The sequence below is a fragment of the Podarcis vaucheri genome, assembly GCF_965113315.1.
Source record: "Podarcis vaucheri genome assembly, chromosome: 8".
Lineage (NCBI taxonomy): Eukaryota > Metazoa > Chordata > Lepidosauria > Squamata > Lacertidae > Podarcis > Podarcis vaucheri.
Window position 1 is genome coordinate 9,349,121 of NC_138766.1, and position 71,320 is coordinate 9,420,440.

General features: G+C 43.9%; 2 protein-coding genes and 1 pseudogene across 4 annotated transcripts; 1 reads left to right on the forward strand and 2 right to left on the reverse strand.

Annotated features, from left to right (window-relative positions):
- Positions 1-654: 654 nt before the first annotated feature.
- NAA16 (N-alpha-acetyltransferase 16, NatA auxiliary subunit) lies at positions 655-37,403 on the reverse strand. 2 transcript variants are annotated; one of them, XM_082234294.1, is made up of 20 exons: positions 37,246-37,400; positions 33,845-33,929; positions 32,111-32,215; positions 29,846-30,003; positions 29,185-29,319; positions 27,244-27,397; positions 26,079-26,198; positions 24,304-24,399; positions 21,814-21,920; positions 15,003-15,075; positions 14,688-14,857; positions 12,759-12,911; positions 10,910-11,038; positions 10,502-10,715; positions 8,838-9,031; positions 7,772-7,880; positions 6,284-6,382; positions 6,027-6,170; positions 2,979-3,076; positions 655-2,122 (listed from the first exon to the last, which is right to left on the reverse strand). In XM_082234294.1, exons 1-20 carry the CDS (start codon positions 37,297-37,299, stop codon positions 1,922-1,924), a joined length of 2,598 nt encoding a protein of 865 aa, XP_082090420.1. In that variant the 5' UTR covers positions 37,300-37,400; the 3' UTR covers positions 655-1,921. The 2 variants fall into 2 exon arrangements, with proteins under 2 accessions (XP_082090420.1, XP_082090421.1); XM_082234295.1 differs by lacking the exons at positions 655-2,122; positions 2,979-3,076; positions 6,027-6,170; ... (6 more) ...; positions 14,688-14,857; positions 15,003-15,075 and adding an exon at positions 20,462-20,823 and having other exon boundaries at positions 37,246-37,403.
- Positions 3,083-6,019, forward strand: LOC309538802 (large ribosomal subunit protein uL15 pseudogene; annotated as a pseudogene). The gene has a single exon. The product of its transcript is annotated as a large ribosomal subunit protein uL15 pseudogene (transcript).
- Positions 37,404-44,203: 6,800 nt separating the features above from the next.
- On the reverse strand, positions 44,204-56,898 carry SRD5A1 (steroid 5 alpha-reductase 1). The gene is made up of 5 exons (XM_082234661.1): positions 56,410-56,898; positions 50,288-50,454; positions 50,017-50,118; positions 49,006-49,156; positions 44,204-45,433 (listed from the first exon to the last, which is right to left on the reverse strand). Exons 1-5 carry the CDS (start codon positions 56,742-56,744, stop codon positions 45,367-45,369), a joined length of 822 nt encoding a protein of 273 aa, XP_082090787.1. The 5' UTR covers positions 56,745-56,898; the 3' UTR covers positions 44,204-45,366.
- Between the last annotated feature and the right edge of the window lie 14,422 nt (positions 56,899-71,320).

Sequence of the window (71,320 nt, forward strand, 5' to 3'; positions counted from 1 at the left end):
TGCATTTGGATCTGAAAGAAGAGCTAAATTAAACCAGTGCAGGAGGAGGTTGTGTGAACGGCCCTGAGACCTTCAGGTATAGGGCGGTATATATGGTAAATTCAATCAATCAATCAATCAATCAATCAGTCAGTCAGTCTTCCTTCTAAGTCTCTCCAATGTTTAGCAAAGGTGAAACAAGCGTCCATCAGCCAACAAGGCTTGTTCTTCAGGTTCTTGTTGTTGACACACATTTACTAATGGGAGATGTGGATCTTTCCTGATGGATAAACTCTGCCTTAGAAAACCACTGCTGACAGACAAGGCCATCACATGGTGGTGGTAAGTTCTGATCTACTAGAAACCCCCTCCAGGTCAACATGTGGCTCAAAAATTCCACAGCTCAGCGGTAGAACATTTACCTTGAATGTGGAAGGCCCCAATTTCTAATCCATGTTGTCTTCAGATAAGAGCTGGGGAAATTATCTTATTTGGAAACTTAGAGAGCTACTACCAGACTGAGTAGACAATATTGAGTTAGATTGAGCAATGGTCTGATGAGGTCTAAGGCAGCATCCTGTGGTCATCATTTTCATAGTTTTTAAAAGAAAGATTTCATGACCACGGCCCCGTAAAAATAAACATTCAATATATATAGAAACACAAAACCAGAGCCAATGTGTACAAAATAATTTATTACAGCATTACATCAGTTGGCATTATTTTACAGTGAATTTTTCATTCAACTATTGATTCTAAACAGATGTCAGAAGAGACTGTCTTCAAGGTAACTGTCTGTCTTGATAAAACTTCCCTTCTTGGATTTTGCATAGGGCCTAAGTAATATTACTTAAATATTTACATTAACCATAAAAAGGAAAATAAACTGGTTCGATTATTTTTCAGAAAATGGATTTTCTGTACAAGCCAGGGTGTATTTTAAGTTTGGACAGCAGTTTATATAAAGTTGTCATGAATAGCCATTGATGCCATGAAGTAAAACATTTAAGATGGTTGACTTAGAACTTTGATATGTTGTAGACATAATCCATTTGGATTAATGCACCAAAATACAAAGAAAAATATCAACTGTGATTTGTAGACAAACTAATTGTGCTCATTTAAATTTGTTAAAGTAAATATTAACCACTAATTGCTTTATAGCACTTAAATCAATACTTCAGCAAAAACTGAAGTTCACTTCTTGTGAGTTTTAACAGAGCTCAACATCATATTTAAACATAACTTATTATCTGGGATTGGCCACATTCTATGTTGTCGTACCCTTGCCCCCCCAAAAAAGTGGAATAATATTTCAAAATTTGTAAGTGGTGAAGAAACAAGTATCTAAACAGTAATAGCGGGTATTCAATAGTTCAAAAATATTTAATAAACAATTCAAACTAATAGTTACGAGAAAAAGGAGGTTATAGCTTTTTTTTAAAAAAAGCATACCAATTTAAAAACACAAATAAGCTCTCCGAATTAAGCACAGTTTCCATAAAATGCTTTAAATAAACAGAAAATTGCCCTCACCCATAATTAGGATTTGTGCTTTGAAAGAAACAAATAAAAAAGCTGAAAACAATGGACAAGTATGATAACCCTTTTAACTTGCCAAGTTTGCTAATCCAATAGGTTTTATAAGAAGTGGCTGTACTTATTTGAGTATGTAACAGCATTCATGTGAATGGTCAATCTCTTGTGTCCATGATTTTGGATAAAAAGATCCATAACTGTACAAATATAAACATAACCAGTATTATGCAGAGATAGATGTCTACATAAATATCAGCAGCTCCTGTTGAGAGAAATGAGCTCATAGCACAGGACATTTTCATTCAACTGCCTGCTTGAATTTTTCCAATGTGTTTGGAAGTAGAAACCCTGAACTATGTTCAACCAGTCTGGAAGAGAGCACAATCCCATTCATTGCTCGGCTTTAAATTTCATTGGACAGCACATTGTGATGAATGGCTGTATGATTGATCGATGCAAAGCTACCATCATCTTCCTTCGTGGGAGAGACAAATGCAGACGCTAAAGGAAAGAGTTTGTGGCAGGCCAGCCGATACTCATCACTCTGGGTGGGGCTGACTCCAAAGCTGCCATCAAGTAAGGATTCCAAAACTGTTGTTAAAGTCTGAAGATAGAAAAAAGGATTATTTTTAAGTTGGGGTGTCTTCCACAAAATAACCCCAACAGAAACACCCCTCCCTATTAGCTCCTCTCGCAAGTGTAGGGCTGCTGCTGCGATCTTTTTTCTTTTCCACTGGAAGTCAAAATACTGTTTTCTTCCATGTGTTATCCTCTAATAGGTAAGGTAAAGGATCCCTGGACAGTTAAGTCCAGTCAAAGGAGACTATGGGGTTGCAGTGCTCATCTCGCTTTCAGGCTGAAGGAGCCGGTGTTTGTCCACAGACAGCTTTCCAGGTAACGTGGCCAGCAGGACTAAACCGCTTCTGGTGCAACGGGACACCGTGACGGAAACCAGAGCGCACGGAAACGCTGTTTACCTTCCCGTTTATCCTCTAATACAGGAGTGGGTAAGCTTCAGCTGAACTGCAACTCCCATAAGCACTAGCAAGCATGGCCAATGATCAGGGGTGATGGGAGTTGCAGTACAACATAAGAAGAGCTAAAGCAGTGGTCAGCAAAGTTTTTTAGCAGGGGCCTGGTCCACTGTCCCTCAGACCTTGTGGGGGGCCGGACTAAATTTTTTTGGGGGAAATGAACGAATTCCTATGCCCCACAAATAACCCAGAGATGCATTTTAAATAAGAGGACACATTCTACTCATGTAAAAACACGCTGATTCCCGGACCGTCCGCGGGCCAGATTGAGAAGGCGATTGGGCTGGATCCGGCCCCTGGGCCATAGTTTGCCTACCCATGGGCTAAAGGTTCCCCACACCTGCTCATGCACATGTCACCTCATGCACTATTCACAACAGCATACTATCTAGAAACTTCAGTTTCACAATCGTAATAATGAATTACCTTCACATTTTTGTCTGTCATCGTTTCATCTAGTTTAGTCGCAATGCCAATAGCTTTCTCTTGTCTTGAGTTGTCCAGGAAATACATCATCTTTGCACCTGAAAATGAAGTGGCATAGATTTATGAACAGGGAAACCATTCAAAGGGAGAACTTAAGGATATGTTTTGCTTCAGTTTTCACTAACACTAAACATGCATTGTGCACATTGTAAAAAAACAAAAAACAAACTTGAAATCATAGCAAGGCAACAAGGACTGTCAAATCAGCAAGTTACAACAAAGCAAAGTCCACCATACTGGATTCAAATAAGCTCAAGAAAGTAAATTCACCCATACAGTGGTACCTCAGGTTAAGTACTTAATTCGTTCCGGAGGTCCGTACTTAACCTGAAACTGTTCTTAACCTGAAGCACCACTTTAGCTAATGGGGCCTCCTGCTGCCGCCGCGCTGCCAGGGCACAATTTCTGTTCTCATCCTGAAGCAAAGTTCTTAACCTGAAACACTATTTCTGGGTTAGCGGAGTCTGTAAGCTGAAGCGTATGTAACCTGAAGCGTATGTAACCCGAGGTACCACTGCACTGTCATCAAAGGCCACCCCATTTTATATCAATAGGTCCAGCCTAAGCTGCAGTAGGGCCAGAGAGAAGCCAGCAAAATATGACCTCAATTATTCTGAGGTTCTGGGAGGGGAAAAAACCTTACTTCACTCAGAACCGGGTATTTGACTTCAAATTCTCACTGCAACCATTACACGTTGAACTCCAATAAGTCTAAATTAAAGGCGAACCATGACACAAAATCTGAATAGATTTTTTATTTGCCACAGGTACTAAAGCAATTAATGAAGACAAGAGAAAATTAAGTTCAATTATCCACAGTTACCTCATTAAAGTAATTAAAGTAATTTAGCTTTGTAATTTGGCTGTGTATTTAACAATAAACATGACTTTTAAAGGGCAGCAAATGTAGCAAGATCCATGCTAACGACCTGAAATTGTGAGTTACAGTTCGGAAGCCACTAAGAATAGACACCACACAAAAGAAAAAGATAATAGAGTAAGAAAACCCCATGGGAAAGACCTGATGAAGTAATGGGGGAAGGTATTCTAATAATAGAAGACAATGGGGACGACAGAGATGGAAATCCTCAGCCCATAAAGACTGGTGGTAGACTAAACACATATATAAAACTGCAAAATGATGAAGACAACAGTTAGCAATGTTTTTTTTCAAGTTCTCAGTCTTCATTTAGGCCAGGCATGGCCAAACTTGGCCCTCCAGATGTTTTGGGACTACGATTCCCATCATCCCTGACAACTGGTCCTGTTAGCGAGGGATGATGGGAGTTCTAGTCCCAAAACATCTGGAGGGCCAAGTTTGGCCCTGTCTGATTTAGACTTTCCTTCCTTCTGAACTTGGAAGTGATAATGCTAGGAATCATCTAATGAAACTGACCAGCAGCACATTCCGGACGGTGGAAGGGCTGCTTCACCCAAGTTATGGAGTTCATTGCCACCAGCTGGAGTGTTTGCCAAATTCTCCAATTCATGGAGAAGAAATGTACCATGGCTATGAGTCATACTGATTACATGGGACCTCGATGTTCAGAGGTACTCCGCCTCTGAATACTAATGGATGTGGAGCAACAGCAGACGAGAGATACCCCCTCCACCGTCCTGCGAAAACCCCTTAATCCCAATTTTATTTTATTCTTTGGTAGATTTGCAGAAAGAAAAACACAAACCAATACATAAATTTTAGAAAGGGGCAAGATTAGACACGGACACACAAAGCATTGTTTTTAAAATTCAAGACTCCTTCCTTTCCGTGAAATCTCGCGAGAGGAGCACTCTTTTCCTTTATCTCCTTGGAGCCGCCAAGATGCCTTCAAGGCTGAGGAAGACCAGGAAACTGTGAGGTCACGTCAGCCATGGCCATGGTCGTATTGGTAAGCATAGAAAGCATCTTGGAGGATGTGGTAATGCTCGAGGTCTGCACCACCACAATAATTAACTTTGATAGATACCATCCTGGTTATTTTGGAAAGGATTCCCACTTGAAGAAAAACCAGCACTTCTGTCCCACAGTCAACCTGGAAAAACTGTGGGCGCTTGTTAGTGAGCAAACAAGGCTCAAGTATGCCAAAAATCCAGCCGGATTATCACCTGTAATTGATGCTGTGCGCTCAGGTTATTATACAGTCCTGGGCAAGGGGAAACTGCCCAAGCAGCCTGTAGTTGCAAAAGCAAAGTTCTTCAGCAGAAAAGCAGAGGAAAAAATAAAAGAAGTTGGTGGAGGTTGTGTGCTAGTTAGCATACGGACTTCTCTGTGTGCTCAGATTTAAATAAACATCGTTTCAGCTTAAAAAAGAAAAACCAAGACTCCTTGCACTCTGTCCCGCTTCCCCTTTCTTCCTGCCCAGGGCAGCCCTGCCCTCTGTCTGCGCCTCAGAGCCAATGTGTCACACCAGGCTGGGTGAGCCTCCACAGCCCCTCCTCCTTGCCTGCTCTCCAGCAGCCACTTTGAGCAGCCCAAGGGATGAGGCTAGCACCAGCAACCAGAGAGAGGCAACGGGATGCTCCCTTGCAGCGTCACAGCTCAGGCCAAGCACCACCTCTTCCTCCCAAAGCTTGGCGGCAGCAGCATAGGCAGAGGACAGGGACATTCCGGGATCAAATAAAAAACCCGGAATGGCTTTCGTAATTCCGGCACTGTCCCTGGAAAATAGGGACCCTTGGAGGGTATGGAGTGAATAAACCAGGAAGTCTGTAATGAGCCAGAGCATCTTGTTTTATCTGAACGATTGTCACCAGCTTTAGAAGACAGAGGACCTTAAAGAACTTGAATTCATGGTCACTGACCAACTTCAGGCTGCCTTCAAACCTTCTTAGGAGCCTCCTAGAGGTTTATGGTTGTCAGGGGCAGAGTCCTGGGCAAGATGGACCTTTGGTCTGTGGAGCAGGGCTCTTCTCCTGAACCTGCTTCAAGGCCTACCATAAAACACAGGCTTAGCATAATGTCATCCTTTAAAACACAAATAAACCAACCTGACAGCAGATGCCGTATGGAGGTAGAATTGCGTCTGAGAAATTCTTCATTGAAACTTTCCAAATCTTTACTAATAAAAATCTTCTGCATTTCTTGGGTTAGGACTTTGTTCACAATTTCTGGCAAATTACTATGATCAGACACTAAAAAAGTAAAAAAAACAAAGCACATAGTTGTTACCATCTGACAAGACTGTACCTCCGTGTTCCAAGCACAGTTTTATAGCATGCAAACAGCAGATTTATCTTATACTTACCACATTTGGAGAATTTAATTAAACATTCATGTAGCCACGGGTTATTACTGTCAATAGCAAAAGCTCTTTTAACCGACTGCAACATTAAGAGAAACTTTCCTGCATAAATACAAGAATAAAGAACTAGTTTTTATGATGTTATTTACATTTGAATAATCTGTTTGTATTGCTGTGCTACAACCATTCTGCACACATACGCTCACTCATGTGTCACATGCAAAATAAAGGAGACCTCGTATTATTTATATATGCACCTGACAGCTTATGAACAAGGCAAGGCCAGGTCCCTGCCCTATGGGGCTGCCAGGAGCTGAAGTCAAATGTGGGTCAGCAATAAAAAAATACAGTGTCAGAGAAGTTAACTCTTTATTCAGAGAAGCCCCAAAAGCACAGGCCTAGTGGTCCGAGCAACTCTTCCGAGCAAGAAGGTCTTGTCCGAATGAGGCAGTTGCGAAGACTGAAGGTCCCACTGGTCTCCAAGGCCTTTCCTAAGCAGTCATAGACTGTCTCTGAGCACAACCAACCTCTGTTCTGCTCTTCATTTCTATGCGTGTTCTAGATGACCAGGGGGAGAGAAGTGGTTGCAGCAGGACGGGGAGACTCCCTGGCTTCTTCAGGAACCTGTCTCCCCTCTGCCTCTTGACCATCTTCTCCAGCCTCTGCTTCAGCCTCAGAGTCTGAACTGTTCTCTGCCACTGCTTCTTCCTGCTCACTAAACCCTGTTACTACTTCTTCTTCTGACACCACCTCCTCCCAAATCTGCTCCTTCTCCCTTTCATTGCCATTCCTTCACCAGTCACCTGGCTCCTCTGCACCCAGCCAGCCCATGACATGGGCTTACAACCAAGAAATAGGCCTAAGGCAGACAACAGAGAAGGGGCAGGTGAATGGAGGCAGGGGTAGACGGGCTGAATGTGAAGTTTTTTAAGTCATAGAAGGTTATGAGAATGATGACAGTGTAGCAAAAGCATCACAGAAAAGGTGAGGAGGAGGATTTGAATGAAGTAGGGGAGATGGTTGATGGGGAGGAAGTTTCAGGCGTAAGTGGCAGGAAAAAAGAAATGGTGTTGTTTGAGGTGGAAGGAGACCTTTGGACACCCGAGGATTGTGGAGCTGGACCAATGAAACCAAAATACAGGAATATGTTGGTATATAAAAATGGAGAGACAAGGGGGTGGGGGGAGAGGGAGGTCTTGATAAGAAGCTTGCGCAGAAACTGGGAGCAAAAAGGGTGCCAGGGCAGGGATTTAAGGACAGGCATTATGTGCAGAGAGCAATAAGAAAACTGAATAATTTGAGCAGCAGTGCCGGACAGTTGTGACCAAGGTGAGACAATGGGAAACCCAGTAAGTCAAGCCCAGAGATGACTAGTGTTTTTGCAGACAGGTAACCTGAAAACTACGTAATAATGGATAAATCAACACATGTAACTATTACAAAATCATCCTGTTATTTCACAATCCTGTTTCACAATTACATATACTTTACCTTTCCTTAAATAAATGTCAAATGCTAAAAGATGTGTGTCTATGTTATCAGCCGCAAGATTCTTAAGTGGTATAAGGAACTTAATAGCTTCCTCTAATGGATTGCCAACCTGCCAAAAGAAATTCAAGTTAGTCATAAACTGAAGTCATACCAAAAAAGTCTCTAAAGATCAAGCTTGCAATAATCGTACTGATATATTTTTGCACACAATGCATTTAATAGTGTTTATCATAGTTACCCGCCCTTCTAAAAGACAGCTAGTCAACAAAACAGGTTGAGCTGTATAAATACTTAAGAAGGAGCTTGGCATCTTCGACGTAACTTTGAGCCATCCCAACAACTACAATATAATGGTACTTTAGGAATTACAAAATGCCCAACAGCTTTTCATTTTCTCCCCGGGATCCACCCTATAGAGGGAAACTGAAAGCAAGTTTCAGGTTAACAGGCTCCCTGCTCTGTCATCATCACTGGGCAGAAAACTTAATGCCCTACCGAAATAACCCCATTGTTATTCAGACAGGGGATTTCCCAATGTGACTGTTCACTTCTCCTGTAGCAAGGAAGATGGGACAAAGTTGAGGGAACAAATGTAGGACCATAAGGCCTACTCTTGAGAACAACACTCAATAGATGAAACACAGGAAGGAATTAAAAGCAACTCTGCTGAACAAACATAATGATGCCAAGAAAGGTTTGGAACAGGAGCCCAGTGGAAGAGAATTATGTGAGCAAAACCAAGTTTCACAGAACTCTTAAAAGTTCAGAAGCAAAGCAGCCAAATGCTTGCTTTGATCTTGATGCCCCTGTTCCAGCATGTACAATGTGTCTGTCATCTGATCAGTCATGTACATCCCCCAGAATGTGCTTGATCAGTTGGCACATTCGAGACAAAGCGGCACATGTGAATCCAAGATTGTGAACATCATATGTGCGGTCTACATGCCAGGCCAGTGAGTTAACTGACCCCAACCTTCCTGTAAATATTTTGGTTTGATATGGCACAGTGAAGAAGGTTTTGAATATGCGATGATTAACAAATATAGAAAAGGAGAAACAAATCTACCCTTTCCAGTTTTTCAGGAACTAATTCTTCCTTGGGACCACTGGTTTCTTCCTCTTCCTCCTCTCGCTTCTTCTTTTGGTTCTTCTGCTGCCTCTCTCGCTCTGCATGCTTTCTCTCCTCTTCCAGTTTAGCTTTCTTCTGTGCTCGTCTTTGCTTACTAAGCATTTTCTTAAGTTCTTTGGCCGAAAGGTTTACTACAAGTAATAGGAGATTTACAAACCATACGAAATGCTGGGTTTATTAAAAAATATAGTGTCATATTTAAATATCACTTCATTAAATGCCTGTACAATACGAAAACACAAAATAAACAAATAAAAGAAGTAACTCTTAATTTATTGTTTAAATAAACCTTCAGGATTCTTAAAAGCTAGCTATAAGCACTCCAGTACACACTATGCGCTTCAGGTTCAGAAACTTTTTGGCAAGGTCCCTCATCAAAATTTCTCAAGAAAACGTAGCAATTTTGGGATAAGAGGTAGATATGTTATCGTTAAAAGATAGGAAGCAGACTGTAGGAATAAATTGCAATTTGCACAATGGAGAAAAGTGTGAACTCCAATAAATTTATATAGGTCTCAGCCTGTGTATGCACAGAAGCATCAGTGAGTTAAGAGAACTATATTTTCTGACAGGGAAGTAAACAGAAGCATCATACGTGAACGCTTTTGCTGCTTGAAGCAACAACAGATTTTCCTTTCTGCAGTGATCTAAATGACACGTGGTTCTGTGAACACCAGAGGAAAGCGTTTTGTTGTAGAACATTTCAGTTAACGGCTAAAAGTTCTACCATTACCTTTCCTTCAACTGCACAACTCTCCTGCCGGGAGAGGCTGCGTGGAGCTAAAGAAGCCATAGCCCCATGCAGCCTCTCCCTGCCGGAGGGGTTGCGCACAGCTATGGAACAAGCCAAGGCAGCGAGCAGGATGGATCCTGCTGGCTGCTTTGGCTTCCTCTTTAGCCCCGCGCAATCTCTCCCTGCCGTCAGAGGCTGCGTGGAGCTAAAGAAACCATAGCCCCGTGCAGCCTCTCCCTGCCGGAGGGGTTGCGCGCAGCTATGGCACAAGCCTGCATTCGTTCCATAGGACACACACACATTTCCCCTCAATTTTTGTAGGGGAAAAACTGCGTCCAATGGAGCGAAAAATACGGTAATATGCAGTTGAAAACGTTGACAATAGGCCCCATGGAGGGGATGGGGGGGAAATATTGAGATTCAGAGAAATCTCTCTGTATGGATATGTATTTGGTTTTGTTATAAATTTATATTTGTAAAATCAAATAAAAACCATTTCAAAAAAACAACCCTAAAATGAAGATTTTCAACCATCTAAATTCTGTGCTGGATCAGGGTCCATCAACTTGGTGCCTGCAGCAGCCAACAGAACAGATTTAGGTGTGTTCAACGGTTGTGATGTATGCATGGCAATCAGTTTTCCCAGTTTTCAAATGTGTATGTGGGCACAAAAAGGCTGGCAATCCCTGTTTTAAATTCTTAATACTGCACTGATCATTTAAGCTATTTTTATATCCAGCTCAGCAGATGATTCTCCCCAGCACTGTATAAAATAAGTTTCCTTTACATATACCACCACATTTTCAGCAGTGAACACTTCCGTACAAAGCTTTTTATACTCACACTATCTTAATTATTGCTTCAATACCTGAATTTACTTCTTGTTCTTTGCTTTCATTGGCTAGCGGATTATCATATAGCTTCAGGTAGATTTCAATTGCTGAGCGAGCCGCCTTGAAGTAGAAGGCATGTTGCCTGAGAATGTCTTCCAACCTCAAGAGGTCCACGTAAGCACGGAGTGTCATCTTTCTCATGCAGTAGGTGTGGAAGTCAAACTGATCATCTGTTATCTCAAAAAAGTGCTTAAAAAGAAAAGAGGACACTATTTTTTATGATGCAGTTTACTAGATGGAGAAATAAGGCCGCTTCCTAGGTGTGCTTACAGCTTTTTCGAACTAAGTGTTTCGGCAACTTTAAAGCAGGTGGCAAGTTAACAAAGCTCATGTTGCTTATGAGAAGCGGTAGTCAGGAAAAAGCAATCTGTTTACCTACTTACCCTCTCCACTTCATGGCACTTTTTCAAGGCATCTCCATATTTCCCTAGTCTCTGAAAAGCTAAAGCGCATTCTGTTTGGAACCACATGCACTGCATTTCATTCAGATTCTCCATGGCAGAAGTTCCTTCCTGAAATAAATAAAAAAGTATTGTGTGGGATCAACAGTCGTTTAAATTTATATGTATATGTGTGAGATCTATCTATCTGTCTATCCATCCACACACACACACACAGCCCTATGATATCCTATAAGAATGCTTTAACAATAAATAACTGATATGATTCTTTGGATAATAATAATAATAATTAATAATAATTTATTATTTATACCCCGCCCATCTGGCTGAGTTTCCCCAGCCACTCTGGGCGGCTTCCAATCAAGTGTTAAAAACAATACAGCATTAAATATTAAAAACTTCCCTACATTAAAAACAGGGCTGCCTTCAGATGTCTTTTAAAAAGAAGATAATTATTGATTTCTGGACTTTTCAATTATTGAGTGCAGGGATAGCAAATGTGGCGCTTTCAGATGTTGCAGAACCAAGCCACTGCCACAGCCCTGACCACCACAATCCATGGTCAGGCAGCGGGTGATAGTTGTTGTTCTCCAACAATACGTGAAGGGCATCATATTGGCTACCCCCACTCTTATAAAGTATCCTATACTTTTCCCTTTTCCAAATGCTTTACCTAATGCATACTTTTTCTATTCAGCTAAGGGGAAAGTCTGTGAGAAGGGCAATATTTCATTCATACAGAAACGAGAATGTGGGCACTTTCACTGTAAGAGAGGCAGAGATAAGGGAGGTGTTCTCAAAAAGACCAGACAATATTTCTCATGTAGTAGCAAACACTGTGTGCCAAATGCTATAAATGTGGTCTTGTTTAATTAATGACTGACAGCTCAAGAAGGCAGGGAATTTTAATAGTGAAGACAGGAGGTGCAACACTAAGAGGGTAATCCTATACATAGCTACTCAAAAGTAAGTCCTATTCATGTCCATGAGGCTTACTCCTAGGTAAGAGGGTAAAGGACTGAGGTCCAAGAAAAGCAAATCTCAACAACTCCTTTCCCTCTGGGGTCATCAAGGCAACCACTCAATACCGTACTGGCAATGTGACTGTATATTATATTATATTGTATTATATTATAGTTTTTCATTCATTCATTCCCCGCCCATCTGGCTGGGCTTCCCAGTCAAAATGAACGGAGACCTTACAAAAGGTCAAATGCCAATGGAAAATTTGGCAGTGTGAAGAACTGCCTGAATGGGAAGACATTTCAAAGATTTTTACAATGCAATCTTGCACATACAGTTCCAATAGCCAGTCCCACTGAGTTAAACTGGGCTTATTCCAAGGTAAATGGGTACAGGATTGTAGCCTGCAGTCTATTTAATAATTTACGAAATTTAAACGTAGTCTTCAGTAGTAACGATGCCTGTATTTCTTTCACCACCAAGTTAGCCTATGCATCTTAATGAAAAATGTTGACTTTTAGTTGGCTAGTCTATGGACATGGAATTTGCTCCCACTAAAACTTCCAGCCTCCTCATGAGTAATTCATTTACTGTGACAGGGTTACTCATGATGAAGCTGTTTCATACTGCAGTGAAATAGCTAAAATATATTTAAAGATTACAGGGGGAAAATAGAACTATTCTGTTCCTGGAAATTCATCAGTACTATTATCTTGGCTCAATTAGAAGTTAGGTAAATTTTTCCTGCATCATACAATTCTGCTACCAATGACTTATAATAATAATAAAATTAAAAAAATCTGAAACTGACAGAGGAAATTTTCAAAACAAATACGCAACCAACCTCTATTTAAAATATATCTCCTACCCGTGTGAACTTGGAACACATCTCTTCTGCATCCTTCACCATATTTGCTCTCAGCATATACTTTGCACATTTGGAGTTGATGAATCTATCGGCTGTATCCAACGACTGCGCCTCATCCATCCATTTGGCAGCCTCCTTTAGGTTGCCTACATGCTATTGAGGGAAAGGGAAGAGTTTTATACTTAATTTTCAATGTCAGTAACAGGCATATTGTGTAAACTCTGAGAACTGTAATGTGCACGTGCGTCTCCCCTTTCCGAAACATTTTGCATGCACAAATCACAGCCAATCTTATTATGCTTCGCTGTGTGAAACGTAGCTCTGAAGATATTGATCCGATGAAAACTAAAAAAATAAGTTAACAACAAAGGATCATGTTCAGACTTCAGTGCCTATGTCAAGCTTCACAGGTCTGGCAAAATTATGTTAGCATTAAATATCCGAGTATGGAAGAAGCACAGAACCTTTACTAACTTTGAGAGAGAGCTGCTCACATTTTACACTGAAAACAAAAACCATTTCCATAGTCCAAGCCCACTATTTGCTTCCACAAAAAGACGATGATCACAAACATTTCATATGAACAATTTATTATGAATTACTTTTGATTGTCCCTTTTCTGACTGCTGCAAGAGGCCATGGACAAAAGAGCGAACACAAAGGCCTTGGTCATGTACATGTACATATAGATCCAACCGCAGCATGCTATCCAAGATCTAGGGTCTAGTATACCAATAATTTGTGGGTAGGGTGCAGTAGGTAGACAGCATTGGAACACATATTACAGCTAGAGGTGGAAAAAGCCACTTTGATTGATAAGAAATACAGGGACAAGTGGATACATGTACAGGCCACACAGAAATTCACTGAGTGATATTCAGCTAAGAGTAAACTTGGTGAAATCGTGTTCATTAATTTCAAGTTTTACTCTGGGTAAAATTTAGCTGATTCTACAGAGATGGAGAAGGAAAGGGAAACAGAGGTGGAAAGAACTGCCATTGCTGCATAAGGAGAGGGAAGGGTGCTTGGGATTCAGCGGGGCATAATGGAGGCTTGGAATGGGCACAACAGGGCAAGTTCAAAATGCCGATGCTGTGGGACTAGGCCTCAAGAGGAAGCCAGAAGAGTGAGAGAGGGAGAGATTGAAATTGAAATGCTAAAATTTACCTGTTCCAGAAAGGGAGAAGTAGTAGCTTTCTTTTGGGCTTACATGGTAAAAAGGTAAAGGGACCCCTGACCATTAGGTCCAGTCGTGACCAACTCTGGGGTTGCGGCGCTCATCTCGCTTTATTGGCCGAGGGAGCCGGCGTACAGCTTCCGGGTCATGTGGCCAGCATGACTAAGCCGCTTCTGGCGAACCAGAGCAGCGCACGGAAACGCCGTTTACCTTCCCGCCAGAGTGGTACCTATTTATCCACTTGCACTTTGACATGCTTTCGAACTGCTAGGTTGGCAGGAGCAGGGACCAAGCAACAGGAGCTCACCCCGTCACGGGGATTCGAACCGCTGACCTTCTGATCGGCAAGTCCTAGGCTCTGTGGTTTAACCCACAGCTCCACCCGCGTCCCTTGGGCTTACATGGTACCTGAGAGTTTAAGATAGGACTGGCTATTAGGGTTCTTGGGGAACCTTGGTTCTGATTATGAGTGGCTAGGAAGGTCGTTCTCCTACAAAAGCAGACTGAAAGCTGGGTTCTGCCCAAGCAAAACTCTTTCGGCGTTTTTAATTCTATGCTTGTGATTTCTAGATGTTTTGGTTTTGCACTTAACATTACTTTAGCTGCTTCATTGAAAACATTGTGCATTGTTTTCCTTTGATCTGGTAAGAGTGGTTCTGTTCTTATCTCAACATAAAATGTCTATCAGCTCCTATGAAAAGGATATACATTGATTACATATTCCATTTTTGATGCATTTATGACAATATTACCTTATAAATTTTTGCTTTCAGATAGAACAACTCTATTAGTGTTGGCGTACTTGCAACGGCAGAATTAATGTAATCCAAGGCCACGGAAAACTGACCCAGTTTGTCAAAGTGCTGTGCAAGGAAATAGCGAACCCAAAGCAGAGTTGTCGGTGGCTCTTGATCGCCGTTTTCTGCAATGATACATACGTGTCAGCAAATTTGGCAAGAAATTAAAATGCTTACTTATTATTACGTCTGTTTGGAGGTCTACCAGCACAGCTAAAATAAGGATTAAAAGCTGCTTTTTAGCTACAGTTCGTGAATAATGAAACCTACCATATGGACTGAACAAGTCGCAGGTTTTCAAAGAAGCTTCGTAACCAGTAGCAAGCTCTTGGATCGTAGAAACCTATGAAAACATAGTTGCCAAGTTTATTTTAACTTGATATTTTCTTTAAATCACATTGCATTCAGTTTGATATATTATCCAGATACAGCTAATCATGCCAAATGAACAGTGCTAATATTTCTAACTAACTTAAAACAATACTAAAATCTGCATAATACATGATGTTTTGCAAAACAAATAATCCGCACCTAGTTTATTCCCAGAGCAAAATCGGAACATGTAAAAGCTAGTGGCATCAAACCACTGATCTAATGGTCTACTCAGAGTATAACCAACACTGGATATTACCCGTTATATCCAAAGCGGTGAGGATCCCTTTCCTTTCTCTTTACAATAAAGGTTAAATGGTTGCCTATTTTCCCCCCATTGTTTTTAAAACTGTTAACTACTTTTGCAGACTAGTTCAACCCAATTAGTTTCTACTTTTGCTATCAGAGCAGGAAATAGATCGGGTTTCTGTGAGAACATGGGTGAAGCTACATAAGAATAAACTGCTGGATCCCATCAGCGGGCTGGCCTGGTTCACAAATAACAAATAAATCCATGGTCTGTTTAGCCATTCTAATTCAGAAGATTAACCATTGTTTGTTTTCTGGCAACAAGCTACAATGTGAAGCCATGGATACACAGAATCATAGAACGGTAGAGTTGGAAGGGACTGCGATTGTTGATGGATTATTTTAACCATGGCTTGGTGTTTCATCAGAGACCAGCATCTCCGCTTAACCATAGTTTGTCTGCCCCAGACTCTTCCAAAGCAACAGAGATATAAAAACAAACCAAGCTTCAGAGAAACAAGATATGATTTGTCTGTGAGATGACTTGTGGCTTATTGAACAACACATGGTTAAAGCAACCATGGCTTGGGGTTATATACTAAAGCAACCTCCATCTAGCCCAGCATTATGCATACCCCAATTGCTAACCAGAGACTTCTGAGAAATCCATAGCTTAATGGCCCATTTCGTGTTTGAATTTATACAGATCCAGCGGGATGAGCAACCAAGTGTTGAAGAGTGGAATGCTTCTGTTTGGGGTCTCTAATAGCCAGCAAGCCAGCCCTCTTCCAGAACACTTCATTTCCCCCTCCCAGTTTTCTGTTCTCTCCCCTCACCTGGAAACAGACACTTAAAAGAGTGCTCACTCCCCACTGGAATGTTTTTGGTCACCCACTCCTTAGGGTTACTTTTTTAATTAAAGTTTTATTTTCAGATTTCTACAAACATCGGGTCTCCCCTGAACCTGCTGACACCTCCCCCTGGAGTGTGGACAACGCCATTCTGGCAACATAAGGATCAGCACACGATTAGTATATTGGATAATGTGAGTGTTCATTTTCAGTGATGAAGCTAATCATCACAGAATGCCCATAACCATTCCAATTGCTGTGTTGAAAGTCTGCCTTACACCATCTCAGAAATTCACCTGACGGGGTGAGGGTCTGCTCATTTCAAAGTATCCGCATTTCAGATTCTTCCTGTCACTGCAAAGCTTAACACGTTAAGTGGAGAAGAGTCTAACGTGTTTTTGCGGTTTGGATTCAGCAAGCACAGTTTGGTGTAAGTGAACCTCCACACAAGAAATCTCGTGGACAAGTGCACCACCCTGGTATCTGCAAGACTCATGAATGAAAGAGAAGCCTCCACAGAAACAGAGAGAGGTTGGTCACAAAGACATGGGATAGCATAGCACAGCCCTACTGAATCAAACTAAAAGGTCTTCCCTGCTGTGCTAGGGAAAACCTCACACTCTATCCAAACGCATGCATTTAATTCTGCTGGTGTGCGATGTGCTAAAGGGTCCACCTGCCATGAAGCAAGGGGGGAACGTGGCTCATTTTGCATTCTGATTTGATATAAATAAGTAGCCAAGCCCTTTCTCCATAGGTCCCTACATAATATGTCTCCTCATTCTCATTCTCTCTCTCTCTCTCTCTCTCTCTCTCTCACACACACACACACACAGGAGAAAAATACCATAACTCATTTCACTGAGGATTGTGCATCCTTGCTAAGGGTACGCTCAATGAAACACTCAAAAGAGCTCTGATAAGCTTGTTTTTGCTTTGCTTTTTAGAACATGATCCTCTTTTCTGCTTCAACAGCCTATGCGGTTAATCTAGTGCTCAAGGGGTGAAATGGAGATTGACAACTGAAGACTGAATCAATCATTGTTAACAGAATCAGAGATCACAGGTTTATCTTTTCGAGGTATGTCCCTTGTTATCTCTAACAAATGAGACAGACCCCCTGAAAAATACAGTGACACAGTGAACAGCTCAAGATCAAGAAGATGCGCTGGAAACAACCTGAATTTTTGTTTGTGGATGATAACTTATCCCATAACAGTCACCTCTGATTCCTTGATTATGTAAACAAGTTCTTGCGGGACTCCATTAATTTCATATCACTTGCGCAGGAGCTGTGACTCAAGTAAAGCCCCGTTCACAAGTGCACTTAGCATGATATAATCCTCTGCTGCAGGGAAGCACATGGGAATATTGTAACCACAGGGGAAAGGCCCATCTTGTGACTCTAGGGCTGATAGTCTGAGCTGGCAGGACCGGGAGTGAGGATTCAAAGGAAGGCAAGTGGGAGAGGTACCAAGCAAAATTAAGCAGATGTTAAGAAAAGGAGCCACCCAAGCTGCATGCGTGGACTCCGTAAGGTGGAAAAAGTGAACTTTGGCTCCTCCTGGCCCCAGTAGCTTTTTCTCAATCTGTGAGGTTTGCCATAGAGGTCAGAGGGATGGATTCCCAAGCTAGGCCTGGCAAGGAGGAACACTGAGGAGCTCCTCCTAGCTGTTAGGGTATACACAGCTGCCAAACAGGCAAGGAAAAGTGAAACGTTACAGATCCCTGGTATGTCCCAAACAACCCCATACTCTTCTCAAGTTCTAGTTTCCCTTTCTGCAAGTCTCACTATATTCACTTCAGTTCCCGTTTTCTCGCTGTCCCTTCTTCCTCTTTGCTATTTTCTTTCCTTCTTCCTCCATCTTCATTTTCTCCATTGCTGCTTTCTTCACTCACCTCTTCCCCATTTCGTACCCTCTGTCCTATTTTTCTGCTGCTGCCTCGCCCACCCCACAGCCAACAGTTGTTTGGCCTTCACAACCCAAATGCGGCTTGTGCTGGCTGCAAAGTGAGCAACTTTGCAGACCAGCCCCCTTACTTCCACAGTAACTCTGTGTCCTGCCCAGTCTATCTGAACACACTCGTGGAAATTTCATTTTCTTTCTTTCTTTCTTTCTTTCTTTCTTTCTTTCTTTCTTTCTTTCTTTCTGCCGATTCCTCCCATTTGTGTGGCTGTGGTGCTGTTTTTGCTATAAAAACGATGATTCCTCCTGAAGACTGGAAGCAGAAGGTGGAATACAGGGTGAAATCTCACTATGCTAAAGATTCTGCCTGTGCAAACGTTTCATCCTGTCAGACAGAATGATTTTCTCCCTCTGTTCTGCCTGTGGAAGAGACTCTCTTTCTTCTGCAGCTACCACAGCTTTCCTCAGGCTCCCATTATTTCCTATCAGGCACAAAGCCAGCCTTCCTACAAGGGCAAAAGAAAAGTCTTCAGGGGGAGTCAGCCTACCTTCCTGAGTACACTTTCTGAGACTTCTGCTGTTTCTTCCAGCCAGTCATTCCCTCATGCATTATTTCCTCACAGCCTCTCCATGTTCTAAGTTACTCAAAGAGGACACATGATGTTGAGCTTCAATGGAATCAATACACCTGCAACACATTTGACGTAGACCTTGATGTTGACTTATTTTACAGTCCTCCCTTCATATTTCACTCTGAAGGAATGACTGCTAGAATTCTGAAGAGTGTTTGTGAAGCTTTTTTGCGACTGATACAATGAGCAGGATTATCAGGAAGACTCTCACAGAAAAAAGTGTTCTCGCCATGCTTGAGGTTGCAAAGCACAGCACCTGCTCTCCTATCCACTTAAATCTCCCTTTGTGTAGAGATTTCCAAAAGGGATACATGACAAATCTGAAGAAACATGAATCGCATAGGCTGTTTATGTTGGCCAGATTTAACATGTTTCCCTCGGTGGTAGTGAGAGGAAGATACTTAGCTATCCCAGAATCAGAGCGTCTCTGTAAATGCAGAAAACAGGAACCCGATACTCTAGTGCATATATTCCTTTCCTGTGATTTTGGCAGTCATGCCAGAAAACAATTATTTGAGGCCCTAAAATTGAATAGACAGATTTTTACACAACCAACTGTTCAGGACCTGCTGGCGGACAGCGATGACCAAATTACTTTAATAGCGGCTGAATTTTTAAATGCTGTCCATGAAGAGAGAATGGGTCATGATAAAGAGACTTAGTGGTTTTTAATGGTAGGTGACGTTGCTGTGTTGTATTATATTATCTATGTACATCGATTTATTTCCTGGAGTTAAGAATAGGTCTGGGATAAATTGTGTTCGCTGAGCCCGTATTTTATACAGTCTGTATATGATGTTTGTTTGTTAATGTGTGGTGTGCTATGCCTAATAAAGGATTTTGAATTTGAATTTGACAATGAGCAGGAAATCAATGCTATGCACAGCCCTCCTCCTCCAAGATGCGGCTTTCTAACTGATGCAAGGGCCAAGGAAGGGGCAGACTCATAAGACGAGGAAGCAGTATTTCAGATGCTGCAGCCCTAGGGTGATTGCAGTAACCCAACCTGGAGATGCAGACATCTCCAGTGGCACAACTTACAAAGTTGTTGAAAGACAACGGGGCTATGGGCATCCATGAGCAGGGCAGATAGACTAGCACCCATCTGCACAAACAACTACACAATGTATTTTATGTTATAAACATACTCCAGGGAACACAACCTGTTCCATTTTCTACAGGGGACCGCCATTCACAAGCGGAAAAGACTTGCAGTATGGGAATTTTCCTCCTACCTCCAATCCAAAGTGGATGGCGCTGTGGGGCTGCACCGCTTACCTGACCGACCTCTGGCCAACTTGCTGCCACATCCTGAGATGGAGAGGGGAGACATGGCAGTCAGGTCAGCACATGGTTAATGCATCACCAGCACCTGAGTGCCTCTGCCACTACACTGACCTTGCCCCTCCTCCAGGTGTGCAGCAGTAACTTATCTGGAGGGAGGTCAGGTATGTGGTGATGCCTTGTGCTCTCTACTGCTCCAAAAAGCTATGCCTGAGGGTTGGGAGATCTTGCAGGGCAGATTTCTGTGTGTGTATGAGCAAGAAAAGGGGAAATCCTACTGTGCAACTTATGTCTGTCTGCGCACTAGACACTGCTCCATGTGTAAATTATGAAATGAAAAAAGAGCCTCTGCTCTTACAGCTAAGGTTTTGCATCTATCTGGGAACAAAATTGCCACCTAAAATTCTTTGAAAACGCTTTTCACAAAACAAACATTAATCCTCTATTTTTATATCTTATTGTGTCAAGATGACAAGGCCAAACCCCACAAAATATCCATCAACTTCAACTTTCCAAACCCATCTTCGATTTAAAAGCCATCCAGCTGACTTCTTCCAAGGTCCTGATCAACTGCTGTCTATATAGAAAAATGTCCACTCAGAAAACAGGATAGCTTCCTAAAGACAGTACAATAAATCAACGGTAGCTCCTTATTTTGGCATAAATATCCTACTTTAGGAATTCCCATTCATAACAATGTGTACACACCACACAACAGGTGGCTTTCTGAGTCCCATCTTCCAAAAGAGTCAGGAAGTCATAGCTTCCCTGACTATTTAACAGCCAGCCATTTCACCTGAAGATGAAGAGTAATATTAACTAATGTTAATGTTACTGTAAGAATAACAGGAGTATTTACCTTTAAGTTGTATTTTTATACACCCACACCCACCCTGAAGTGTTTTTTTTATATACGGCTACTGAAATTGTGAAAATGTTTTTAAAATAACCTTTAAACTGTTATTGCATGACATTACCCACATATTTAAGTTAACATTAGAGATTATGTTATAGTTTATGTTAAAAGACATAATTCCACAAAGAGTTATTAAATGCATTAGACAATATTTTCTTTCCGTTTTTATATCATTTTTTCTACCGAAAATGAAGACTTCAGAATCATTTTATTGTCTTTTGTACTATTCCTTCGCTATGAGGACATGGATTGGAAAAATATAAAGTCTTAAAGTTTAGAAAATCATAACGGCATGTCAACAATGTGTGAGCAACAGAAACTGCATCTAGATCTCTAGGCTGCAATTCTATGCACATTTCGCAAGTAGGCATCTTTTGTCTTCAATAGAATATACTTCCAAGTAAGCAAGTAAAATAGAAAATTGTAGCAGGGTAGATAAACAAGACTATAGCAAGTTTTATGCGAAATCAAATTTTCAGGTGGTTATGGCAGATGAATGAAATTTAAACTCAGAATTACATAGACTCAGTTCTCCCTTGCTTAGATCCCTGGCTTCCTCTTACCAGGAAACTTTGCTTTGTTCCAACAAACCATGATCAATAAGCCAAGTACAAACTTGGCCACAGACCATGATTTGTTGGGAGTGAAACAACCCATGATCCCTGCTTCAGGCATAAGTCAAGGGTCACAGCTTGTTTCCTCCCACCCAGCGAGAGTGGGAAGGAGTGAAATACTCTTCTTATTAATAATCTTAACCATTTACTACAGTTTACCATGGCATGAGAAATGGAAAGGAAAAGTGACTGTAACTGGTAAATTATCCTTACGACACACAAAGCTGTATGAAAACTGAATAAATTGGAGTTTTACCTTTTCTTTACTGTAATACAAAGATTTCAAAGTGGTAAACAAGGGTGGGCAGCCTTTACTGAAGTTAACCCGCAGGAATTTATCCATTAGTTCTCTAAATTTTTCACCTAGAAACAAAATTGCATTGGGTTATATTCTTATTACTTAGTGTTGCACTACTGATTTCGGCTCATGTTATAGTTTTTATAAATTTTATATTAAAACCTGAAAGGTAAGAACAGTGATCTACTTGTAATTTGAAATTAAAAAGTTTTTCTGCTTCGACAGAAATACTTGTACCTGGTCTTTTTTTGAGCAAATTTGAATGTTTTGAATACCGTATTTTTCGCACCATAGGGCGCACCGGACCATAGGGCGCACCCAGTTTTTAGGGGGGGGAAATCAAGAAAAAAATCTTTTCCCCCCTCCCGCCCCAAAGAGCAGCGTACAGGGTGCGCACAACCTCTCCCTGCCGGAGGGGTTGCGCGCAGCTATGGAGCAAGCCAAGTTTTGGCTTCCCCGTTAGCCCCATGCAGCCTCTCCTTGCCGGGAGACGCTGCGCAGGGCTAAAGAAGCCATAGCCCCGTGCAGCGTCTCCTTTCGGAGGGATTGCGCGCAGCTATGGAAGAAGGCAAAGCAGCGAGCGGGATGGATCCCGCTCGCTGTTTTGCCTTCCCCTTTAGCCCCGCGCAGCGTCTCCTTGCGGAGGGGTTGTGCACAGCTATGGAAGATGGCAAGGCAGCAAGCGGGATGGATCCCGCTCGCTGTTTTGCCTTCCCCTTTAGCCCCGCGCAGCGTCTCCTTGCGGAGGGGTTGTGCACAGCTATGGAAGATGGCAAGGCAGCAAGCGGGATGGATCCCGCTCGCTGTTTTGCCTTCCCCTTTAGCCCCGCGCAGCGTCTCCTTGCGGAGGGGTTGTGCACAGCTATGGAAGATGGCAAGGCAGCAAGCGGGATGGATCCCGCTTGCTGGTTTGCCTTCCCCTTTAGCCCCGTGCAGCCTCTCCTTGCCGGGAGACGCTGTGCAGGGCTTTCCTGGCTTTTCTGGGAGGTGGGGGAATTCCCCCACCTCCCGCAAAACCGGCAGAAGGCGCGCGCACTTTAAAAGGGCTGCACGGCTTCTCCTGGCTTTCCTGGGAGGTGGGGGGATTCCCTCACCTCTCGCAAAAGCCCGCAGAAGCTGTGAGCTCTTTAAAGGGGCTGCGCGGCTTCTCCTGGCTTTTCTGGGAGGTGGGGGAATTCCCCCACCTCCCGCAAAACCGGCAGAAGCCGCGCGCACTTTAAAAGGGCTGCACGGCTTCTCCTGGCCTTCCTGGGAGGTGGGAGAAGGGACTGATGCGGCCAGTCAGTCCCTTCTCCCTCCTGTGGAAAAGCCCGCAAGAGCGCACGGAGCTTGTGTGCGGCTCTTGGGGGCTTTTCCCGTCTGCCTCCCCCCCTGCATTCGCTCCATAGGACGCACACACATTTTCCCTTGCTTTTTAGGAGGGAAAAAGTGCGTCCTATGGTGCGAAAAATACGGTAATTTTTCTAATTTGCATAATTTGTACACAAATTCAGCCTTTTCAGCCTGCCAGGATACTGGGTTGCTGCTGTTGTCGTTTTAAAAAAACACACATAGCACATTCTTTAACTGAACCTATGACATATCCAAGGAGTTCAGTGAGTGCAGAATGATGTTTTAACAGCGGAGTCGTTAAAAAATGACTTAAGGAAGATATCTGAACCCTTACAATTAGTGGCTGTTACTGCTGTTTGTAACAGCAATGAAGGGTGAGTATGCTATGCTAATACAGGAAGCATCTGAATGTGTGTGCATTAGAAAGAAAGAAAGTCAGCTGTTTTGTGACCAGCGTTTGACAGAACCATCTGACAGGGCCAAATGGTGGCTCTGTGCTAGTGGACATGCTTCCACTAGCTCAAGCACTTTCACCAATCCTTTACGATGTAGTGCAGCCTTCTGTGCTGAATCCCGTCCTGTTCTGTATCTTTCAACCCACAGCAGCAATGTTTTGGGGGGACACAGCAGGTTGCAATGAAAAGAGAGGATTCCTGTCTTGCTCTAGTACAGTGGTACCTCGGATTCCAGATGCTTCAGGTTACAGACTCCGCTAACCCAGAAATAGTACCTTGGGATAATAGTACCTCGGGTGGCGCAGCGGCAGCAGGAGGCCCCATTAGCTAAAGTGGTGCTTCAGGTTAAGAACAGTTTCAGGTTAAGAACAGACCTCCAGAACGAATTAAGTTCTTAACCCGAGGTACCACTGTACTTGTGCTAAGCACACAATTTTGCCTTCCACACAAAAAAATCTCCTTTGCCTTTTGTATTGGCAGTTATTGGCCTGTCACCCTAAGCCAAGCTCTGGGGGGGGGGGGGCGGGAATCGCAGTTGCTCTGCTCTTTCACAGTCGTTCTGCTGCAGCGCTGAGTTCCACAATGTTTTGACTTTGCATGCTGCTGGTATGTGGGGCCAACGGTTTAGTTCTAAAGGTACTAAAGAAATATGCAATGTTACCTGTGACAAAGTTTAAAGGTAATCTTCTAGGTGAAACCGCTCTTGGATGTTGCTTGCTGATTTCTTCATACATTTCTAGTCTCTCATCTAAAGAGCCTATTGGTAGATAATAAATGTACAGTTTGAGTCTTTGTATGTTATAAGCATCTGGTTTAAATCACAAGTGTGCCTATATGCAATATGGAAAACTACACTAGTAGGAATTTTATCTTGTTCTCTTCAACAGAAGCCCTTGGTGAACGTCTCAAACTGCATTTTTTTATATAGAACAGGTTGAAAAGCAGTTTTCAGTATGATGAAAGAGAACAGCTGATGAAAGAAAGATAGAAATATACTATGTGTGTGCGTGCGTGCGGATGCATTTAAAGAAACCAAACAATTTTGTGGTGCAACCATGTTGCAAAATATTTCAACAATGTCAAAAGTCAAACTGCAATACATACCGTATTTTTCGCCCTATAGGACGCACTTTTTCCCCTCCAAAAATGAAGGGGAAATCTGGGTGCGTCCTATGGGGCGAATGCAGGCTTCAGGAACACATCCGCAGCCTAGGCAGCCCTACGGGAGGTCCGGCAGGGGTGTCTAGGCTGCAGATAGCAGCCTGCTGCCCAGCGCGAGGGGCGCCCTGAAGCAGAGCGCCCCCCGTGCCAGGCAGACATCTGCAGCGTGGGGAGCCTTACAGGAGTTCCCCGCAAGGCTCCCCATGCTGCGGATAGCAGCCTGCCGCCCGGCGGGCGGGGCGCCCTGAAGCAGAGCGCCCCCCGCACCAGGCAGACATCCGCAGCATGGGGAGCCTTGCAGGAGTTCCCCGCAAGGCTCCCCACGCTGCGGATAGCAGCCTGCCGCCCCGCAGGGGGGGCGCCCTGATGCAGAGCGCCCCTCGCGCAGGGCAGACATCGGCCAGCCCCACAAGCTCGGGGGACAGCAGGGAGGCGCAGCTGTTCCTCGACCTGGTTCTGTTTCCCCGACCTGCTTTTGGGGGGGAAATAAAGGGAATTTTTTCCCCTTTATTTCCCCCCAAAAAACTAGGTGCGTCCTATGGGACGAAAAATACGGTAAATCCTCAGTTCTGAAATCACATGTTGGAGCTTCAGAACTTACCACGGGGGAGGAAGCAATTCTATGAGCACCTTAAAAAAGTAGCATTGTTATAAAGGTTAAAATATAATCTTTAAAAGGCTGCCATCCTTTGACTGTGCTTAACTCCATTGAAGCCGTTGAGTGTAAATAGCAGTAAATGGGTGCATAGCATTGAAATTTCATTATAAATGTTGTAATGTAATAGTTATGCATAGTGCAGTGAAGCACATTTAAGAGTAAATTTAGTAATTATAGGTAGTTCTTCCATTTGTATACCACCATTTCTCTGGCAGCATTTTTCCAAGGACAGTATTTTGAGCTATACTTCTGATGCAGCTCAGTTGGCACAGCACGAGACTCTTAATCTCAGGGTGATGGGTTTCTGTACACTGAAGTAGCTTAAAAAAAAAAGTAGCTAAAAAGCTGTAAGCTTATCACTTCAGTAAGGAACATAGCCATTTAGCTCACTCTTTAAGCTCCTCCATATGAAGCAGTCCCTGGTAATGATTCATGGTTCTGAGTACAGATAGGCTTATAAGTAGATAAAACACTGGAAATTATGGTGGACAATGAAATTCAAATACACATCTTCTTTCCAAGGTCTAGGGTTCCAAGGATTCTGATTTCTGAACTTAACAAGACACCAATTGCTTAATAAAAAAAGTGCAAGCCAAGTTTATAACTACAACACTTACGTGGTTGTAGAGCTTTCTCTAAGCCTTCATAGTAACACCAATTTTCTGCATTCCGATCAATAAGCTCTTTATAGACTTCAGAAGCTTCTTTCAATCTTCCCAACTTCAACAACATTTCTCCTAAAGTAGTAATAAAATCACAAACCAGATTTAGTCAAGGGAAACAGCCTACAGGTGGAAGGTGAAGTCTTCAACTCTGGAAGCCTGAAAGAGCCAGTTAGCCACAGTGATGATGACACTGACCGACTACTCTGCAGAAAGCTGCTAAGAAACTGTGCGGCAGCAACATCCCGCATCTGCCCCTGATCATAATACTCTCCCACATCAGTTTCTACCCAGCATGGGCAGTGTTGATGTGATATGGAATGAGCATTCTGGTTAGGATAATAAGACAGGTCTTGTTGCGTCTGTTCAGCGCTGCCCTGAGTCACCCAGCGACTTGTTTTTCTTGAAAACAAGAACTGCTTAAGAGGTTTTCTTGCCATCAAGAGGTAAATAAATTTTGTTAGATAAATTAAAAAAATACAAAAGGATGGTGGTGGTGCTCAGCTTGCCTTTCAAGCTCACCAGGCAGTTTGGTGAAGAAGAAGGGTTTGGATTTGATATCCCGCTTTATCACTACCCTAAGGAGTCTCAAAGCGGCTAACATTCTCCTTTCCCTTCCTCCCCCACAACAAACACTCTGTGAGGTGAGACTGGCCCAAGGTCACCCAGCAGCTGCATGAGGAGGAGCAGGGAATCGAACCCGGTTCACCAGATTACGAGTCGACTGCTCTTAACCACTACACCACGCTGGCTCTCTGGTGACAGCCTGTTGTGGAAGCCCTCGCAGTGATGGAATGGGAGCCCTAGACATGATGAAGCAGACAGGGATGAGTGCTATAGGGTATCTTTTTAATCTAGAGTAGCCTTTCCTTTAAACTGTTTGAACATTTCAGACAAATGTTTATGGACTGGCATGTGTCTGCACAGTGTGTGCAAGCATGTCTGTGTGATGTTTATATTACGCACACAGAGTCCCCCCCAAAAACACTTAATGACAAGGGGGAAACGTGATCTTCCTCTAGGTTTAATGGTCCACAGCTCCCTAGACTGAACCACCTCACAGACCAAGATTCACGTGAAGGAATATTTTAAGCATGTGAAAAGGAAAAAAAAGTATTACCTTTTATTTCATCTATCATGAGCTTGTCACATATTTGCCTCTCGTAAGTTTCTATGTGTTCCAGAGATTCTTGAAACAGATCTGCCTCTCTCATAACTTGATTCTGGTACAGTATTAATTCACTATATTCATAGTCTATTTTATTAGGAGGGATCTGGAAAATAACAGAAGAGTTAACATTTAATCTGCCCCAGAAGACTAACTTCACAAAAGTTCTTTTTTGGTTAATAAAGGGACACTGGATAGTTGAATTAGAACTTGGAAATGAACAGTCATTTAAAAGAATTCTTGCCTTGAAAAATGACAAAGCAATAAGTTGATCTCCTCAATTATCCTCTCAACTATTGACATTCATATTTGCTTCTTTTCTTAGGATACATTTTTTACTCTGGTATCAAAGTACATCTATACTGTACTATTCATACTTCATGCATACATGCTTTCCAATTTTAAAAAGAGATGCAGCAAGAGGAGAAACAAGAGGAGGGGACCTGTATTTTGAACCCAGGTATATAAAACCCCAAAACGAAGTATTTTGATAGCGTTATCCCTCACTGAAGTACCAAAAATGCCACAATGTTCCAGGTTCATATTATTCCAGAGGTTTTTAAAAAAAAAAGCATTTACAGTGGCACTTCAGTTCTCGAACATAATCCGTTCCGGAAGTTTGTTTGACTCCCGAAACCGTTCAAAAATCAAGGCGCGTCTTCCAATTGGCTGCAGGAGCTTCCTGCACTCAGTCGGAAGCCATGGAAGCAACGTTGAATGTTTGGCTTCCGAAAAACATTCAGAAACCGGAACACTTCCAGGTTTGCAGCATTCGGGAGCCGATTTGTACAGGAGCCAAGCCGTTCCAAGTACCAAGGTACCACTGTATATGATTCAGGAAGTGAATAAGTCCACCCAACAGCATAAATTATAAACAGATGCTTTGAACTGAATTTGTGTGCTACCTGACAACACCATTTGTCAATTCTTCATGATATCGTGGCTTAATGGTTTCCATTTAAATTTAGCTTCTTCACAGAAAAGTCTTATTTCAAATTGACAACAAAATTATTAGAGGGACCTGTAGAGATCAAATTTGATCCACCCATCAAGAATGACAGCTTTACAGACAACTCACAATACTCTTCTGGTATTCCACCAAGGACAAAGTACAAAGACTTGCGTATGTTGAACTGCCTGTGTGCGTTGCCCGTGGCATCCTATTTTTTAATTTCAGGTGTATAATGTATCACAATCTCTGGGACTTGATTAGCTTATCATTCCACTAACATAACTGAGGCTATAAGGAATTTGATACTGACTGTACAATACATGGAAACATTTCATAAAACAATGGCACATCTTCTTTGCTTTATGTCCCGAAGTTGTAATTCTTTCGAACAATGGATAGAAAAACAGAAAATAAATAATCATTCTGACTACAGTACACTTACTCAGATTCTTTTTTTATATATATAATTAATATTTTATTAAGTTTTATCAGTAAGAAAATTAAAAAAAAATACAAAAACAGAAAAGTACAAAGTCAAAATACAAAAATACAAACATTAAGCATAAAAGAAGAAAAAGAAAAAAGAAAAACACATAAGGAAAAAATCAAAAACCCCTCTTTTTTTAGCTCATCTTTAGTTGACTTATTTTCCTGACTTCCTCACGCCTCCCTTTTTTGTATCCCTTTTTTAAAATTGGTTCAGCAAATTCATATCCAATTTAGTTTATCTATTTTCAATCCCATCTTACATTTTACCTTGTTGCTAGAACCCCTTCAATTCATTTCAACGTCATCAACATTCAAAAATTTTACAATGTTTCTGTAAATAAGTTTTAAATTTCCTCCAATCTTCTTCCACCAACTCTTCTCCCTGGTCTCGGATTCTCACTTACTCAGATTCTTAACTGTGTACAATAATTGACATTTTTAAAAGATCTTACCTGCTGAGTTTTTCTAAACTCTTCCAGTAATTTTAAGGCCATGTCATAATCTTTTAGCAAATGATATGCAATTGCATACCCAATCCAAGAAGCCCTCTGCGTGGGCCGCAGCTGCAACAGCTGATACCTGGTCTCCTTTAAAGAGAAAATGAATATAACTAAATATAATCTACCAAATAATTAATTAGTGCAAAAGGATTCTGTTTAATGAAAAAAAGGATGAAGACTTAACAGCAAAGAAAACTAGAAAAGCTCAGCTGGACTTCTTATTAAGTACTTATAGCTGCAGCCCAACCTCTGACCTTAACTATGTTTACTAGCAAGCAAATTTACAATTTGCCACTGTCACTGCCACTCCTCCAGAATTAAAGAATAGTGTTGCAAGTAGCAATGGAAGGTACTACATCAAGAACGGTTTTCCATTTTGCCGTGTGCTACAATTTTGTAAAGTCCCCCCCCCCCCGCAATTGTTCTGTACAATGGTGGTTTTGAACATGGCAAATAAATCATATACCCATAAGATGGTGCCCAGATAACATTGGCATGTCCATTTCCCCAACCTAATTAAACTCAAATGCTCCTCTCAACTCTAGTAAATATTCAGAGAGCACTTTGCAAGTTTTCGGTTAAGCTCAACACAAAAGGTGGAGGAATTACTTACTCTGTAGCCTTCAAGATCCCTCATTTGGATCTGCAACAGTGAGAGATCTCTCAGAATTTGTAGATTGTCTTTATCTAATTTCAGAGCATTTCGATAGCACTTAATAGCTTCATCATATTTTTTATCAGAGCGCTGCAGGAGTCCATAAACATGCCAACCTAACAGAGTTAAGGAAATGCACTGGTTTTGGGGGTGGGGGGATGGGGAGTTGAAGACAAATGTTTATAGTCCTGAAAGGATTCATAAATGAGTGTTATTCATTTATCTCAACTTAAGAGCATGATCCAAGACAAATTATAACGAAGGTTTTTTTGTTAGCCATAGGAGTGATTTCAAATACAAAATACAACGCAGGAGTTAGCAATATGATGTGGCATTTAATAGCACTTTGATGTGAACGATGTTTTTGCGCAGGCATTCAGCATTAATGGTATAGTTGTACATCTGCCAGTTAAATGTTAAATTGCCATTTTATCATAGCACTTCAAATTGTGGAGAAGTTCCTTGGGTTAAAGAAGTCCAAAGTGCTCAGTTGTCTGGGAATCAAGACATCCTGGCACCTAGAAAACTGAAGTATTTCCCAATCCTAGTGAGAGCTTATTCCTCATGAAAAATCTTCCATAATACAGTGGTGATGTAACTCTTCTGGACACTGCTAGACAAAGGTCCAGATGAACTGGAGCCCAAAGGTAAAGATAAGGTTTTGCTCCCATGCCAAGTTTGTATATGACTAAGCCATTGTCTGGTGCCATAAACGAAGGGAGGAGGAAATCATGTGCTATTAGGTATTCTTCATTTTCACAAAATAGCCTATTACTTGTTTAGACCATGAGGCTGAGGTGATGTATGGACAAAACATATTATTTTCCTTAAAATTATCTTGATTGTTTTTGCTATCTGCCTTTCTGCAGAATGGCTCAAATTCAAGGAGGCTAAGCAGCTGAGAAGATGAAGCAGCTGCATGTCAGATTACAAATTACAAATTTTTATTTTTTATTTTTAATTCTGCAGAAAGACTCAAATTCAAGGAGGCTAAGCAGCTGAGAAGATGAAGCAGCTGCATGTTAGAAGGACAGAAGCATGATATGAAGGAAGTTCTTGACAACTGCTCTGTGAACAGAAAGCCAGGAGGAGAAGGCCAAGCAGGACAGAGGAGACGCCAGGAGCCTGGCCCCTCCTGCTCCAGCTGGAAGGTTTTCTCTGCCACAGAGTCATTGATTGCCATGGGCCCTGGGGGAAGGAGCCCCCTCCCTGGTTTAGTAATCCGGGTGTGTTTTAATAGGCACTGATGTTGTTTGCAAGTTCCTTTGACAGTTTTGTACCCTTAAAAGTCGGCTGTAGGTCAGGGGAGGGAAGTCCCTATGGGCAGATCCAGAACTGGCCCGGGCTCTGCAAACCATGTGAGCAGGTGGGTGGCCTCAATCACCTTTCCATCCCCCGACGTTACAGGATGTCAAGTAATTCAAAGTTCAAGAAGCATCTGCAAAGGAAGAGTCAGAAGCATGCTTTGCGGGTGCTCAGAATTCTTCCTTTATTTGAGGCCTGGACTTTCCTGTGCCCAGTGCCATATATTGTTACATCAGGCCCAGGAAAGAGAAAACAGCCTGGGGAGCAAACCTCTGAGGCTTAGAGGGCTAACTAGGCCCACAGGCTGGAGATTTCCACCCCTGCTAAAAACAAGCATCACTGGAAAAACCTGCGTTCAAATTCCCACTCCACCATGAAACTCACTGAATAACCCCAGGCAGTGGCTCTTTCAGCCTAACCTATAAGGCTGGTGTCTAGGGCAGGAGTCCACAGGATCCGGCCTGCCAAAACAAAAGGGTCCCCCATCCCTGCAGAAACATAATGGCATAGTAAACATGACATGTTTTGTGCTGACCTGCAGTAAGTACCCAGGAATCCAGTGTTATGACTAATAACCAGCACTTTAGAATTTCCTAAATTTAACAGATTACATATCAAATTAAGTTGTTAGACCAGGAGTGGCTCATCTATGACCCACCAGTTGTTGTGGGACTAGAATTCCCATTATCCCTGATGGTTAGCAGGGAGTTGGAGCCCCAACAATATCTAGATGGTCACAGGTTAGCCACAGGTATGTTAGACAATATCTAATGGCCTAATCTATACATTTCAATATAAAACACTCAAATCTGTTACATAGCAAAGTATCCACTGGATAATAATTGGGAGAGGGGTAGAGAAAGAGGATTTCAGAACTATTAGGAAAAATTTAAATTGGTGTACTATTTGAAAGGATACACACATGACTTTTTACATCATTACGAAGGCCTTTGCGAACAAATGCATATGCTTCTTCTTTCTTCCCTAAACAATTCAAGGTCAGTCCTTTCATAGCCAAAGTTTCTGTAAAAAATATTTTATAATTTAAGAATCAAGTTTAAGCAACACACGTGTGATAAGTTTCACCGTCCTCATCTAATAATAATAATAATCCAAGCACCTCTTGGGAATACATGGATGCAAACACAGGTATGGATTCTCACCATCCCACACATCCACAAAGCTTCTCATTCACTATTTTGTGGAGTGGGAAAGCTAGGTCTAGAGCACACAGAAGAATGTGTACATCATCCTGCTCTTGCTCTGCAGAATGGAAGGAGAAAACACTGCCCCACTCCCCAAACAAAGCAGCTCTGAATCAGTAAATCAAAGTGAAATTATTCAAGCTTAACTCAATAATAACCTATGACCAACAACTATCATGGAACATGCATTCATTTCCAGAAACCAGAGAGTTCTGATCTCTACACCTTCAGAACAGAGTGGTAGGAGAAAGTGTAACAGTTTAGGATACAGATTGTACCAGTATAAAACAAAACAAAGACTACCACAAAAGGGAACAGGTTTTGTGTTGTAATGAGCTTTCAGACTTCTGGTGAGGATGCTCCCATATTAAAATACACAAACACACAAGCTGTGCAAGAAACATCTAGCATGTGAGAGAAAAGGCTGTAGTTCAGCTAATTCCCAATTCTGCTAGTTTTCTACTTATTTATAGATATAGGAGCATTCAAAATGTGATCTACCATCTGCAGTTTGAAATGGAACAATTCACCTTACCACCTCATTTTTCTGTACATGTACACCAGACCAAGACTGAATTCTCTAAGGTTCTGCTCAGAAGCAGTGTCTGAAATTCCCCAGGCACCAGGAACATTTTGCAACTGGTGCAGATCCAATTTCGCCTAAGTGACAATGCCTCGTCTCTAGGTTTGGCGACTGACATCTCCATCTGGCTAGCAGGCTGCAACGTTTTCTGCTATTGCACACCCCCACTTCAAAAAACGCTGCTGCATGCCAGCCAGTCGTCCGATCACGGGAGATTTCTTGTCGTTTTATTCTGAATTGTTTTATTTGATGTTTTAATGTGCTTTAAACTACTTTGAGATTTTTCTTTAAAATATAAATTGGTATAGAAAAGGAATAATAAGAAATGTCACTGCAAGAAAAGGCAACTAGACAGTCTGTTGTGGCAAACGTAACCTAGGTTTAAGGTGCCATTTGGCACTAAGAAAAGGCTTGTTTTAAATTATTTCAAGATACTTGAAGTTTAAAATTTATCATTCTAAATGGTGTAAAACAAACACTCTGAATATCTGCTGGGTAAACATCCTTTAAGACAGGGACGTCCAATCCAAAGAGATTGTGATCTACTCAGAGAATAAAAAACTGGAAGTGATCTACCCCTTCTGGGGGGAGCAGGGGTTCAGGGGTCAAAGTTGTTGGGCTTTTTTTAGGGAGGGGATACAAAAATGTTGAGCTTTAATAAAGGAAAAAGGGGGAAACTCCGTCTTCCGTTCTAGCGATAATATGTAAATTGAGGATGGGGCAAGCTGGATGCTCTTTTGCCACCGGAAAGGAAAAGGAGCCCGCAATCGACCAAAACCACCCAGGGATCGACCACTAGATCACGATCAACCTGTTGGACACCCCTGCTTTAAGAAAATGAATGAATTAAAATAATGCACTTACCTCCATGCTCAGCAAACTTTGGATTGGAAAGGATCATCTTACAGAATTTGAGTCCATTTTTGTACTGTTTTTGTTCATAACATTTCTAGGAAGGGGAAAAAATAAGATTAGGTTACACCTATCTTAAAAAGTAATCTCTTACTTAACTTAATATCACAATCCATTAGCTTCTTCAGTGGCACTTCAAATCACTGACAAGATTGCCTTTTAATGAGATCTCTGAGGGTCAAACTATATAACACAATCAAATATATGCAGGGAAACTGACAGTAATTTTCAAAAATTAAAAACAGCAGTGGGAGAGAATAGTTCTTAACTTTTTTCCTTTTCCTTACCTGCCATCTCCCCTTGCTAAATGCCTCCAGGTGTCCAATAAGAGTTTTGACAGGCAAACTGGGCCACACAAGTTATAGTTAAGCAATGATTTTATGTGAACAATAAAAGTTCTCACTCTGCTCTTCCCCTGCTCCTGCCATACCTCTGGGCAACAAGTCAGGAGTCTGGCTTGCTGTGATGTTCAAACCAGGAGCTGTGGTTTATTTCCTCCAAACAAACCACCAGCAGAATGCAAAGAACAAACCTTTGTTACCACTCATGGTTTGCTTAGAGAGAAACAAACCACAAATCCAGCTTCAGGAACCACAAACTGGACTCTGGCTTGCTGCTTGGTGATGCAGCAGCAGGAGTGGGGAAGGAGTGAACTTCTCAGTAGCTTGAACCAGTGTACAGTACATCCAAATTAAACAAGTCTGTTTTCAGCTATGCAATATGCGAATGAGGCCTGTGTGTCTCTGTGTGCACATTTAGTACGCCCAAGTCAGAAAAGAGTTGGCTTAATTTGCTTTCCAACAGCAACTGTCTGTTGAATTTAAATTTTCCTATGTTCTTGTTAGAAATGCCATCAAACCCAGTGGGGCTTACTTCTGAGTAAGCCTCCATAGACTTGGAGTTTCTAAGTTGCGGAAATCATGGTGAGATTTGTAGCAGGGTGGTTTTCATTCCAGACTGTTTGCCTCTAGGTCTACCAATCATCTTTGCTCTGGCTCTGCCCGCCAATGTTATGCACCTCCCAGCAGATTATCCCCCTAAGTGAAAAAAGTTACCCACACCTACACAAACTAACTCCACTTCTCCCCATTTTCCCAGTAAAATACAGTATTAAAACCAAGCAGTTTTACAAAGGTTGGAATCTGACAGATTAAAAAAAAAAACTTTTTGACTGCTCATATATAATCAAACACTGCCCACATGTTTAACATGGTAATTTATTAGTACAAAAAAGGGGGTGTCAATTACCAAAAATGAGTGTCTTTTAGAAGACTCTAGAAGCATTTCAAAACACCATGTGGAAGCCCCTTCACCCCATACCTACTGATTTATTATTGTCTTGGTGCCTGGGTCATCCAGTACATTGTGATGACTGGTTTTGTACGCTTCCTTTTGAAGCTTGTCTAGAGATGCTGCAGTGACAGAACACTGACTGCTAGGGTATATCTACCGCTTCATGGGGAAGGAAAGCTGCAAGGACCCAGGGTGCCTGTTTCTAAAGGAAGGTTGTGGGCACAGGTGACCCTAACTCCTCCTCAGTTGGGGAAGCAGAAGAAGAGCTGGCATGCATGGTTAACATGCAGAATGCAAGTTGGCTTCTGAACACAACCCACTCCCCCAAAACGACTGAAAGGGTTTTGTACGTTTGGGGCTTCAGGGGGAGCTAAGAACAGAGGCTGGGGACCTGATTTAAAATGAGGCTGAGGAGGTGAAAAAGTTGCTGGAGTGCAGCATGGTCCTAAGCTGTCCCAGTCTCGTTTGATTCAGAACTTCTTCCCACTGGAGCGAATTTAAGGGATGCAGCTTTTCAGGGTGTTCAATGGGAAACGAGCCTCGCTGTGTCCAGTGGCGTAGCGTGGGTTGTCGGCACCCGGGGCAAGGCAAGTAATTTGCGCCCCTAACCCGTGGATTTGCGCCCCCTAACCCTAACCCCCAGATGTTGCGCCCGGTGCGCCCGGCCCCCCCTGCACCCCCACGCTACGCCACTGGCTGTGTCTAATGCAGCTTTACTGGACAGCACAATCCTATTGCATACTCATTTAAAATTAAACCCTGTTGTGTTCATGGGGTTGTGGAGTTGGAGGCGGTCCTTTGCATACAGTTATGACCATAACTTGGGTGGCTTTCGAAGGGGGCTCAACCCCACTCATGGAGGAAGAAGGGGCTCTCTGGGCTACCAGCCAGGCTGGCAGGGCTCTGTACACAAGAGGCTCGGATCCTGCCAGCTGGCTTCCCTTGGGGAGGCCCCTGGCGGGCCCAGCTGGGGGGCTGGAGCAAATCCTGCACTTCTCCCGTGTCCTCGGTCCTGATGAAGCCACGCCGTGACCGGACGGGGGATCTCCAGCGAGGGGCGAGAAGCGTGGGATATTCAGGGTGGGTGGCTGGGAGAGAGCAGGATGAGGCCTCTGGAGGAAGGACAGCAGGCAGATTTAACAAACAAACCAAATGCACAAATGATCTGCTGCCTGCAACTGACAGCAGAAGGGCGTGGGGGGAAGAGAGAGAGAGCCCAGGGCCGGATTTAGGTTTGATGCGGCCCTAAGCTACTAATGGGGCCCTTTATATGTCCAGCTGTCCTTTGTCAACAACAAATTGTCACTGTTGAATGTATGCTATATGGTAATGTATGGACCTAAGAGGTACCTATAGCCATTTGCACTTAACAAAATAGGTATTTTATCAAAGTAATCGCTGAACTGAAATACAATTAAGAAGAAGTGAGAGAGAATTAAGAAGTATTATTAATAGTGGAAGTATATTTTGGAGGGGGGGTCCAAGGGAGTGGGGCCCTAAACTATGGAAGTATATTTTGGAGGGGGGGTCCAAGGGAGTGGGGCCCTAAGCTATGGAAGTATATTTTGGAGGGGGGGTCCAAGGGAGTGGGGCCCTAAGCTATGGAAGTATATTTTGGAGGGGGGGTCCAAGGGAGTGGGGCCCTAAGCTATGGAAGTATATTTTGGAGGGGGGGTCCAAGGGAGTGGGGCCCTAAGCTATGGAAGTGTATTTTGGAGGGGGGGTCCAAGGGAGTGGGGCCCTAAGCTATGGAAGTGTATTTTGGAGGGGGGGTCCAAGGGAGTGGGGCCCTAAGCTATAGCTTGTTTAGCTTATCCGTAAATAAGGAGGGGAGCAGAGAGAGGCCTCCGCCTCCCTCCTCCTCCTTCCGAAGGGAGGCCCGGAAAGGTGCCGGGACGGGAAGGAGGGCTGGGTCGGGGGGGGGGGCTCAGCTCCAGGGCGGGCGCCGCACAAAGGGAAGGAAGGCCGGGGGGGGGGTGTGACGAGGACGACGAGGGTGCTGCCCCCCCAGGCGACCCCCCCCGCCCCACCCCGAGGAAGGCCCTGCCCTCTCTCCTCACCAGGACCCTCTTGAAGAGGTTGCTCTCCTTGGGCGGCAGCGGCGCGGCAGGCATGGCGGGGCTTCGCCGGCAGCCCGCGATGGCCCGGGCGGGCGCGGCCGGCCCTCAGCTCCCTCGCCCCGGCCCGGCCCAGCGCCGCGCAGCCCGCCGACCCCTCTCCTCCCGGCCGACGCCGAGCCCTCCGGAGCGCCCCTAGCGGCGGCGGCCGGGCGTGAGGGGAAGCGGCTTCCCTTCCCGCTGCCTCTCAGGCCCGGAGGAGGAGGAGGCGCCGCCGCCGCCGCCGCGTGGGCCGTGGAGCCGGAGGGAGGAGGGGCTTCGCGGGAGGCCGCGGCCCTCGCCTGACGGGGACACAGCCCGAGGGGCAGCGAAAGGCCTCAGGAGGCGCGTCGGGCCTATATAGGACGGGCAAGCTTTCCGTTGAGGGAAAGAAAGTAGAGCTGAGGGAATTTTTATTGCGGGGGGAGGGTGTCTCATTCTCTGTGTGTGTTTTTCATCACTGCCCAAAGACCCCCGAGGACCTCCAGAGACAGGGAAACGGCTCTCGAGAAGAACGCGGCAAGGAAGAGGTTAAGCGGAAGCGGCACTCTGGACTTCTGGGACTTGTAGTCGTCAGTGGCTCTGGGAGCTTCGTAGTTTCGAGAGGACTTCCTCCTTCCCCCTGGGGGGCGGGGCGGGGGTGTACCTGGGCTCGCAGAAAATTTCTAATATTATGGATGCTTGTAATTTTCCCAAAAGCTCCTAAATATAAATATTATTATTATTATTATTATTATTATTATTATTATTATTATTTACAATCTGTTTTTTTATAAATAATTTTTATTAAGTTTCTTACAAATATAACACGTACCACAACAAAAAAACAAAGAACAAAGAAAAAATCACAAATATAAACAAACAAACAAAAAGAACAAAGTACCAGTAAATACCTAAACAACACAAATTAATTAGTTATTTAAACTTCTGTCCTCATAAACATGTTTTGGACTTCCTCTGAGCCCTCCCATCTGAATTTCCTTGTAAATCAAATGTAGCAGTTTTCTGATATCATTTTTAAAACACAGTATTCCAATTAAATTAAATTTTTTAACTTTTCTTAAAGTTCTAAGACTTATTTATTTAATTAAGTCTTAATTTAGTCCCAGGCCTATTTTGGTACTTTCAAGTAATGTCTAATTTTTAATATCACAGTATTTATTCAAATAGTCTTTGAATTTCTTCCACTCTTCTCGGTATTCCTCTTCTTTCTGGTCACGGATTCTTCCAGTAAGGTCAGCCAACTCCATATATTCCATCACTCTCATCTGCCATTCTTCCACAGTTGGTAGTTCTTGTATTTTCCATTTCTTGGATATTAAAATTCAAGCAGCAGTTGTGGCATACAAAAATAACTTTACATCTTTCTTGGGCAATTCCAAGGAGAAAGGCCTCTGGTTTTTTTATGAATGTATGAATGTATATTTCAACATTTTTTAAAAATTCATTATAAATCTTTTCCCAGAAGTCTCTCACCTTGGGGCATGTCCACCACATGTGATAAAAGGTACCTTCCTTTTCTTTACATTTCCAACATATATTATCACAACTATGATAAATCTTGGCTAATTTAACCGGAGTTAAGTACCATCTATACATCATTTTCATTATATTTTCCTTTAACATCATACATGCAGTAAACTTTACCCCTTTCTTCCATAATATACCAACATATATTATCACAACTATGATAAATCTTGGCTAATTTAACCGGAGTTAAGTACCATCTATACATCATTTTCATTATATTTTCCTTTAACATCGTACATGCAGTAAACTTTACCCCTTTCTTCCATAATATACCAACATATATTATCACAACTATGATAAATCTTGGCTAATTTAACCAGAGTTAAGTACCATCTATACATCATTTTCATTATATTTTCCTTTACCATCGTACATGCAGTAAACTTTACCCCTTTCTTCCATAATATACCCGCCCATCTTGCTGGGTTTCCTCAGCCACTCTGGGTGGCTTCAAACAAAATATTAAAATAATCTGTTAAACATTAAAAGCTTCCCTAAACAGGGCTGCCCTAAACAGCCCTTCTCATCTTGCAAACTCATAAATATGAACAACCTAAAGTAATGGTTGACTCCGTTGAGTACAGTAAATATAATAAAATTAAGCATGCACGTTTGATAACTGCTGAAGGAGAGCAAAAGCGTGTTCTCTTCTTCAACAGCCCTCACCCCATTTCCTTTTCTAATGAATAAAAGTATATTCCAGTTTAGTTAAATAAAACCATCAGTCAGCACAACAAATACAATTAACATTTATAAATCACACAGGGCATTTGGGGAAACAATTTTGGAGGATATTGGAGGTAGGAACTGTTTCCAGATAAACAGAACAAAGGGATACACAGGTAAAGAAGTTAGATTGGCTTCAAACAGAGCCAGGGCCTTTTCAACACTGGCTCCGGCTTGGTGGAACGCTCTGCCTCATGAGACCAGGGCCCTGCAGGATCTGATTTCTTTCCGCAGGGCCTGTAAGACAGAGTTGTTCCGCCTGGTCTTTGGCTTGGAGCCAGTTTTATTCCCTCCCTCCCTCTCTTTCTTTTTTCTTTTCCTTTCTCCTCCTGCGATGAGGCTACATTTTAATATTTTAATGTTTCAATATTTTAATGTTCTATTTTAATTTTGTTTTTCAGTTATAATCATTCAGCTTGTTTTTATTATTGCTTGTTAGCCGCCCAGAGCCCGGCCTTGGCTGGGGAGGGCGGGGTATAAATAAAAATTATTATTATTATTAATACATTAGGTTTTAATCATAGATCCATGGGTGCTCACAGCTTGTGTAGTGGAATGGAAGGTGGAAACCCTAGGCTGAGGCTGCTAAAACGAAGGGGAAATAAAAGGTTCACTAAAACCAGTGAAACTTCCTCCTTAGTCAATGGGGATCTGAATTCCTGCTCAGATTTAAGTAGCAATCCTATGCACAAGAAGATGCCCTATATAGTGCGGGTCTGCATTTCTAGTCCCTGGGTTCATACTATACAACTATACAATTATTATTATTATTATTATTATTATTATTATTAGACACTTGTGACCTGCCAATTTGGCCAGCTTGGGCCGGGCATTTTGCTAAAAGACTTCTAGTGTATTGGAAGCTAGAATTAATGTCAGTACCGATGCTCAGCCAACAAAGGTCCGTATAGTTAAAGCTATGGTTTTCCCAGTAGTGATGTATGGAAGTGAGAGCTGGACCATAAAGAAGGCTGATCGCCAAAGAATTGATGCTTTTGAATTATGGTGTTGGAGGAGACTCTTGAGAGTCCCATGGACTGCAAGAAGAACAAATCTATCCATTATTAAGGAAATCAGCCCCGAGCGCTCACTGGAAAGACAGATCGTGAAGCTGAGGCTCCAATACTTTGGCCACCTCATGAGAAGAGAAGACTCCTTGGAAAAGACCCCCATGTTGGGAAAGATGGAGGGCACAAGGAGAAGGGGATGACAGAGGACGAGATGGTGGGACAGTGTTCTCAAAGCTACCAGCATGAGTCTGTCCAAACTGCGGGAGGCAGTGGAAGACAGGAGTGCCTGGCGTGCTCTGGTCCATGGGGTCACCCAAGAGTTGGATACGGCTAAACAACCACTGATGGTCAGCTATTATAATTAAACTTAAAAGAGACTGCCTTAACGTTTCCAGAAGCAACTACCATGCTGAAAGTAGTTGGTGAAATTGCTGACTGGGAAACTTGAGGTATTCCCTGAAATTATAGGATCATTCAGAACTGTAGGTAGTAGTATTGCTCAGCCGTTGCCCTGTGTTTGAATCTTAAAACATTTTGCTCAACAGCATGAGATATGTAAAATGTTTCTTCTTTTTTTGCTAACCATGCCTGTCCGAGCAGTTTCCTATGAGCTTATGTATGTACGTAATTGGCCTCCACAGCCACTTACGGACTCATTGTTAAAACCGTGTTTATGGAAGACAATCTTACTCGGCTACGAGGGATCACCAAAGAAGGTTAATACATAACCTGTTGACTCATGCTCAGGATACCAGAAACATGGGAAACTAATCATTTTTTCTTCTTTACAATAATTTATTTTGATTAAAGTGACTACACTTTCACTGAAGCAACAATTTTTGTTTCCAATGTACCTTTTTCTTTTCTTCTTTTTTTTGCAGCATGCCACTATCTACAAAAATTATATAATGACAATATTAGTAAGCTACCTCGTGGGGCTGCTATAGTGGTGAATGATATTCAACATTATAGTATGAGTTATGGATATGTGCTGGAATTCAGTGACTAGGAAAGCCCCACTGCGCACCGGATAGCCCCTAGTGCAGGGCTTCCGCTGATGGCATTTGTTAAGTGTTGTTCAGACACTTTGTTAAACTGATATAAGTGAAGCAGTGGAAATCCATGTCCTTAAAATAAACATCAGTTTATGCAGCAACGCCAGGCAGATATCTTAGTAAATTTAAATAGTCATATTCTGCAACTTAATAAGGACTCAGAAATTCTGCAGCGGTGAGAATACTTTATTTTTACTTGTAACCATGCGCAGCATGAAGTTATGTGTCTTGCTGCCTGCCATTTTTCAACCTTGGCTGAAATCTGCTCCAAATTTTCAATTTTTAAACTCAAACTCGTAGGGACAAACTATTGATCCAATGCATTGTTAGCCACCCTGAGCCCGGCTTCGGCTGGGGAGGGTGGGATATAAATAAAATTTTATTATTATTATTATTATTATTATTGGACACACATTCCTCCTTGAATTCCAAAATCCTTCCCACTTCCTCTGTTCTTCTGATCCTCTTATCTCTGGTTTCAACCTTTAATTTTGCTACCCCAGGCTGCTAGTGTCACGAGGTGTATGTCTGAACCTATGTGCATGTCCACAACACCCGTGTCTTCAACATACAGCTCTAAGAGGATTAAGACCTTTTATGTGGAGTCTGTACATGTATCTGTTGAACATCGGTGTATAGCTTTAACCCTTACGCCTAATAAAGAAGCTCACACAACAAAGGAATGAAGATTGGTTTATTACATGGAATGAAGATAGACGGGGTATACAGAGGCTGCTTCTGACAGCAAGGTTATACATATATTCAGGCAGCAGATATATTCATTTTTTTAAACCAATCATATTTTATTACATTTCAACATTTCTAACCTATACATCAAAACACAATTTCGTCTTTCCTCCTATTTTTGTCAACTTCCCACCCCTTTTCCCACAGAGTTGCTGCGTCTTTCCTCCTGCTAGCACTAGATGGGACAACCTACAGTGGTGCCCCGCAAGACGAATGCCTTGCAAGACGGAAAACCCGCTAGACGAAAGGGTTTTCCGTTTTGGAGGTGCTTCGCAAAACGAATTTCCTATGGGCTTGCTTCGCAAGATGAAAATGTCTTGCGAGTTCCTGCGGGGGTTTTTTCCTCCCCCCCTTTTTTCCCAAGCTGCTAAACCGCTAAGCCGCTTAACAGCTGATCCGCTAATCAGCTGATCCACTAAGCCGCTAATCAGCTGATCCGCTAATAGCGCTAAGCCGCTAATGGGCTTGCTTCGCAAGACGAAAAAAACCGCAAGACGAAGAGACTCGCGGAACAGATTCTTTTTGTCTTGCGAGGCACCACTGTGCTGCAAATTAAATCTCTATACCAAGTGCCTTTTAGCGGGGGGGGGGGCGTTATTCACAAATAAAGTAAACTTCCTGACTCCACTCCTGCCCCCAACCCTGATGGGAAAGGAAATCTCTGGTTATGACACCAAAAATAATTGTGACAGAAAAGGCAACGCATCTCTCTGACCAACCTGGATATCCAGGGTGTACAAATTTTGAGCATGTACGACATGGATTCTCAAAGAGGCTGCTTCTAGCTACTGCAAGCGGCTGCATGGCGGTCGTGTAGGGTGGCAGATAAGCCTTGCTTTTATTATTACTGACTTATTTCATTTAAATAATGTATATACTACAACAGTCTCTGTGGTTTACAAAGATACAGTGAAAGAAGTTCTAATCAGAACTGTAAAACCAAACTTCGGTTAAGATGCCTGCCAGAATATCTAGCTCAACAGTTCAACCGTTTCTCGTGTGCTTTTCTCTTATAACATGCATGGATTGGCTTCAGGCGGCGTAAATGCCTCTGCCATCTTCCAAGCTATTGAGTCCTCAATTTTGTCTGCTCAGAGAAGGTTCTATGCCTTTGGCTTCAGCCGTCCCAAGTGTCAATCTAATGGTCAACATCTTTAGGCATCGCTCTTCAGTTGTCACCTTCTAGGTAGCAGCAAGTATTTTTGAAGTCTCTGATCAACACCCTGAGCTCTTGTTGGTGATTTGTTCCTAGGCAGTCAGCAGCACATAACGTGCTTACACAGAAGTAATCCCCACTCATTTAAAGGAGATTTGCCCCTTAGCAAATGTGCATAGGATTGTAGCCCTACAGTTCAATTGCATACATGCCTATTCTGTATCGAATGCCATTGGGTTGCATCCATTGGGTTGGGTCATTCCATATCAAGTGATCCAATTTTTTTACGTCGTGTCATCCATTTTTTTCTTAATATTTAGCACACTTGTTGAATGATCCAAACTAAGTTTAAATCAAAAATTTTATTTATCTCATCCCGTTTTTGAGTTATGGTTTGGAATTAAAAAATAAAATAAAAATGACAATTTTGGCCTTGCTGAACTACACAAAAACCTTTAACAGCTCAGCCAAGAATTGAGATATTTCAAAATTAAAAATACCAATCTCTTCAGAACTTCATGGGCATTAAAACAATGTCACATGATGGACTTCCTTTACATTTTAAAGTTACAAAATTAAAAAAGTGGTTAAAAAAATTAGCATAATTAAAAATTTCCAATAAGTATATTAATTATTTAATATACTTCTATGAGCTACCTGCAAATTTTGATCTTGATATCTCAATGGGATCACTTAAAAAAACACACACACACAAAATGTTTTGTACATACATGTCTGCCTTACTGGATTCTGTTTAAGATAAATGGGTCTTCTTGGAGTAAAATATAACAGAATAAAGAAGACGTCAAACTATAATACCAGTTATGTTAGGCATTTCTTTAGAAAGTTATTCAGTTAAAAGGTATCTGAAAAGTTATTCAGGCTTCTTTAAAAAAAATAAAAAATGGTGTGCCAAAGCATATAATAGAATTAACGCTTTGAAAGAATTCCTATTAGTATTTCATTTCATGAACATTGCAGCAAAAAGCTTTATTTTCTGTCTTTCATCCCTGAGAGAAGGAAGCTAGTGAGTTTCCCAAGGGCCTGCTGCTTCCTCTGCAAAGCACCCGAATAAAGCCAGAGGTGGTTTTCCCTGTAGGCCTTGGCACTCCATGCCCAAAGACACCCATCTACTCTCCTTTTTGAGGAGTGTTAAGCTTTTTGAGGAGAGTTAATAAGAGTTAAGGCTGAGTTAAAACTTAAGTTGTTTGGGAAGGGTGCCATTTAACACTACTGGCCTGCTATTGTTTATATTATTATATTGTATTGTATTCTTGTATCTTGTATTGTATTGTATTATTATTATATTATATTGTATTATTATATTGTATATTTTTGCTCCTTGTCTTTCATTAATGGTGAACTAAGCGATACTTGGAATAGACCCAATGAAACCAATGAACGTAAAAATCGATTTATTCCAGTGAGTCTGCTCCAAGAATGACAACCACCCTATATTTCTAATTTAGTCTGTTAACTGCCTGGAATTCTTAAAAGTAGAAAAGCAGTCGGAAGTATATAATAATAAGTATATAATAATTAACTAGGTTAAGGTTTCAGCACCTTTTGGAAACCTAGTAAGGGGCCTTTTCCTTTGAGAAAGTTAAGAAAGTTCCTTGGAGAACATTAAGTTGAGGTATAACGAGCTCATAAAGAGTTACCGTATAGCACCTATAATTCAAAAATACTTTATAATGGGAAATGTCCCTGTTGCATCACTAAGCACAGTATTTGCATTGCCAGAAGTGCCCTGGTGGGTATTCAGAGGCCCCGTTTAGCCAACATTTATTGAACATTAACTTCTCTTATTCGTCGCAGCAGCAACTATTACTCAGAATCAGCAGGAAATGTGAGGAAGAGCTCAGAAGATAAATGGAATTAGAATTTTCCTGGAGCGGGGATAGTCTTCAAACTTGTTGAGGTACCAGCTGAAGGAGAAGAAGCAGAAGTGAGGAGTACTGTTTGGCTCAAATTGTATAAAACTAGAACATTACCACCTTTCATATATCTGGAATGAGGCCCAGGCATGTTCTTAAATCTTCATAAATACAAACACATTTCTTAACTGCCTCGGTAAGAACAGGAAAAGCCAAATTTACCGTATTTTTTGCTCTATAGGATGCACCTTTTCCCCTCCAAAAATGAAGGGGAATGTGTGCGCGTCCTATGGAGCGAATGCAGGCTCCTTGGCTTCAGCGATAGGAACGCGAAGCCTCCAAAGCGCAGAGAGAGTGCTCCCTCTGCGCTCCAGAGGCTACGCGTTGCTTTCGCTGAAGCCTGGAGAGTGAGAGGGGGCGGTGCGCACCGACCCCTCTCGCTCTCCAGGCTTCAGGGATAGCTGCCTGAAGCCTGCGGAGCGAGGCGGGAACTTGCACTGCGCTCCAAAGGCTTCAGGTTCCTTTTGCGGAAGCCGGGAGAGGAAGACTCTCCTGGCTTCGGCGAAAGGAACCCGAAGCCTTTGGAGCGCAGCGCGAGTTCCCGATGCGCTCCAAAGGCTTCAGGTGACTATCAGCGACGCGCCTGTCATGCGAAGCCGGAGGAGGAACAGAAGGGACTCCTCCTGTTCCTTCTCCAGCTTCGCTGAAGGGCGCTGCGCAGTTCTCCCTCTCAGAGAGGGAGAACTGCGCAGCGCCCCTTCAGCGACGTGTCTGTCCTGGCTTCTGCCTTAGCCCTGCGTAGTCTCTTCGGGAAGGGGGAGCCTTCATCCCGCTGCCCTGAAGAGGCTTGGCGTGGTTATCCCAGAAGCCAGAACAGCCACACGGTATCCCAGAAGCCAGATCCCTCTTGCTGTTCTGGCAATTTTTTCTTGTTTTCCTCCTCCCAAAATTAGGTGCACCCTATGGTCTATGTGGGCTCTATGAAGCGAAAAATACGGTATGTTTTCATGTAGGACAGGTTATTTACGGAGTATGCAACTTGATAGCAATGCAATTATTATTTAATTATTACATTTCTGTATCGCCGTATGTAGGTTTTTAAGTAGTTTTCAAAGTTAACACATCAAAGTGAAAACAATATAGTTGAGATATATTTATTTTAGGACCTGTTCTAGTTCTGATTGTAATGTTTTAAACAATTTTTAATGTTGTATTTTACATTGTTGTGACCCACCCTGGGACTTTGTGGTGAAGGGCAGGTAATAGATCTAATATTTTTCTTTAAGAACACCCAAGCATAAAAGTGGCAGGTCCCAACACAGTTAAAAGTCGGTTTAAAATACTCGCTATCTGAACACAATGCATTCTTGGGAAATAGTTTCTTAGGCAAGCATTCACATAACAAGTCCAGGATTTCCACTGATTCCTATGGGGAAATTTAATGCATTCCCAACAATGGAATCTTGGCCCTAAAAGGTTGAAAAGCCTTGTAAAATCCCCGGAAAACCCCCCGAAACCTTGCAAAAAGCAAACAAGGAAGGGGAAAATGCTCATTTATATGTCCAATCTCTCCCCTTGCCTCCCTTCCCTCTCACCATGGCTGCTATGGATCAGTAAAACACAAAAAGTAATGCTTGTTTTAAGGCTGTTTGTTTGTTTACAATACTATATGCAGATCCAGCTATTTGGGTATCTGAATCTGGTGTGTATAGGTGAGGTTAGAGTACTAATTCCTCTTGTTTGGATAAATGAATTTTCATACAATGAGTTTTTGGATAATACGACCTGTATATAATCAAGACAGTTAAAATGACTGGTTTTTTGTTTGCTTTTTAAAGTCTTTGCCTGACACTTTAAAAGTTGGTGCCAAGTGAATTCTTCCAACTGGGCCACCACAGCCACAAATCAGTAGCATGAATTTATCAAGAATAACCCAGATTTATGTCCGGATTACCGTATTTTTCGCTCTATAACACGCACCTGACCATAACACGCACATCGTTTTTAGAGGAGGAAAACAAGGGAAAAAACATTCTGAATGAAACAGTGGATGTATCATTTTTGTGCTTCATGCTGTGGCCACAGACATGTTCTCTGATGGTGAATTTGGGCTGACCCAATGCAAAGATCCTGAGGATCCATGTGGATCCATGCTTTGTAACCACGTTTTTGCACCACTGCAGCCCCAGGCAACAGTGGGTGCGTGATTTTGGGGGGGCAGGCTGTAGCCATGGACATGCTATGTTCTCTGATGGTGAATTTGGGATGACCCAATGCAAAGATCCTGAGGATCCATGTGGATCCATGCTTTTTAACCACATTTTTGCACCATTGCAGCCCCAGGCAACTGGGTGCATGATTTTTGGGGGGCAGGCTGTAGCCATGGACATGCTATGTTTTCTGATGGTGAATTTGGGCTGACCTAATGCAAAGATCCTGAGGATCCATGCTTTGTAACCACATTTTAAGTGGGGAGGGAAGGAAAAACACAGAAGGGACAAGGAGCACGAGAGGGGTGAGCAGAGAAGCAGCTGGCTAAGAATGCAGGAGAGGGGTATAACGGGAGGGAGGAAAGGAAGGCAAAAGTTTCCCCCCACCCACCCAAGCCAGCCAGCTCTCTCTCTCTCTCTCTCCCACCTGCATGTTTTCCGGCTGGAGCACGGAGAGGAATTAGAAGGAAGGACGCTCTGCTTTCCCCTCTTCTTGCCTGGAGGAGAGGGGCTTTCCCTGCTCTTTGTTCCGTTTGAGCAAACACAGCAACGAAACAGAGAGGGTGGGCAGTAAGACCCTGAGGCAGAATGCAGGAAAGCAGCCGCTTCCTTTTTTCAGGTTTCCCTTCTCCTAGACGAGCGATTTGATTTTTGCCTGATTTTTGCCTCCACTCGTGCCATTCGGCTCCAGGGACCACACATTCACTCAATAACACGCACAGACATTTCCCCTTCCTTTTTAGGAGAAAAAAATCTGCGTGTTATAGAGAGAAAAATACGGTAAGTTTACCTTGTTATTGGTTGGGTTACTGAGTTAGCGGACTGTGGGAATGTAACTTACCTTGATTTCAGGAAAACAAAGTTCCACATAATATTTAGGTTATCAAACTGGTTAAATTCAAGATGGATGATACTACAATCAGGAGGATTTACAGCTGGTTGGGAAATCATGCTCAAAGAGTTCTCACAATGCTTCCTCATCAAACCTGAGGCAAGTTTCAAATGGGGTGCTACAAGATTCAACCTGGATTCAAGATTCAACCTGGGCCCCAATACTTCAACATTTTTATCAATGACTTAGATGTGGTGCTGTCCAGATGTTTTAGACTACACTTCCCATAAGTCCCTATCAGCATGGCTGTGCTGTCTGGGGCTGATGGAAATTTTAATGCAAAACATCTGGAGGGCAAGGGGAATAACTGAAGGGCCTGTTAATGATGATTTAAACCAGCTCAATATTTAGCTTCCCTGTCACTTTCCTTAGCAAATATAGATAATAAACATAAGTTCTATGTCCATACAAAGAAGGGAGGGGGGACCTTAAGTATGGTTTTATCACAGAAAAACAATTATGTATGTATTAAAAACTCCCACATGAAAATTCAAGAGAAATCCGAATTTCTGAAAACTTACTGATGGTGCATTTGTGCCCTTCTTCCTAATATCAAGAATGTACTAACAGCAAAAGCAGCACTTTCCAAGGTACAGGCGGCAAGAGCAAATCCACCCCATTCAAGAATCTCTCCAAAGTAGTTGGCTCCAGTCACATATTCAAACATTCCTCCTGTAGAACAAAATGTAGTAGCAATTAATGCTCTGATAGCTTTAAGTCACTGTAAATCCAAAAGTATTGGGAGTTACCCAGTTGTAAAACAACTAATTATAGCTACTTCTAGCAATATTGATGTTACATGAAGTCATGGTTTCCAGCCATGTCCCAATCGCTTCCATGGGCAAGAGAAGCAAGTTAGACTCTTGACAGAGGGGGAACTCAGAACAAGATTTTAGGAAGAGAGAAAGAACTAAATCTTTGTTGTTGTTGCTCCAAGACACGAGAAGTCAGATCCTCAAGGAGGATTTGAGGTTCCCCTTCCTGGTGCACGGTTGCTAAGCACTGCGTGGCGAGACTGGTTGCTATTTCTGCATTTGCATTTCATTAAATGCTGTTGCATTTCTGCTGAGTGAGGATGGCGGTGGGGGAGACAGACTTGGCTTGCACTTTTGCAAGCAGCAGAGGTAGTAACCACCTTGTCAGGACTGTAGGACTGGGTTACCTTCCAACCAGTTCCATATACTTAACTCGCATGGAAATTAAATGGGATTTGAGCACACACAACTAGGAAAAGTGATGCAGCCCCAGAGCTTTTACTGTTAATAAAGCGGATGTCTCAGCAACAGCTAAAGAGATTTTCAAAAAGGAAAAATCTGTTTTATTGTGTTCTTTAAAAAACACCTGCTTTATGAGCGCAGGAATTTATATATAAGAAAAAACACTTCTACTCCTTTTGAATCCACTTCTGTGACAAGCAACTTGCAACGCAAGTTGGGTCTCTGGGACCCTTGCTATTAGAATGCTTCATTATAAAATAATTTAAGTTTCAATGACACATTTGCAGCATAGGATTTCAATGACACATTACTCACCTCTTGGTATTTTGTAGCCCGTTTCCCCTGGTTTTCTGAGATTCTTCAAAATATTATCAGAATGCACATTAATCAGCAGGCCACTTAGCCACCCTGAAAAACCTGAAAATATAATAGAATGCTGGTTTAGAAACACAACCTTAAAAAAAAAAGTTATGAGAATGCACCACAGTATGTCTGTATCCGATCTGCTTGCTTCATGATGTTCTGAACCATCGCCAACGGCTGCACTTGAAAATCTGTGACGTATTTAGTACCTAAGGTTACTCACCTAGAAAGAAGCGCAGTACTGTTGGCCAATCTAAAGAGTATTCTGCATAGTTACTCAAACTCCGGCCCTGAAGGTATCCATTATAAGCGCAGAAGACAAAAGCTAGTAAAAATGGAATGGCGGGTGTTGGCTTTCCTCCACGAATTAAGAAAGGAAAGATGAATGCCCTGGAATAAACGCAAAATTAAGTGTTTTATTTAGTTTTAAACGTTGCAGAAATGCAACACACACACACACACACGCAAAACTAAGCTCCAAGCTTATTGGAAACAGAATCCCTTTTAAGCAAATTGTGCAGTATGCATAAAGTACATTTTGACCATTGTGACCAGTAGCCACTGTTGGTGTCTTGCAACTTTGACCTGTTGCAGGACCTTAGCCAGACCTTAGCAGAGCATACGCAGAGTTCCAGAAAGCAATCAGTTGCAGGCAGGATGGACGAAGCAGGAACAAATGCTGCTACTAGTAAGTTGATTACATAGATGTGTTTATTATGTACAGCTATGGTTTTCCCAGTAGTGATGTATGGAAGTGAGAGCTGGACCATAAAGAAGGCTGATCGCCGAAGAATTGATGCTTTTGAATTATGGTGCTGGAGGAGACTCTTGAGAGTCCCATGGACTGCAAGAAGATCAAACCTCTCCATTCTGAAGGAAATCAGCCCTCAGTGCTCACTGGAAGGACAGATCCTGAAGCTGAGGCTCCAATACTTTGGCCACCTCATGAGAAGAGAAGACTCCCGGGAAAAGACCCTGATGTTGGGAAAGATGGAGGGCACAAGGAGAAGGGGACGACAGAGGACAAGATGGTTAGACAGTGTTCTCAAAGCTACAAACATGAGTCTGACCAAACTGCGGGAGGCAGTGGAAGACAGGAGGGCCTGGTGTGCTCTGGTCTATGGGGTCGAGAAGAGTCGGACACGACTAAACGACTAAACAACAACAACATTATGTACAACAGACTCTACAAGTTACTATATACAGGAACAGATACACGGATCTTAACCAGCTCTCTCTTAACAAAACCAAACGACTCTCGGAAACACCACACTGACTAACAAAACACATTCCAGTCAGTAGGTCATAAATCATTATGCCTGCGTGAGACCTTATGATAGATCTGCCTCCAAGTTCCCATATCTCTAGGCAAATAACTCTTCTTTGCTCAGTCTTGGCTGTTGGACAACTCTTAATTGACTTCGCGTGAAGCTGCACGTAGAGGAAAAATCCCAACTGCCACTGGTAGCTTCTTTAAATTGTATAGCCCATTTCAAAGTCTCCACATCTTAGGGATGCAAATTCCAGTTTAAACCAAATTCCATAGTTTAAATGTAAAAATGCATTTCGTTCTGTCTGCCCCGAAATTCCTACTGTAGTCGTACCTTGGTTTTCGAACAGCTTAGTTCCCGAACGTTTTGGCTCCTGAACGCTGCAAACTGCTCTGGTTTGAGAACTATTTTTGGAAGCCAAACGTCCAACGGGGCTTCTGATTGGCTGCAGGAGCTTCTGCCAAGCTAGCAGTTCGAAAGCACGTCAAAGTGCAAGTAGATAAATAGGTACCACTCTGGCAGGAAGGTAAATGGCGTTTCCATGCGCTGCTCTGGTTCGCCAGAAGCGGCTTAAGTCATGCTGGCCACATGACCCAGAAGCTGTACACTGGCTGCCTTGACCAATAAAGCGAGATGAGCGCCGCAACCCCAGAGTCGGCCACAACTGGACCTCATGGCCAGGGGTCCCTTTACCCTTTATATGTGAGCACACCCCGTTTCCACCAATCCCCTCCACAAACAGCAGCTCTCTAAGCCATATCCCAGACTGTTCCAGGCTGAGAGGGGAGAATGGGTGTGATCCTGCTCTCCTCTCCATAATTTCGCTAATCCACAGTTTTAAAATGCCTGAAAAGTGCACAAAACTGTTACCAGTGCCCACAGTTTCCTCATTATCAGTATCTTTGGTGTAAACTTGGTCTGTAGTGCAAAAAAGTGCATTCTTGATGTTTTCCTGGCTACGAAACCCAAGTAAAAGGCCACCTGTGGTTCAGAAATGTAATCCTTGGGGTGAGACATCGAGGCAGAAGCAGCTTGAGACCCGAGGAGAATGTCCATCACCCAAACAAGATGACCCTGTGGATTTGAGGTTTTGCTTATGGACAGTGTGAAACGCCCCCCCCCCACCCGGACAGCTCACAGCAAGTCCCTTGGGGCGAAGGAGGAAATTCTCAGTGTTTCAGAGGGTTTCTTTCCCCCCAAATAACGACAAGCTGCAAAAACTCGAAAAGCAAAAGAAAGCCTCTTTAGGTTCGAGTGGCCTCCCTTTTCAGACTCACCAAGCAGCAGCCGTGTTCACTTACCGAATTTTTCGCTCTATAAGACGCACTTTCCCCCTCCTAAAAAGTAAGGGGAAGTGTGTGCGCGTCTTATGGAGCGAATGCAGGCGAGAGGCTCTGCTCAGCGCTCCCTTTAAAGAGCTGGGCTGCCCTTCTCCCTCCTAGGGGAAAAGCTCCACGCGGCTCTTTAAAGGGAGCGCAACTCTTGGGGGAGCCTTCCTCCCGCTGCCTGGGAGAGGCTTGGCGCAGCTATCCCATAAGCCAGAACAGCAAGAGGCTATCCTAGAAGCCAGACCCCTCTTGCTTTTCTGGCTTCTGGGATTCAGAATTTTTTTTCCCCTCCAAAAACTAGGTGAGTCTTATGTTCTGGTGCGTCTCATAGAGTGAAAAATACTTATTTTTGTCCTGCTTTTCAGCATCTCCCAAAGAAACTCACTTCAAGCCATCTTCCATCATCTGTGCACGAGGCAGCAGCAGGTAAGGGAAGAACTGCTTTGGGTAATGTGAGTGCCACCCTGCTCTGATATGGATCAGAACAGAGAAGGACGCAAATGAGAGGGTGCATGCGGATGTCAACGCTGCCCTTGCCCCTGTAATGCGCTGCATGCTCATTGGCAACTGTCTGCAATGGGGAAGCCCCCTAGGCTCAGGAAGCCTTCTGTTTGTTTCGAAACCCTGGTTTTTCCTGGCTTCTGAAACCCCTTGGGAGCCACCACAGTTGGTTAAAGCGTGGTGCTGATAACCACAGTTTGATCCCCATATGGGATGGCTGCATTTCCAGGGTCTCATGGAAGCAGAAGCCTCCTCTGAAGATGTCCTCCCGCCCCCACCAATTTTTTTTATTCATTTTATAACACAAATAAAAAACACAAACAATACGAACAAATTCTTGTCATATCCTTATTTTTCTGAACATTGTTAGGTGGGCTTCCTCATGTCCCACCTACCTGATTTTCATTTTACTTCATCTTTCGTTTGACTTCCAAAAGGTTCGGAAACCAAAGCGCAGTTTCTGATTGGCCGCAGGAAGCTCCTGCAACCAATCAGAAGCCCCGCTGGATGTTCGGCTTCCAAAAATAGTTTGCAAACCAGAGCAGTCACTTCCTGGTTTGCAGCGTTCGGGAGCCAAAACGTTCAGGAACTAAGCTATTCAAAAACCAAGGTATGACTATAGTAGGAATTTCGGGGCAGACAAAATGAAATGCATTTTTACACAGCAAGTGGTTTAAACTATGGAATTTGCATGCCTAAGATGTGGAGGCTTTGAAATGGGCTATACAATTTAATGGAAGAAGCTACCAGTAGCTACTGGTCACAATGGTCAAATCAGGGGTCTGCAACTTTTTTAGCGGGGGGCCGGTCCACTGTCCCTGAGACTTTGTGGGGGGCTGGCCTATATTTGGGGGGGGGGAATATGAACAAATTCCTATGGCCCACAAATAACCCAGAAATGCATTTTAAATAAAAGGACATTCTACTCATGTAAAAACACGCTGATTCCCGGACCTTCCGCGGGCTGGATTTAGAAGGTGATTGGGCCGGATCTGGCCCCTGGGCCTTAGTTTGCCTTACCCATGCACTTAGTACACACACACACACACACACACACACACACATACATTTAGTACACGCACACACACAAATGCTGGCAGCCACTGGCAATCTTTTAGAAGATATCAAACTAGAGGCAAATGTTTGAGTTTCACAGAACTCTTCCTCAGGCTGGATGTTAGACAAAGGATAAAGGAAAGAGAGAGACGAGGGCGGAAAAAACATGTCAAATCCTGTTTCAGAAAAGGCATAGTTTCAAATTGGATGTGGCAACTGTGTGCTGAGATTCCTGTATTCTAGGGACTTGGACGTGATCACCCTTGGGATCCCTTCCGACTCTACAATTCTATGATCCAATTATGGAGGGACCTACTTTTTAAAAAACCAAAACGATGCCCTCCATTAGTGGGAGTATGGAGGACGCTCACTCACAGCAGCTTGTCAAAAGCTATTTCGGAAGAGGCATTTCTCCATCAGCCGTATCATAGAACAGCAGTCAGAAGGGACCCCGAGGGTCATCTATCCCAACCCCCTGCAATCTCAGCTCAAGCAAACGGCTCCTGCTGTCAGAACGTTTTTTCCTGATGTCCCCAACCCCACGCCCTTTCGCCGGGGTTGTTCCATTCTTCCTCAGGCTGGATGATGCCTTTGGAAAAAAGCCGCCCTTGCCTAGGTTTGCTTAGCCCAGCAAAGAGAGCTTACCGTCCTGGCACCACTGAGCATGTACAGAACACATCAGTAGGCTAGTATTATTTATAAAGATTTGAGGTTATTACCCCTCTAATAGGGACGCAGGTGGCACTGTGGGTTAAACCACAGAGCCCAGGACTTGCCGATCAGAAGGTCGGCGCTTCGAATCCCCATGACAGGGTGAGCTCCCGTTGCTCGGTCCCAGCTCCTGCCAACCTAGCGGTTCGAAAGCACATCAAAGTGCAAGTAGATAAATAGGTACCACTCCAGCGGGAAGGTAAACGGTGTTTCCGTGTGCTGCTCTGGTTCGCCAGAAGCCGCTTATTCATGTTCACATGACCTGGAAGCTGTACGCCGGCTCCCTCAGCCAATAAAGTGAGATTAGCGCCGCAACCCCAGAGTCGGCCACGACTGGACCTAATGGTCAGGGATCCCTTTACCTTTACGAATTAAGTACTTAACCCGAGGTACCACTATATTTATAAATATTTGAGGTTATTACTCCTCTATTATTGTCTGTTCCGGGTTGCTCAGCCATTGCTACTGTGTCCTGTCTTTTAGCAGCTCAATGTGATCAGGTGACAGCAAAAACTGCAAGGTTTTGAGCGGGGGCGATTAGAATAAGATCTACCATTTGTTTATTGAAACCCCCCCAATGTATTTTCTATTGTTACGTTTTTACCTCTATCTTCAGTACGTTTTATTTTATTGTATTGCTATGGCTCAGTGGCTGATGCAAATACTGATTCTTCTGATTCAGTAGGATAGGTTTTTTGGGGGGGCAATTCGCTTCCCAGCACCATTTTTTTTTTTTTGGTCCTTCCGAAAACTTTGCACCCCCGTTGCCCGGATTTGCTTAGGTCTGCAAAAGGAGGTCGTTGGGTCACTGAACACGCCCATGTCTCACCATTAGCCCGGGGTCTTTTTTTGTGGGGGTGCACGTCGCGGAGGGGTGTCCGCATCACTCCCCCCCCCTTTGCACTTCTAAAAAAAAGACCAAAAAAAGCCCCATGCTGATGATCCCCTTTTGTGCATGGTGGTGGTTGCCCGTTCTGGTTAGGAAAAGGGTGCACTCCCCCCCCCCCGAAGATTGATTATTCAATCTTTGATTAAACCCCCCAAAATGTATTGTGCATGGTGGTGGTGATTGAACCCCCCCCCGAAGATTGATTATTCAATCTTTGATTAAACCCCCCAAAATGTATTGTGCATGGTGGTGGTGATTGAACCCCCCCCCCCGAAGATTGATTATTCAATCTTTGATTGAACCCCCCAAAATCTATTGTGCATGGTGGTGGTTGCCCATTCCGGTTAGGAAAAGAGTGCACCCTCCCGAAGATTGATAATCTTTGATTATTGAAACCCCCCCCCCAAAAAAAAATGTATTTTCTATTGTTAAGTTTTGACCTCTATTTTCGGCACGCCGATTTCATCCAGCCGGAGGAAGAAGGGAACAACCCCGGCGGGGAATTCGCTGCCGGGCTCCTTCCCCGGGTCCTCCCGCAGGTCCGGGGAAGGCCAACCCCCCCCCCTCCACCTGCGCCGGCCGCGCTCACCTGTACGCGTAATGGATGCCGAAGAGGGCCAGGAGGAAGCGGTTGGGCCAGAAGGCGAGCCGGGCGCCGTCGCTGCCCCAGACGAGCCCCACCGGCACGAGGAAGGCGGGCGCCTCTTGCAGCGCCCAGGCCACCTTGGCCGGGATGGGCGGCCCGTAGGCGGACGAGGCGTAGCGCCCGTAGGGGATCTTCAGGTAGCGCGTGGCCAGCATAGCCAGCGCCATGCTGCCCACCATCCCGTAGCTCATCCCCTCCAGCAGCCGCTGCTCCTGCGGGCCGGAGACGCGCCGCCAAAAGCCCCTCGAGCAGCGCAGCGCCCAGGCCAACGTCTCCATGGCGTCAGGCGACGCGGCTCAGCTCTGCGCGCCCGGGCGCCGGCGGGGGAAGAAAAGGGGAGCCGGCCCCGGCCCCCTCCCCGCCGCGAGGCCAACCCCGCGGGAAGAAGGTGTCCGGGCGGGGGCTCCGGGCGTGGCCATCCCCGCCCAGGACGACGCCGCCGACGCCGACGCCGCGCCCAGGGCACCGCCGGCACCGGGCGAGCGAGCGAGTGAACGAGCGGGCGCGCGGCGTCACAAGGGCGGGCGGGGCGCGCGCGCGCGCGCGAGCCCGGCCGGAGCGCGCCGCCGTGGAAGGCGCGGCGCGCGCTGCACCCCGCAAAGGGGGCGCGGAGCATGCACAGAATTCAGCGTTAGGCCCGGGGTCTTTTTGGGGGGGGGGAAAGGTGCGCTTGCCTCACGTTGTTATGACAGTGGTACCTCGGGTTACAGACGCTTCAGGTTACAGACTCCGCTAACCCAGAAATAGTACCTCGGGTTAAGAACTTTGCTTCAGGATGAGAACAGAAATCGCGCTCCGGCAGCAAGGTGGCAGCAGGAGGCCCCATTAGCTAAAGTGGTGCTTCAGGTTAAGAACAGTTTCAGGTTAAGAACGGACCTCCAAAACGAATTAAGTACTTAACCCGAGGTACCACTGTATTTATAAATATTTGAGGTTATTACTTCTCTACTGGGACGCGGGTGGCGCTGTGGGTTAAACCACAGAGCCTAGGACTTGCCGATCCGAAGGTTGGCGGTTCGAATTCCCGCGACGGGGTGAGCTCCCGTTGCTCGGTCCCTGCTCCTGCCAACCTAGCAGTTCAAAAGCACATCAAAGTGCAAGTAGATAAATAGGTACCGCTCCAGCGGGAAGGTAAATGGTGTTTCCATGCGCTGCTCTGGTTAGGCAGAAGCGGCTTAGTCATGCTGGCCACATGACCCAGAAGCTGTCTGCGGACAAACGCCAGCTCCCTTGGCCAATAAAGCGAGATGAGCGCCGCAACCCCAGAGTCGGTCACGACTGGACTTAATGGTCAGGGGTCCCTTTACTCCTCTACAGTCATACCTCGGGTTGAATGTGCTTCGAGTTGCGCTCCGTGGCATGCGCAGACGCTCAAAATGACGTCATGCCCAGAAGCGCCTAAACGTGACCCGCAGACGCACGGACGCGGGTTACGTTTGCTTCTAGATGCGAACGGGGCTCTGGAACGGATCCCTGTTCGCATCTAGAGGTACCACTGTATTATTGTTTGTGCCGGGTTACTCAACCGTTCCCTCCTGTGTCCTGTCTTTTAGCAGATCAGGGTGATCAGGTGACAGCAAAAACTGCAAGGTTAGAATTAGAATTAGATCTACTATTTGATTATTGAACCCTCCCCCCCCCAATGTACTTTCTATTGTTAAGTTTTTACCTCTATCTTCAGTACGTTTTATTTTATTGTATGGCTATGGCTCAGTGGCTGATGTAAATACTGATTCTTCTGATTCAGTAGGCTAGGTTTTTTGGGGGGGTCTGCACCCCCTTTTCTGAAAACTTTGCACTCCCGTTGCCCAGATTTGCTTAGGTCTGCAAAAGGAGGTCGTTGGGTCACTGAACATGCCCATATCTCACCATTAGCCCAGGGTCTTGTGGGGGTGCACATCGCGGAGGGGTTTCCACATCACTTCCCCCCCCCTTTGCACTTCTAAAAAAAGACACACACACAAAAAAAACCATGCTGATGATTCCCTTTTGTGCATGGTGGTTGTTGCCCATTCTGGTTAGGAAAAGGGTGCACCCTCCTGAAGATTGGGGAAAGAGTTGAGATTACGGGGGCTGTAATTGCTGTAGTCATGGGCATAGTGAAGGTGCGGGGAGGGGGGCTCCCCCAAAATCTATGCAAATGAGTATACATCTGAGGTTCTGTCCCCCATAACAAATTTGACACAAGATAATATCAGCAGCGCAACTATCTGTGAGCCAACAATAAACATCCATAAAAATGGCAAGAGTACAGTGGCACCTTGGCTCTCAAAATCCGTTCCAGAAGTCCGTTCCAAAACCAAAGCGTTCCATTCAGTTGAGACTAAGTCAGTTATGTATTTTATTTATGATTTGTGAAGTGGATATTATTTGTATAAAGGTATGTGGTGGATTTTTTGTTTATTTTTTCCTGTATATATGTGCAAATATGAATAAAAAATTATGAATTAAAAAAAACCCAAAGCGTTCCAAAACCAAGGCACACTTCTCCACAGAAAGTAATGCAAAACGGATAAATCCATTCCACAACCCCTAAAACAGCAATTTAACATGAATTTCACTATCTAACGAGGCCCTTGATCCATAAAATGAAAGCAATACTGAATGTACTTGTAGTAAAGTCTTCGCCCCCATCTGCCCCTCCCTCACCTGTCTTTGCTCCCCCGGCCAGAACAGGTTTCTTGAGCAGACTGGCTGGCGGAGGTTTACTTTTTTCAGAAAGACAGGCCAAAATCACACCGGTAGGGCTGCCACCACTCCCTTTGTTCAGGGGAACCCAGAGCCACAACCCAGGGAGAAGGGTGTGTCCCGTTAACCTGGCAATTCCCCCCCTCCACAAGCTGAATCCACAGACTTGCAGACAGAAACTCTTACGGTAGAGCGTAACTAAGCGGAAGGCTTATTTATTTTAAAAGAATAACAGAAGCATGTTGAAAACAACAGGCACATCTTATGAAACTTACAAGCAAAGAAAATAAGAACATTATAAAGTCTAACTAACTTTACATACTCACAAAGACACACAGTTAGGATAGTCAAAGTCTTTTCAAGCATCTGCGTATTGAAGTTGTTTGAAGATTTCCATTTCAAAAGACGAAACAGACGGCTATTAGGTGGATGTTACAGCCGGGCATCTTTGCAGTTGCAGAGCAATGGCAGAGAGCAACTCTCAAACAATTCCTTGATCTTTTTATTTACAATTCTTACTTGGCGTCGTAACTTTCTAGCCAATCATAAGTCCTAATTGTCCAATTTACTCTTTTGCAGCTGGGTCAATTTTAGGTTTGAACCCCAATCAAAGAATCTTCCTCCCATCTGTGGAAATTAACCAGATCCCCATTCCCAAGCACTTTAAGGACAGATAACCTCACTGAGGGGGGGGGGAAGGTTCACACTCCCAAACCCAGGTGTCAGGCCTTTCATTAAAGCGAGGATTCCTTTCTTCCCATAAACCTCTCACATCAGGGAGCCAGAGTTTCTAGAGTTTAAAGAAACACAACTCCCTTTCCCAGGGTCCTTGCGGCTGATGAAATACCCACAAGGCCACACTCTTTTACTTGACCAAGGAATGATTTTCTAAACAGTTACAACTTTACTACACCCTCCCCTCTAGATGGAATAACAGGGTTAAGTCCCGTAATTCCATCCCAACTATTTACACTGAGGTAGATTTTCCGGTCCAGGGGGTCCTAGCAGCTTCAAACACATATACTAGCAGCACCCCCCTAATCCAATATTTACACAGTTCCAGGACAATTTCTCAGCAGAAGATGCAGGCAGAATACATATCCATACTTCATTTAACAGATTGGTACATCCTAGACAGGGTGTCAGCAACCACATTATCTTTTCCAGCAATATGAGTGACCTTAAACTGGAAATCTTGTAGGGCCATGCTCCATCTAGCCAGTTTCTGGTTAGAATTTTTTACTCTTTCCAACCAACACAGTGGAGAGTGATCAGTTTGAACTTCAAAGGAGTTACCCCACAGATAAGGACGCAATTTGGTCAGAGCCCAGACCAAAGCAAAACACTCTTTTTCGATGGCGGAATAATTTTGTTCCCTGGTTATCAATTTCTTACTCAGATAAACCACAGGACGCCAATTTCCTTTTTCATCTTCTTGAAGCAAAACGGCCCCCAATCCAGTCTGACTGGCATCAGTTTGCACTTTAAACGGTCGTCTCTGCCACCGGCATTAAATTCACGGCATGTAATGCCTTGAAAGAAAACATTATGAAAATGATATACAGGTGGTACATGACCCCAGTCAAGCTGGCAAAGATATACCATCTGTCTGACAATAAATGTTGGAAATGTAAGGAGGCTGAAGGAACGTTCTTTCACCTCTGGTGGACATGCCCGAGGGTGAAGGCCTTCTGGGAAATGATTTATAATGAATTAAAAAAGGTATTTAAGTATACCTTCCACAAGAAACCAGAGGCCTTCCTCCTGGGCATAGTCGGTCAGAGAGTGATAAAGAAGGATAGAACCTTTTTCTTATATGCAACTACAGCAGCAAGAATTCTTATTGCCAAACATTGGAAGTCACAGGAGTTACCCACGCTGGAAGAGTGGCACACGCAACTGATGGACTATATGGAATTGGCTGAAATGACTGGCAGAATCCGGGATCTGAGTGAAGAAACAATAGAAGAGGACTGGAAGAAATTTAAGGACTATTTACAAAAACACTATAAGTTGTATGAATGTTGAGAATTTGCTAAGTTTTTTGAAGATTTAGCTTTAGCAAATAAAATTTAAGAATGGTGGAAATTAAGTTATAACTATGAAAAGACCAAAGTTTAGAGTAAAACTTTTTTTAGGATCGACGGGAAATAATAGGTGATTTAACAATAAATATTCTAAACTTAAATTATAATTGAATGAAAGTATAAAAAACACATCAAACAAGGTTATAATTTGCTGTTATTTTATTGTAAAGAATGCAGGGTGTGGAAGATGTGGGGAAGTCCAGTAGATTATGAATAATGTTTTGGAAGGATGAATGTTTTCTTTCTTGGCTTTTCTCTTCTCTTTCTGTAGGAGTGCTTTTGTTGTGCTATGGACGATGATGTATTTGAATTTGGTACCTGGAAAAAAGCAAATAAAAAATATGATAAAAAAAAACGGTCGTCTCTGATCTGGGGCCAACATGACTTGATTGCTCACCAGGGCACGTTTTAACAAATCAAAAGCTCTTTGACACTCCTCAGTCCATTCTATCTTAACTGGCAAGGATTTATTGCAAAGGTTAGTGAGAGGAGCTGCCAAAATTGAGAGGTGATTGATGAACCTCCGGCAATAATTTACCAGCCCTATGAAGGACTGCACATCTTTTCTCACCACAGGGCAGGGCCACTCTTGAACGCATTGCACCTTAGCCTCCAAAGTTTTGATGCTCCCTGACCCCACTCTAAATCCCAAATATACCACTTCTCCTTGAGCAAACTGACATTTATGTCTCTTCCCGGTCAGGTTTGGATCTTGCAAACGGGCCAAGACACTCTGCACATGCTTAAGGCGTTTTGGCCACAAATCAGAAAAAATCAACTTAACTTCTTCCAATCCCTCCCAGTTTCCTCTAGACATACCCAACAGATTTTGAACATAGGGATTGGGCAAAATGGAATTCCAAGCAAACCTGAAAACATTTTGGCTCATAACATCATCATGCTGTTTCCTAGGACTGAAATTCTGTAAAAGACCCACCAAGTTCACTTTCTTCTTTACACAAACATTTGCATTACAAAACTTCTTTTGAAAAGCAATAAACACATCATCAGGGTCTTTAAAGTCCTTGAGCTGTGGGCAAAGAAGTTCTTTGTTAGTCACAACAGAAACAAACTCAGTCTCACAAGGGGGAGTTTCTGCAGCTTCTCGGCAACCTAGGAGAGAATGACCAAAAAAATTAAAACTTCCTACAGCAGCTTGACTGAGTCAGACTGACTCCCCTCCTTCTGCTTGCCTCTCAGCTTTTGGCTGACAGGGAACGCTTGCATGGTTTACAGTCTGTGTTACTAGGGGGTTTGCTGCAAGCGGCTGTATTGGAACTGCAGATCTCAAAACATTTCCCCCCAAAATAAAAGTTTCACTAACTTAGGGTTCAAGAACTGGAACAAAAGAATCCCCCATACAACCCTTGGAGGTAAACAAATCAGCAGTTGCAGGTTGGGGAATTAAATTTCCACAACCATGATTACTCTTCTGGAAGTCAGGCTGGTTCCATTGGGACAAAACTGAGTCTTTTGGTAAAGTCACAGTAACAGAGTCCATACTTTGAAAAGAAGGCACAACAACTCGATGAACCCTGGGGATTACGTCAGACGCTGAGCAGGCCCCATTAACACAAGGAGTGGCAGTACGTATCAAGCCAACCCTCCTCCCAACCAATTCCTCAGGTGTTACAGTCCCAACAGTCTCAGTAGTTTTGGGAGTTATAGTATCAGGCGCCAAACTTCCATCCTCCCTATCCATGACAAGGTTCTCCTCAACCCTCAAAATTTGGGATGTTGTTCCCCAGTTCTCCATTCCCTGTACCTGGGTGGGTGAAACCTTGATGGAACAAATGTTTGTTGTACGTTGTTGCTGGGAAACCCGGTATCCCAAGTCATTACCAACCAGGACAGGACTCTTACACATCTTGGGGTCATGCACTATAACCAACATTTTTCCTTGAAAACCCATATACGAAATTGGAATAATAGCCGTAGGTTGGAAAATCTCTTCCACCCCATAGGGACTAATTTTCATGGGTTTATCCTGCACTTGTATAGGCATAACCAGATCACGGGACACACTGGTAATATCAGATCCAGTGTCTCTAAAAGAGCTCACAGCAATTCCGTTGACTTCAATGGGCGCTGTAAACTTCAAAATAGCCCACTTCACGTGAGGCGCATTTGGACCAGCACCAGTACCCACAGGTCCCACTGTAACAGCATTAGAAGTGGCACCAGCTGTTCCAGGAGCCATAGCATCAGGAGCTGCCACACCCTTCCCATCCAGGAGCTTTTTGTTCCTCCTCTTCCCAGTCCTCCTCCTGCTGCTGAATCAAACGCACCGCAGGGGTGGAAGTCAGAATGGGAGGCTTTGTGTTACCCAACTGGGGACAAGCTGCTTTCACGTGTCCCGGTTTTTTGCAAAAGAAACACAGTCCAGAAGTTGGGGACATTTTAGATCGCTCCCCTCCTGCTGCAACAAAGTCTTTGGCAGGTGTAGGGAAACCTCTGCTAGGTTCCTTGATGGGGGGGCGGATCTTCCCGACCCAGTTGTAAGTTTGTTCACATTGCTCACCCCCTTATTAGCCCAGTGGGCGCGGTTAACCCTAAAGGACTCAGCAAGGGCGGTGGCTTCCGCCAGCGTTCTTGGCTTTTGGTCTGCAACCAAACTGGCAATTTCTGGGGACAGGGAACGCATCAGTTGTTCAATCAGAAGGAGCTGCTTGATCTCCTTCGCATCCTGAGCCCCCTCGGCTGCAAGCCACAGTTCAAAATTCTGGGCCATCTTTGCAGAAAAAACTGCAATGTTATCAGTGAGCCCTCCTTTCTCGACTTTCCGAAAAGCTTTCCTATAATGCAGTGTTTCCCAACCTTTTTGTGGGAAAATGATTGCTTGTACATAAGAGCATGAGCAGAGTTTTTATTATTGCAGAGTGATTTTACAGCACGAGATATTGCTAAGAGCATGATGAGCACGTGACCACCTCATGCTAGACTAATGATTGGCTCACGTAGCATAACACTCTCTTTGTCTGTGGGCAAAAGCAAGGTTACATTCCTAGGATTTGGTACCTTTGAGTACCAGACAGAACAAGCGCAGTGCTGGAGGAGAGAGGATGATTTAGTTTTTACTGCACACAATAAACATTGCGGCTGAAGCCAAAGCTTTTTCTTCAAGTCATCTTGGTGTGAGACTGATTTTCTTACTGATGTCGAGCTGGTTCTCGACAATTGGTGCCCCGTGTGACTACCTTTGGACTCCACGTTGTTTCTCATCGTTCAGCGCTCACCACACGTCTTTCATCCGCTATGGATCCTGGTGAGTGCTCCCTTGGTACCCCGTGTATGTGATTCTGGACTACGTTAAGGACTTATCAGCACTTATCTCGCCCGGCAAGGGCTGCAGACGCGTCGTTCATCCACCTAGTGGATCCCTGGTGAGTGCTCCCAACCCCCCCCATTTCTTTTGCCATTATGGGGCAGTCTCTCTCTCCACCACAGAAAAAGTTTTTTGAAGACCTTAAATTTCTTTTGACCAGCAACAGCCTCATTGTTTCAGATGCTGATATCGTGTCTCTTATAGAAGCATTGGATATTCACTGTCCCTGGTTTCCTCAGCATGGGAATTATAGTTTAAAAGACTGGGAAAGGATAGGACAATTTTTCCAAAACCATCCTCAGATTGATGTCAGAGTTTTGCATGCCTGGTCTGAAGTTTACACAGCAATGTCCAGTTTGACTCCAGCCAATTTCCTTTTGGCTGCAGCATCTGTTTCTTTGCCTGCCGACTTTCCCTTGATATATCCAGCATTGCCGCCTTCTGCTGTATATGCCCCACCAAAGGCTCCTGTCGTCCCTCCTCTGCATTCTTCGCATTCCACACCCCCCATTTACACTCCTCTCCAAGAAGAGATTCTTTGTACTGCAGCTCCGTTGCTGCCTTTTGATTCTGATACTCCAAATCTCTTTCCTGTGATTGCTCCTGCACCCCCAGCCCCCGTCATGCTGACCCAAACCGATGTTCTCGATGGGCTGACGGGAGGAGGCAATTTTCTTCCTATTGCCCAACAGTTGGCCCTTGATCCTATGTACTGGGCAGCCACCACAGCCTCAGCCCGAGAGGCTCTGGCCTCTGTCCCTGATGACAGGAATGAGCGCAATGGCCGATGGGACAGCATCAGACAGGGCCCTGCAGAGCCCTATGGACAATTTGTTGATCGCTTGTACAATACCTTCAAGCGGCAAGTTCAGGACCTGGCAGCACAAGAACTGACTGTACGCCAGCTTGCGTTTGCTGATGCAAGTGAGGACTGTAAGCAAGCGCTGCACCTTCTAATGGCAACATCAAATATAGCCATTGCTGATATGCTTAAAGCCTGCCAGTCAGTGGGCACTGCTAGCCACAGCCTGCTAGCCACGGCCTTGTCCTCCACCGTGTCCCAAATTCCTGCAAAGGCTACAACCTGTTGGATTGACAATGGCTAAGGAAAAAATCCAGCGGACCTTACCCATTACGTACCTGGGACACAAGCTGACAGCATCTGCAGCCATTCCAGTTACGCCTCAACTACAGTTTCCTGGTTATCTTAGATTGGTGGATTTACAACAAATTCTTGGACAGCTGAATTGGATAAAGAGTTATTTGGACCTGCCCACCTCCACTTTGTCTCCACTATTTTCTGCCCTTAAAGGACATAAGGATCCAGCAGACAAGATCACAATCACCTCTGCAATGGAAGAGGCTCTTCCACAGCTGTTCCAGTGTTTCCTGGCACGCTGAAAGGCCATCTTCACCTCTACTGCATTGGCCCCCATTTTTCTTGGGAAGCCACTTCAACCACCAAACATCATTACAGTTTTGCTGCCTCTTGTTTGGGAAGTGAGCCTGGCTTTGAAGGATGGCCTCGCTGGACAGGCATCGCTTGGGTTTTGCCTCCTAATAGCGACCATCCCATCTGTATCATCACGCTTCATTGGGCTTGGACTTTTGACTCAGCAGTACAAGGAGCAATACATCAGACTTATTTACAGCAAATGGGCTCCTGTATCTGAAGAAATGGTTGTGTGACTTCTTCTGGATTGTGGTTTTTACATGCCAATAATCGAGCCACGATATATCACACAGGTTGCTCGGAAGTGGCCATTGGACTAATTTACCATTCTCATCCTTATCGGCATCACTTGGATTTTACCCCCCAGATTTTTTTTTCCTCCTCCCTCAGGAGTCCTGCCTTATGATGTGTTCCCCTGAGCATGTACAGAGGGCTGTCTTCGAACTATTGTGGACTCTTGGCAAGGGAGGGGTGAGGGGATTTTAGTGTGTTCCAGTTGTTTCATTTTTGTGCTTTGGCATGGTTCCCGGACAGAAAGAAAGTTGCAATATGGTTCTTTAGCAAGGCCTACGAAGACAATGGGCTCTGTTCTCGACCTTGTTGCAAACTTTTTAGTTACAGCAAGTGGAATATGCTTGAAGCGAAAAAAATATGCTTGGCTAGTGCCCTTTTAGCTGCTGAGAAAAATGATTTTAAAAAGCTTCTCAAAGCTTTCAGCCTTTTTTTGGTGGCGATATTCTAGCATTCCAGTAAATGCTTCATTTAAGATTAGCAATAATATGAAGGACAATCGTATAAGTTTATCACCTGTGTTTTGTTGCTTGCAGAAATAGTGTCTTATTGTTTTTGTTTTAATCATAATAGCAATAAATTTTTAGGTCATTATCCATATTGTAATTGGACCTATGAGTATGTTAATGGATCTTCTTGTTTTCTTAATGTTACCACTATGAGTGGTAGGCCAAAAGTCTCAGTTATTTATGTCACAACCTATATGACTTATGAACAACAGGCTGCATGTATAGATTTTTATGCTTGGTTGGACTGGATGAGAAAGAGCAGTAAATCTGCATATTTGCTTCAATCTGATTTAGGGTTATTCTGTGGCAAATTGGACCGAAGCTTTGTTTTTAATTCTATCATCTTTGTTTTAAAAATAATTAACAAAAAAACAAAAAAAAAGTCAGAAATGAGAGAAGTTGCTTTATAAATTTTTTATGCTTTAAATGTAATCTTTGCCTCTAAAGGTGGAATTTATGTCTTAATTCATTTTCATTGTTGTATGTATATAACTGATCAATCAACCAATATCTCTGCTATTATTGATTATATGGAACAAATGATAACCCATAATCCTTTGAATCCACCTGAAGGTTTTGATCCATGGGATTGGTTATTTTCTTGGTTACCTAATGGCTTATGGTTAAGAAATTTATTATTGATTGTAATTGCGTGTATTGTTGATTTTATTATGATGTGCTGATTGTATTCAATGCTTGCTTTTTTTTGATTTCCCAATATATTGAATGGTGGTTTCGACCACGGCCCACCACAGGGATTACAAGGGAAATTTATATATTTAAAATATAAACGCTTAGGTAATGGGAATGCAATTTTGATTAAGCGTCCCTCTTATAAACAAGAAAAGAGGGCATGTGGGAAAATGATTGCTTGTACATAAGAGCATGAGCAGAGTTTTTATTATTGCAGAGTGATTTTACAGCACGAGATATTGCTAAGAGCATGATGAGCACGTGACCACCTCATGCTAGACTAATGATTGGCTCACGTAGCATAACACTCTCTTTGTCTGTGGGCAAAAGCAAGGTTACATTCCTAGGATTTGGTACCTTTGAGTACCAGACAGAACAAGCGCAGTGCTGGAGGAGAGAGGATGATTTAGTTTTTACTGCACACAATAAACATTGCGGCTGAAGCCAAAGCTTTTTCTTCAAGTCATCTTGGTGTGAGACTGATTTTCTTACTGATGTCGAGCTGGTTCTCGACACCTTTTTTGGGCAAAGACACACTTGTTTCATGAAAAAAATCTCGAGGCACACCACCATGCCAGATGGGGAAAGGTTACTTTTTACTTATGTAAAAAAAAAAAAAAAAATAGTAACAGCATAGAAGGTAATGGTTATCTCTTTGATGTCTGATGGGAGGGCATTCCACAGGGCGGGTGCCACTACCGAGAAGGCCCTCTGCCTGGTTCCCTGTAACCTCACTTTTCACAGTGAGGGAATTGCCAGAAGGCCCTTGGCACTGGATCTCAGTGTCTGGGCTGAACGATGGTGGCGGAGACGCTACTTCAGGTATACTGGACCGAAACCGCTTAGGGCTTTAAAGGTCAGCACCAACACTTTGAATTGTGCTCGGAAAGGTACTGGGAGCCAATGTAGGTCTTTCAAGACTGTCGTTACGTGGTCTCGGCGGCAGGTAGCAGCGCTCACAGCTTACGGACTGCACCGTGTAACAGGTGTCTGGCCCAGCAGCCTAAGGCGGACAAGCCACTGAAACAGGCATTCAGAATCCATTCATTTCATAAAACCTGCAGGGCTCAATCTCTGTGTTTGTGTATGTGTGTGTTTCTGTTTTGCCCAAGGGTCTGGGGGTGGGAGAGAGCTCATTAGCATGATGCTTTTAAAACAATTAAATTATCAACAAACAAACCTGATGATACGAATAGCAATGTCAGGTGCTACCGGGGGGGGGGGGGAGAAGGGGGCCTACTTGGAAGTAAATACTGCGTCCAGGCGCAATTAGCGCTGATTTAAGGTGCACCAAGACTGCCTAAAAACCTCACCAAAGATATGCAACAAAGCGCTTCGTTGCAGAGGGGAGAGTTTGTGCACCATGGAGGCTGGAGGGCTTCTATTCTACATGCGGGGGTTGGGGGGGGCGAGGAAAATGTGCTCCGTGGGGGGGGGGCGGGGAAGGCAAGAAAAGGAGCTGAGCTCTAACTATAGGCTCCCACGCTTGAGCAGGCCTGACTCGGTGGGGCGGACCACCCTCTCTCCTGGAGGAGGAGGAGGAGGAAGAGATTCCCATCCACGGCGTGGCCTCTCGCGCTCCTGAACGGGAAATCTCTGCAGCCCAAGACTCTCCGCGAGGCAGCTCCTCCCTTCCTGCCTTGAGCCGCCGCCAGCCACGCCCCCCTCCCCAGTTATCTGCTGCCTGCCAAGCCCCGCCCCTCTTCATTGTCCTCCCCTTCTGTTTATACACAAAGACCCCCCCATCTTCTTCCCCCTTCCCCTTCCTCCATCCCTCGCTTTTTTTCCTCTCTTTCCTTTTTTTAAAAAAATATTTTCTCTTCCCCTTCTTTTTTCCCACCCTTTCTTTTTTCTCTTTCTCCCCCCCTCCCCGCCCTCCTGCCTTCCTGGGTTAAAGGATTTGAGCAATGGGTCTGGAGGTGGAGCTCGTCGGAGGATTAGCCCGACTCGCCCGCCTCCCTCCCACGGCACACCAGGCAACTTCCGGCGGCACACTAGTGTGCCGCGGAACACCGGTTGGGAAACACTGCTATAATGCTCAGGGTGCAGTCCATGCCGCTGCATAACTAGCCTTTTAAATTTTTCATAGTTATTAAGTTCATCTTGGGGAAGATTTCCCATAAGTTCTGCCAAATCACCACAGACCAGGGGGCGTAAAACCGCCATGTACAGTTCTGGAGCAACCCTCATGTCCTTGCAAGTCACCTCAAAAAGATTTAGGTAACACAGTACATCCGTAGGAGGCTGATATTTCTGGAACACCCTCCAATTAAGATTACTTAAAGTCAGTCCTGGAGGGGACGGTTGGTGTTGGTTTTTCCCCCTCACAGGGACAGATTCATACCTCGGTGCTAAACTGGGCGGCATCCACCCATCCGGGCGTAGCTGTTCCGCTGCTGCCGCGTATCCACGCTGGGGTCTCTGAAAAAACTCCTCCTCCTCCTCAGCCACGTACCGGCGTACTGGCACGCGAACCTGTTGCGCACTGACGGGCGAGTAGACCTTTCCCAGACTGAAAGAAGGTTGTCTCACCATCCTGCGAGCGTCCGGCGCACACGCCTCTCGGCTGTAGTCTCTCCCCGTCACCTCCTGTCGCTGCTGTGGCAGACCTTGGTAGTCATACGCCATCCGGCTGACTCGTGGCGCCATAAGGATAGCCTGGCCCACCTTTGGACACTTCTCACGGGAACGGAATCCACCATCCACCGGATCTCGTATCCACTCCACATCAAGACCTTCTGAGAAATCCATCTCTCTATACTCTGTGTAAACAGGAAAATTCCCCCTAGGACGTGCAGAGGCCACCTCGGCTTCCACCTCCTCACGAGGAGCTAGGGTTTGGTAATCTGGCGCACCCTTCCCTCCTTCCACACGGCAGGTCTCTTGCCGACCGTGTCTGGATTACTAGCACCCACTAGTTCTCCCTCCGACTCGGTCCCACTGGAAAACCAGGAAGCGGACTTTTCGCCAGGACTTGGAGTCCTAATGGGGTTGGTTTCCACCGGCAGGGAGTTAGCGTCTCCCACTACTCCCCATTGATCTAAAGTTTTCAAGGATTGTTGCAAACTTTCCTCCATCCTAACTATCTCTATCCAAAACAATAAACCGCTTGTAAGCCACAGAAGATACATGCCAATTTTTTTAAAACGTTACAGTGCTTTTCCGCAGGGAAGTTCTATATCCCACCAAGCTGCCAACACGTAGTAAAGTCTTCGCCCCCGTCTGCCCCTCCCTCACCTGTCTTTGCTCTCCGGCCAGAACAGGTTTCTTGAGCAGACTGGCTGGCGGAGGTTTACTTTTTTCAGAAAGACAGGCCAAAATCACACCGGTAGGGCTGCCACCACTCCCTTTGTTCAGGGGAACCCAGAGCCACAACCCAGGGAGAAGGGTGTGTCCCGTTAACCTGGCAATTCCCCCCCTCCACAAGCTGAATCCACAGACTTGCAGACAGAAACTCTTACGGTAGAGCGTAACTAAGCGGAAGGCTAGGATTTAGCTATTCCCTCGGAAAAGGCACAGGTACCAAACAGGTTCTTCTTTAAAAATTTTAAAAGAATAACAGAAGCATGTTGAAAACAACAGGCACATCTTATGATACTTACAAGCAAAGAAAATAAGAACATTATATAGTCTAACTAACTTTACATACTCACAAAGACACACAGTTAGGATAGTCAAAGTCTTTTCAAGCATCTGCGTATTGAAGTTGTTTGAAGATTTCCATTTCAAAAGACGAAACTGACGGCTATTAGGTGGATGTTACAGCCGGGCATCTTTGCAGTTGCAGAGCAATGGCAGAGAGCAACTC

Excerpts from the sequence above, each read along its gene's own strand:
- SRD5A1 (XM_082234661.1), bottom strand. The coding sequence starts at position 56,744 with ATGGAGACGTTGGCCTGGGCGCTGCGCTGCTCGAGGGGCTTTTGGCGG. Across the intron at positions 49,157-50,016 it reads GGGCTACAAAATACCAAGAG|GAGGAATGTTTGAATATGTG; the intron begins GTGAGTAATGTG and ends TTTGTTCTACAG. Across the intron at positions 45,434-49,005 it reads AGGGCACAAATGCACCATCA|CTGGTACCTCAACAAGTTTG; the intron begins GTAAGTTTTCAG and ends CTTCTCCTTCAG.
- NAA16 (XM_082234294.1), bottom strand. The coding sequence starts at position 37,299 with ATGCCTGCCGCGCCGCTGCCGCCCAAGGAGAGCAACCTCTTCAAGAGG. Across the intron at positions 6,383-7,771 it reads TGACATTTATTTAAGGAAAG|GAAAGTTTCTCTTAATGTTG; the intron begins GTAAAGTATATG and ends GTATTTATGCAG. Across the intron at positions 3,077-6,026 it reads CATACGGCATCTGCTGTCAG|GTGCAAAGATGATGTATTTC; the intron begins GTTGGTTTATTT and ends CTTCATTTTCAG.